This window comes from Phragmites australis, chromosome 3, assembly GCF_958298935.1.
Source record: "Phragmites australis chromosome 3, lpPhrAust1.1, whole genome shotgun sequence".
Lineage (NCBI taxonomy): Eukaryota > Viridiplantae > Streptophyta > Magnoliopsida > Poales > Poaceae > Phragmites > Phragmites australis.
Window position 1 is genome coordinate 41473574 of NC_084923.1, and position 72089 is coordinate 41545662.

Here is a 72089-nt window from a genome sequence, read left to right on the forward strand (position 1 = left end):
CATACGACACCAAGCATATTCAAGCGTGTACTCATGCGCTTCGAGAGTTGTTTGCATACCCACATGAAAGTGGAACGTGAGCGCGCAAGGGAGAAAAGCGTAATTACAGCTACATGTGCATATGAATCAAGAAACATTGCGCTACTTCAGTATGACTCTAATTTATTTTAGATACAGAGTTCCGTAGTATAGCCACCCATAAATAACGGCAGTACACGTGCAGAAGAGGGTCAGTGAAAGACTGGATTAAAGGTGCATGTATTGCATATTCCATGCGATAATCTTCTATGTATTTCTGAGCACTCAGATGCAGATCACCGTGCTGAATTCTATACTTTGTTCTGGGGAGCTGTATGCCTGTATATGTACCACTGTCAATTGATTCCGCAAGTCTTAACCATCAGGTCTTACCCGTTTCCTCTCCATCTTCTGTGGCAACTGCGCGATCGCTCGTCTCACAGTAGAACGCAGCTTAGCCCCTTCTCCCTCTCTCTCTCTCCATCAGATCAAAGAGACCGGTGGGAGGAGTGAGAGGGGAGCGAGTACGAGGGGCCCCGGACAAAGGCGACGTTCTCGGGCGGGACCAAGAGCATGCGGCGCGCGCCACTTGCACGCGCATCCGCACCTCCCGCACGCGCATCCGCCGGCCCCATGTGGCCGCGCGTGCCGTCCCATCGCGGTGAGCCGTGGCCGCGTCCCATTGGACACGCCAAACCCCAAAAACTTCCGGGTTCAAGCTGCCGCAGCTTTGAGCAGGGCGAGACCGAGGCACCGAGCGTTAGCTCGGATGGCAAGTCGCCGACGAGCCCGCCGGCGTTCGAGCTTGGCCGGCGCGGGTGCTCATCTCCCGCGATGGATTCAGGGTTCGAGCTTTGGTCGACGCGTTCTAAACACACGCTAAAGCATATTAAAAAGCTCTAAACCCTTCTTATATTCTACTAAGCATGCACGCATGTTTAGCGTGAGTATAGATTATGTGCATTCGTTGTACCCTTATAAAAAAAGCTTTGAGCAGTCTGTTAAGCTTGATCATTGCTCCATCCAATCTTAAACATAAGCATGAAGCTTTCTCTCAAATAAAAGTCCAATTTCAATTCACATTTTTATTCTATTTTTCTATATCTACCTCTAGTGAAATACATCGTAATCAAATTTACCAACCACCTTAAATCTAAGTAATGATTGTTGAGCAATATAGTCATCGTGCCTATCACCTTAATTCCTATGCCAGAGTTTAAATAGACTTATATTTAGGATCGAAAATAATCAATATTTTTACTTTTCTATTCCATGTTTCACTTATCCTCTCTTCCGTAAATATTTATACAAATAGCCAGAAATATAAGATACGATTAAAGTACTTTTGATAAAATGTCTAGCGATACTTTCTCCGTTTTACTTAACTGAATATTTTAATAAATATTATTAGTCAAAGTTTAAACAGTAAAAATTAAAAGCAACAATTATTTGTTAATAGGGAGTACTATTATGCTAGTGCTGCGGAGTGCGGACTGGCTGCAGAAGACCGTGCGTACCTTTTCTTCAACTGTCCAGCAGCTCAGCTGTCTGGTCTGCTCTGAATGTTGCGCTGCCTGCTGATGACAGCGCCATCTGGGACACGGCGATCCCGGACGGTCTCCCTCACTCCCCTGGCACTTCGTCATTCTGGGTTCATCGCTTGCGCAAGGCGCCGAGCCGCGAAAATGTAATGAAGTGGAGTGATTATATTATGTCCAAATGTAATACTTTATGAACAATTTTTTGAAGTAATATCATGTGGGGAAGCTCTCCCCCTATCGTTTGCATAAAAAAATATTACACTAGTCAAATCTCTCTGACTTCTCTCTCCCCCTCTTCAACGAACAACGAAGAGCACTGGTAGAATTAGGACCAAATCTAAAAATAGATATGATATTGTATTTATCAAAATAAATAATATATTGATGTATTTATAAATTTAGTATGTGTATTCAGTATCTCGTTCATCAAAAATGTGCTTTCGACACCTCAGATGTCAACTACTGTACTATGCACCGTATTTAAAACCTTACATGCCGAAAATAGCCAGTATTCAGTATTTAATGTACCGAATACAATGACTAGTGCCGTATTCGATACCTCAAATACTGAATACGGTGAGCTGAATATAGCTTCCCGTGCATCGATCGAACAAAGAAGCTAGAAGAAATGTTGCACATGCATGTTTAAGTTTTCTATTTAAATCTCAATTTTATTGGAAAGTATAAAAATAGTCTAAAAATTCTAAATAATTTTACGAGCAAATTAAAGCTCATTAGCAACATGTTTTAATTGATTTGATTAAAAGGCGTAAGCCAATATTTAATCAAAATTCTCTAAATAATCCTACTTTTATAAATTCTAGCAATTTTTAATACCTCAAATAAATTCAAAAAATCTAGAAAAAAATCACTAATATTCTTCTAATGTGATGTATTAACTTATAAAAATATTTTCAATCCTAGTTTATTTGGTGAAAAAGTGAGTTCCTTTGTAATGCTCATTTATATGTATTTTCATCATTTCATATTATATTCTCTTTTTAATTCAATTTGAATAAAAATTCAAACATCCATATGGATGCATAGAATAAAAAATAATAATTTCACTAATATTTTTCTGATGTGATGCATAACGGATTGACAACTAATATTAAGATGGTAAAATCAGATACTTGAGAAGCATATAACATAGAAATTACGAATGTAAATATTTTTATAAATTAGTACATCACATTAAAAGAATATTAGTGATATTTTTAGATTCTTGAGAATTTATTTGAGGCATTAAAAATTGCTAAAATTTATAAAGTAGGTTTATTTGGAGAATTTTGATTAAATATTGGTTTACGCTTTTCCAATCAAAATAATTAAAACGTGTTGCTAATGAGCTCTAGTTTGCTTGTAAAAATTTTTAAAAAAATTTGAACTATTTTTATACTTCCCAATAAAATCGAGATTTAAATAGAAAACTTAAAACACACACTTGCGACACTTCTTCTAGCTGCTTTGTTTGATAGACGCACGGGAGATAGTATTCGTCACCTCAGATATCGAATATAAAAGTGTTCAACATATTTGGTACCTTATATACTAAATACAGACCGTTCTCGGTACGTAAGGTTCCGAATACGGTATACAATACATATTCGGTAGTTGACGTGCCAAAAACACATTTTTTTTTAATAAATATCAAATACCGATGTTAAATTTATAAATATGCTATATTATTTATTTTAATAAATATAATATCGTATGTGTCTATTTTTAGATTTTTACCGTAGAATCGGTTGCGATTGCGAAAGCACATGCGTACGTATACTACTGCGGTCCGTCGCGAGGCGTATGTGGAAGCGGGATCAACAGTATAACGAACAGCGATTTCCATGCTCTAGAACAGGGAAACGCAGCCCGACTGAAGTAGACAGACGGGTGATTTTACGGCACCTTTCAAGTCCTAAAGCACACCGGGATGGCGCACTGGACCATGTGTGATTCGCTCGCAGCTTCAAATCTTGACTCGACCTTAGACTCTCTGTAGATGCATTCAGACCTGAATCCGACAGCTTAAGGCCCTACCTAGCTAGCTGCGGAGTGCTGCGCCAGCACGCATCACAGCTAGTACTCAGTACTAGTAACTGAAGTGTGAGAATGCATCGGAGCTGGCCCGTCAGTAGGTTTATGTAAGGCGTGTATTTCGACCGGTGGTAAAGCCCTTTTGGGACATGGGAACTTCACAAAGATGTTACAAGAATTTCGCGAAAAAACGGTTCAATCGATCAGGCATCGGATCGATCAATTCCAGTAGAAATCTGACAGACTCAATAAAAAATAATGGCTAAGCTACACTTCCATCGAGTAACTTTGTCATCCATAAATAAAGGTTCAAAGATGCAACTACAGTACTCTCAAAACACTGATCCAAGTTCCTGTAACCAGAGTACTCTAGCTCTTCGTCACGTTGATCTGTTAGCTGATGCATGGGAACCTAGGCTCATTTGCACCAAAGCACAGACATATGTTTTGCTGTAGTCGTCCCAACGCTCACAGTGCATAGCACATTTTTCAGTTTTTTTAGTTGATTAGTAGTCATTTTCATGAGTAAGATCATCTCCAATTATATTTTCTTCATTTTGTTCTCTTCTCGATTTTATTTTTCATTTTTATTTTCTTTATTTTCTTCCATCTCTAATAGCTTCTTTTTAAGAGAATTGAGAAGAGAAAGAAGAGAGAATCTTGTCCTGGAAAAAATAACTCAAAAATCTATTTGTAATAAAAACTATAAAAAAATCGTTAGAACGCTAAAAAAAATAAAAATTCTTTCACAACAAGATTTTTATTTTAAAAAACACCCTTAAACATAGTCTAAGGCTGGCTTCAAATGCTATACTCGTGTGAGCCCCTTCGGCCACCATAATTCCACATCCAAGTGATGACTTAAATCGAGTCGCGGGCTCGCGGCAACTTGACCCCAAACCAATGCCTTCCCGTAGCATCTTTATTTTAATTCGCAACGTCACAACATATTATTGACTCCAGTCACCCCAGTACAATTAGAGTTACATCACGAATGATTCCTTGACACCGACCAGAGGCAAAAATACAATTTTGTATAATATACATAGCATATTTATTAAAATAGATAATATTTTTCTGTATTTACGAATCTAGCATCTGTATTCGGCACACGATATGTCGAAAATAGATTTACGGTACACGGTGTGACAAAAATCACATGTATTCGGCACACGGTGTGCCGAAATATCTAATTTTTTTTTCGTGTGGCAAATATGGTCGTGGCTGGCATCAGTTCGTTTCTGTCATCTGATACCGGTATTTTATTATTTTATGTAATTGGCAACTTTCAACTAAATTTGAAACGAGTTATTAATTTAATTGTCATTTTATCTCGGTGAGTTGGCACTTCATTTTATGTATCAGTGTGTTGTTATTTCATATAATTAGTAACTTTTAACAAAATTAGAAATTATTTGCTAATTTAACTATACATTTCAAAATGCATGAGAAAGAAAGCATATAGTCTCTAAGGCGACGGACAGTCTTAACACTTAGGTATGTTTGAACATGCACAACATTAACCCTTGTATCATTGATCATCTCAAGATGGCGGTGGAAAGTGACGATGTACAATAGTGAAAGAATGCCAGTTGTGCTAGTCAAATCTATCAGGGTAAGATAGTTGTCGTCTCCAAAGTGGTGGTTGGAAGTTAGGAGGACGGGTACAAGGAAATCCAACGTCATCTTCACGCTCATCACGGTCCTCCAGAGATGGAGGCCTCGGAGGGAGGGGTCGAGGTAGTATGAAATCGTCATCATCGTCGTTTTGAGGTATCACGGTACGAGCACGTCTTATTTCATTGTTGGTTGGACACCATGTTGATTTGGTGCGTCCTCTTGTAGTGTTCGTTGAACCTTCTTCTCTATGGCCGGTGGAACGTCGAGACTTTGGTGGCATGAAATCATCATCAGTTCTTGTACCCCTTAGGTTCGTTGATCATTGTCGTCTTCTACACGAACTAGGTATCACACCCCCGTCGAAGAGCATATGCATTGCCTAGAAGTGTGGGATTTCTTTGTTAATCAACTCCGCGTCTTCTGTGAACATCTAACGCAGAGTATGAGCATTCGAATCAATAGCAATAAGATAAGTATGGTGACCAAATAGAAAATGACAAACGTGTATGTGGGATGCATGCTGATCGAGTAACATCGCCATCCTTCTTTGTCTCATACAGAAACCTAGTACAGAAGGATGGTCGGCTAGTTCGCACACCCTGAGGTATATTTGGTGGTGCTCATGCAAGAGGACCCTAAGATCGTCAGTTGTTACATGTAAGAGTGGAACGGTGAACGTAGAATATGACGGTCTTGCATGCAATTTAGACACAGCTTGGATTAGGTTGCTCTCATTGAAGAGATCATCCTTTCCTCCATGCACAACCTGTAAGGAGGCATTTAATGCTATATAGATTGTTGTAGGTGTCCATGGGTAGCCAGTACTAGAATATCCCGCCATATAGGTATTGATCTTTGACTGCAATGTTTTTGCTCTGTACCAAAGCACGAATCGCTGGTTATTTAATAAACATTAAACATGTATGAAATATCGTAAATGATATATACAAATGCTTAATAAGTTACTCATAAATAATTTATATGTCCTAATTAGTTGACAAAGATTATATAAATTAAATGTAATTACATGAACACTGCAGTGCATAAGGTATAGTACAGATGAGTACATAATATAGTGAATAGCACATAGTATAGATGGGTACACAATATATTGCACTGGCTCATTAACGATGCCAACACCGTAAGCAATCCCTAGGAGTGTAAGCGTCTGGTGGGTGTGTGGCCCTCATCCTAGCGGCATGAGCTGGCCTCTGCCACGTGTTCCCTTGGTCATCATCTTCATCATTGTGCTGTGTTCCAACTCCACCGAATGTATATCCAGAACCGCTAACTAGGCCCTGCATATACCATGATGTAGGATCGTCATGCGGGAGTGTGGATGCCGGTAGTACGTGTTCGGATAGAGTTCGAAATTCTAAAGTCTCAGCTTGCTGGTACCACTGTGAACCCCTAGGTGCATCGGGATATTGGGGTACTAGTCGCTCAATAGCTCGGTGAAGCTGCTCGCTTGCAATGCAGCAGCCCAATCAAAATTTTGTGTGCCGCTCCAAGTTGGCGTCTGCTGCGTGCAGTTAGTGACGTCCTCGTGGTGAGTTGATAATACTGGTGGAGGTGTCTGCGTAGCCTGAGTAGGTTGTGTGCACTGAGGGGGCTGGGAACCCACTGTACACTGCTCGAGAGCAGGAGCCTCTGTGACCTCCTCAGCTTCAGCACAAGAACATGTCACATGATGGGCCGCAGACGAAGGTGCCTCCCGTAAATATGCCTCATGAGCACTGGACGAGCGCCTGCTGTGGGAGGCACAGGATGGGTCCATGGCGGGTACGTCGCACCCCCTAGAACGCAGGGCACAACCACCTAGACCACGTATCGCAGACAACAAGCAAGACCCTCTCGTCCTCATGTAGTCTCGGAGAGGGTGCCGATCCCTTTGCATAGATGACCCACTTGCTTCCCCACATGCATGCTCCGCATGCATATGTATTTCGTACCCCGCTTCGGTCTGTATTTGTTGAGGGTTATGTTAGTAATACGGATGTGAAACTAATGAAAATCGTTATAAGTACAACATCACTTACCACCACATGAAGAAACCGGGTACGATCTTCGGGGAAGGGTCTGGGGGCTGGCGATACATTACCGCTAAGTAAGGTGGCACGCGTGCATGAACGGTACGAAAGGTACTCCTAGTACGTGCCGTCGTTGTACTGTCCCGCAGGAACGACGACATCCACTGGGCCTGACTCCATCCACCTAGTTATGTGCTCTGCATTAATCTCCGACCAATCATGTGTGCCTGTGTTCCCCTGTGCGCTCCTCCTGTACGTGACATAAATAGTTATAATTTCGTAACATGTATCACCTAACATAATAATGGTGCGTACAATAATACACTTCTCGTGCGCCCGACTAGCGTCTCGTGAGGGAGGTACTGGCACCAATTGTCGATGACCAAACTGCCTCTGTACATGATCAGGAGAATACACTTCCACATTGTTCATGTACAGTAAGAAACATATGGTCATCCATAAGTACAAGTCACGGAAACAAGAGGATGCGATGAGGCCGCCGGTCGCAATTTCGGCCACTCATTCCATACGCCATGGATCCCACTCCACGAGGTCGACGCTGAGGACGTTAAGGTCATTGATCACCCGGGAGTAGTTTCCATGGTCTTGTTGGTGAGTCCATCGCAGCCTGGCATGAATCCACCGATACCCCATCGTAGGCCTCATGTCGTCGACAACGCCATCGGAGATGGGAACTGGATAGTAGGTCTTGCTCACCCATGGTCGACAAACCGAGAGATACTCCCAGCTCCAGAGTTGTAGAAGGTGTAGGCAGCCAGAAATAGATCCCATCTTCGTTGACCGCTGGGTAGCGGCACACAATCCTTTGTATGTAGCGGCCAACACAGCAGATCCCTAACTGTAAGGTGTCAGCTCGTACGGACGTAACGCGAGCTGACCCGCTAACCATACAATATGAGGAAGTATATAATTGTCTGCCGTATTGCAGAACATAATGCCTCCTAGCAAGATGTACAAGTACACCTCGTAATGCTGCATCACTGTAGTCTCGTCCGCATCCGGTGGGCAAGGACCAAACTATGGTAGCCCATGAATCCATGACATGGAGAGACCAATGTCCTTCATGTCATATTGCACATTAAACCTACAAGATGCAGAGACTCAATGAACCACGAACAACACTGCAACACATGAAATGCTTTATGTAACAAATAATTACCTGCCTTGAATATAACTCTTCCACTGCTCCTTTTCTGGTCGTGAAAGTACTAATAGGGTGCCCCTTATCGGGAGCCCGGTCAGCATGGCCACGTCCCGCAAAGTTACGGTCATCTCTCCACAAGGAAAGTGGAACGTGTGTGTCTCAGAACGCCAGCGGTCGATGAGGCCTGTGAGCAGTGACACCTCGATCGACGGGTAGGGGAGTCCTGCCACCACCCTCCAAGGGAGCTTCGTCCATCATAAGAGCGAATGGTAGTAGTAAGGCGTGTGCAAGTGGCTCGTGGAATCGAGGGTCTAACTCCTTAAGCTTGCGCACACTCCTGGAATGCAACGGGACCAACTGAAAAAGTATGCAATACATTTATTGAGTAAGTACCAAGTTATCATAGCAATTAAATTCACTTTCCCCTATGGTTCTTGTCGTACTATAGCTAAAGAAGCTCGGGAAGGTGAACGTGAGCCATGCCAATGATTTCAAGCCTTATGGTTCAATTATAAAACAGCGTAAGACAATAACTATTACAAAATAGGTACAACAACTAATATGTGCATAACAAATTACAATAAAATCCATGTTTCCAATTAACTTCATAAAACAAACTCAATGGCAACAAATCTAATACATTCCAGTCCAATGAAAGTGTGTCTTACTCTTCCTTCTGGATATGATTTTCTCCACCTTAGGTGCAAACCACGTGCTGCACTCCATTGCAGCTATACCACGGTCTCGAAAGTAGTCAGTCGTTCTATAGAATGTGAGTTCAATGATGGCACACAACGGGAGGCCGCGTACACCCTTTAGGACATTGTTGAACACCTCCGCTATATTTGTTGTCATGATCGTATACCTAATATGAAAGACAACAATTTTGGATGGGATATTTTCGTAACCAAAAGTAAAATATGATCTTTCAAACGCTATGTTCTAACCTGGAACCGTGAGTGTCATGGATTAGGGCCCAATGCTCCGCCAGCTTTCCCGCTATCCACTGGCTAAATATAGCATGTGAACGGCTAATGATGGTTTGGCCCCCACCATTTGCGTCCGCAGATGGTCCTCATGTGCTTCCTTCTCTGCCATCATCTTGCGAGTGGTCTCATTTAACTCTCGCCATATCTCTTTGAACTTCGCCTGCTGGTTCTGAAGACACAACCCTTTGAACCTCTTTACAAGACCCTTGTGGTACCTTGAGTAAAAGTTTGCACCTGAGTGTCGTATGCACCACCTTCTCTCCACATCAGGCCATGCAATGGAGTGGTTTGTGTTGTCATGCAGCACTTCCAAGGTATGCAAGAGCTCCTTGTTGCGGTCTGAGATGATGCAGACTCATTCCCTATTGCCGACAACACTTGTCCTCACCAAGGTGAGGAACCACAGCCAACAATCATTGTTCTTACTCTCAACCATTGCATACGCGAGAGGAATGATCTGATTGTTTGCATCCGTCGCTATCGTTGTCATTAGGTTACCATGGTACTTGCCGCTAAGAAATGTGACATCCACACATACCACCGGCTTGCAATGTCTGAAAGCTTCGATGCATTGGGTAAAGGACCAGAAAACCTAATGAGGTATCAGTTGGTACTGATGTATGACCCATCCTCCAGCCTAATCAGCTCATCCGCTATGGCCCACTGCGTCCCTAGATTGATCATGGCAATCTTCTTCAGCAGCCTCGGAGCATAGTGGTAAGACTCTTCGAAACTTCCAAACAACATCTTCAACGCTTCTGCTTCGCTCGCCACGAGGTGTGGAAATTGATCAGTATACCCATCTTAGTCTGCACCTCCTCCATAATGGATTTTGACGACAAACATATGTTCGTGCCAACAAGGGTGATGAGGAGTTGGACTATGAACCTCGCATCAACAGTGTGGTTCACATTCCTAATAGCATCTTCGCTGCATGTATGTGGGGTGTGTCTACTCAGCACAAAATAGTTCTCGTGCTTTGGCTTTTGTGCTCGTACGAAGTAAGGACAATTTGGGTGCTTGATACACCTGACCTCATACTCCGTAGGGTTAGACCGGACGCACTTGTGATCCCTTCTTGTGATTACAGCATAGTTGCTGATAAAGTGGATGACCTCCTCCCTGTTACAAAACCGTTGTCCCACCTGGATGTCGCTATTCTGGTATCCACAGTTAGATAGGGTATTATACTCAACGATAGTACAATCTAGCAGCCCAGCACCATGAAAGTACTGGATCGTCGACACCGGGTCATCATTGTCAGCACCTTCTTTATCCCCACTACCACCCGCTTCATCATCAATGCATCCTGCATCTACCTCACCATGGTCCACTTGAGGTCCCTCTGTACCGGAAGTGTCCTCCCCGACATGCCCTCCCACCTCATCATGCATCACATGATGGTCTGATCCTTCCACGCTAGGCACCACTTCACCTTGCACCAGTCGTGATACTATGTTTACGTACACTCTCATTTCCAAATTCTCCTCTAATACCTTACGTGAGTACAAAGCCCATGCATTATTCCTTCTCAAATCGAACAACGTATGAACAATGAGCGAGCTATTTGGCACAAGCCATGGCCGCACACCCTCTAGGACAACATTGTAGGACTGCTGGTTCACACGTAAAAGGCTCATAACATGTGATTTTAAGCCTTCTAGATCAATAGATAGCTCAACTGTACTCTCTACGTGCTAACAGTTTTGAATTGATACGAGCCTCTCATGCAAAACAGCGAGACGTTCTCCACAATAAATATGGATAGTCATAGCGTCTCTACTAAACAAACATAAATGGATAAATTACTACTTAGATGTATGTACTATACCTACTCTATTTTATCAACTTAATACTATTTAACCAATGTACTCGAATGGAATAAATACTCTACTTCCTCTAATTACATTTTTTAATATAAATATTCAATACATACATAATCTACATACAAAAGTACTGTTACACTACCATAGATTCTGTTACGAGATCATAAAATATGCAAATATTATACCTACACTATTTTATCAACTTAATACCATTTAACCAATATATTCGAACGGAATAAATACTCTACTTTCTCTAATTACATTTTCTAATCTAAATATTAAGTACATACATAATCTAGGATCAAAATTAGATTCTGTTACATCATAAAATATGCAAATATTATATCTACTATATTTTATCAACTTAATACCATTTAACTAATTTATTCCAACGGAATAAATATTCTACTTCCTCTAATTACATTTTTTAATCTAAATATTAAGTACATACATAATCTACGTACAAAATTATTGTTACACTATAATAGATTCTGATACGAGATCATAAAATATGCAAATATTATACCTACTCTAATTTATCAACTTAATACCATTTAACCAATGTATTCGAACAGAATAAACACTCTACTTACTCTAGTTATATTTTCTAATCTAAATATTAATGACATACATAATCTACGCACTTACTATCATAGAAGGCAGACCTCTCCACGTGCTGCTGCTCGGCCTGGCTGCTGCTGCACTACTCCTGCTTGCGCTCGACTGTTGCTACACTACACCTGCTCGCGCTCGACTGCTCCTTCAAGTGCTGCTCTACTTGCGCTCGAATGCAGCTTCACAATGCACAGCAAGAGCCATTTTATAGCTGCGTTGAACGAATGCTGCCAAAAAACTCCCATGCGAGCTAGTCGGCTGGCCGAGCGTAAAGCGCGAAAGTGTAAAGCGAAAGGAATAAAGTGAAAAGTAAAGCGCGACGCGACGTGACATGACGGCACACGGTGTAAAAAAGGAATCTTCGGCATACTGTGTGCCGAATATAGATGATTTTCAGCACACCGTGTGCCGAATACGGCCAACAGTGCCGAATACAGTTGCTAGATTCGTAAATACAGAAAATTATTGTCTATTTCAGTAAATACGGTTAAATATATTGTACAAATTCGTATTTTCGCCCCGACCAGACGCAATCTTTCTTAATCAAACTCGCTTCATGTTGCACGACACTTCACATGTGTCGAGACCAGTTAAAAACAAATCAATCTTATCTAATATACATGGACTTCATCAATGATAACTATTATAATATCTATATTTAATTGAATTAACCTCTTACAATAATTATAGGATTGAAAGTGACGATTAGATAGGGGTGAATAGATACCTCAATAATTTCTTACAAAATAGATAGCATTCTCCTACTTTTAATCACCCAACAAACCTTGAAAACCAGATAAGATAGAAGATAAAGTAAGATAGAAAGTTACAAGATAATATAACTTTATGGATGAAATATGAATCATAGATTTTATTCAAAACTATTTCATATGTCTTTGTGTCCAAAAGCTCACCACTTTGAAGATAGATGAAACACAGACAAGATCATATGGCAAGTAAACTCTCCAAGACGATAGTCTAGAGGCAAGAAAATTTAAGACTCTATCACATATATGTGTACGTGAATTCTATACCTTAACATCAAGAAAAATAACTTTGCAAAGTGTTCAAATTTCAGCTAAAAAGAAAAAACGAAAATCAACAATAAAACACCAAAAACTTACAAACTTGCAAGGGAACCAATCGAAGGAAACTAAAAGAAGTGGAATTCAAGCATATACAAAAACTTAAACTTTATTACTCAAAGAGGTCAGCCCTATTTTAAATAGATTATAAAGATTTATCTCTCAAAACTCTCACATACTACATATGCTAAGCACTCATCTCCTTCTCCTCTAAAATTCTAGCAACAAGTCTCTTATATAGATGGCTCAAGGGGACTCTTCCCAACCAGCTATATTCCTTTATTTATAGCCTAGAAAATTTGACCCCTAAGTTTCATTTGCTGTTCCCAAAATACCCATCTCTTGTAGTACACTCCTACCTATCACCGTAAGCATTTTGGTTCATTTCTCCTCCATCAATCGAACGATCGGTGTCTTCACGAATTAGCTTTGCCTCAACGCAAGCTTCGTGGTGATGCCACATGGACCTACAGTTCTCCCACAGTTTTCAGGCCAAATTGCAAAACCCTAACACGCTTCTCAAAGCGTGACTAGCCGCCACTTACTTCCACCTGAAGTAACAACCGACAAGTCTCTCCCGCTCCTGATCCCTCAGGCCGCCTTGTCACTTGCACTAGCATCACTTTCGCTTGACTTTGCCAACACGTCACCTTCATTAACAATCATCTCTTGCCTTGGTTGACCTTCACGTGTACCGCTAGGATTATCCTTGACTCCGACCGATCTCCTTAATCATCCGGCACCCCGTTTAGCCCCGATCACCTGTCATCAATCGCTAAGTTACATCTATTACCTGCACACCATAAGACCATTAAACATGCGTATCCAAAACCATATAACATCATCACATGTCTGTCCAAATCAAAATCATATTGAAAAAAAATCAGATGTAACAAAAATGTGAACACCAGATGGCCCAACGTTCACACCAGTGCAACATCAGACCATCCAGTGAGTATAACTCCACTGGAACCCGATTTGTATTTCTCTCTGAAAAAATTAGTCCGGTGATCATAAAATCCCAACACCGGACAATCCGGTGAACACCTCAACATTTGCCTCAGAACTGAAAGGCTCTAATGATACCCTCCGATGTTCACACGTCTATCACCGGACCATCCGGTAAGTACATAATCACTGGAATTTAGTTTTTCAATCTCTCTAGAATATTTGTCTGGTGAAGACTTCGGTGATCACCTGTGCACACACCGGACCATCCGGTGAGGCTATAGCACCAAACTTTCATATTTACACCATTCTCTGGAAAAATTAGTCTGATGCTCACTCTCACCCATACCAGACCTTCCGGTGAATGAATTTTCACTGCATCTACTCTGAAAATCTCCGGTGCTCACATCTACCACACAACGGACTATCCGATGAGATCAAAAACCCTCACACCGAACTATCCGATGAGTGTAAGCTTCCTGCACCGAGACAACGATACAAACTCCAATTTTTTTCAACTTTGGTTAAATAAAATCAACATTGCAGTATATAACCATGCATATGCTAACAAACAAAAAACACATAAACGTCAATTACTCATCACACTAGATAAAACAAGGCACATCTCAATTTGATTTCTCAATCTCCCCCTTGACGAGTACATTGACAACATCACAAAGAACAAAGAAAGGTTTGAAGATCACACAAGAAGCTCATCCAAGTGAACAAAAACTCGAGAAAGAGCAAGAACGTGTCACTTGGCATAAGAAGATTGCAAAGGCTCGAAGAGAAGAAGAGACTAGCCAAAAAGCAAATAAAAAAATGCAAAAATGCGAAAGATAGTCTCCATATGCTCCCCTTGATGAATGCACATGTTACATTTTCTCCCCCTTTGAGACTTGCTTTCATGATTTCTCCCCCTTTAGTAATACAAATATCAAGGATAAAATATTATGCAATGCATGAAAATACAATCCTAATGAGCTTTCATAAATATACCACAAAGCATTTACAAGAGTTAGAATTTTCAAAGGGCTGCGAAACGGAGAAGGTAGAGCTCACAATTGCATAGAGGCTCAAAAAGAGATAGCGAGACAAGGACGTAAAGCTTTACATGCTAACCCGAAGAATTGGTTGGCGTTTTGAAGTTCATATAGCCGAATCATATTTAAAGTGACCACCACATAAGCATCCACTCGTGCCGACGTAATACGAGCATGAAGAACTAGCCAATTTCAAACTCAAACTAGGCAAACAAGAGTTCAGAATATAGGGCTTTGCAAATGCTCACACATGAAATAAAGTGATTAAAAAGAATTAACATTTATGCACATTTCTCTCCTTTTCAATTTATCCTCAAGTTGCCTCTTATCCAGCAAAGTGCCGCATAACTGGGTACGACAAACACCTTGAGGCTTCAAAACAACAGTATTAGATCACAATTTAGCACGAGAGACATGATCAAGTTAAGTGGTATCTTTGCGACACAAGGAATACATGTTCTCTAAGGTTCTATCATGAGCTAAACATTTAACAAAGACAGAATGGATGCCTTGTAAGGATCAAAGAAACCAGCAGGAGGTGCCCACTGAGGAGGAACTGGCTCTGGAGTTGGCTGAGCCTGAGAAGGAACATAATCCTGAGGTTCCTCATCTGACCTCTATTTAGAATGCGAGGATTTACTTTGAATGGCTTGTATCTCACATGCTTGATATCACAAGATACATATCGAAAGTTGGTCTTTATGAGAACAAGAGACATAATGAAAGGAGCAAAATAAAAATTTGGAGTTACGCTCACTATGATATCATCAATGGCCTTTAGAATGTATTTGATCACATTTATCTTCCTCCTATTCATAATGTGATTAATAATGTTTCAATAGTGATCCCGAGTAGCATCATTGTTTCCACTTTTTGAAGCAAAAGTGGCTCTCACAATCTTATTGATTGTTGCGGGTAATACCTTTAATCCAATAACTGTGCCAAGTATGACTCTAGGAACAACTCCCTGTGGCTCATAGAAGGTACTCCACATATTTTCACCCAAGCATACTTCATCATTAACATCAATGGTGCCATAAACAAGATCATAGGGGGTTCTGATGGTATTTGCAAAATCTCTAAAAGAAGCTTCAAATTTCCTTGTACCTGTCATCCACTCAATTTCCTCTGATTCATGAGAAATCTCAACAGACGTATAGAATTGCCGGATGACAGTAGCATTCCAATTACATTTGAAGCTCACAAACTCATATAAACCTAGCTTATGAAATATATCAGCTAGGCCATTCATGCTAGGTTGGCTCCTCACCTATGCCCAATCTATCTATTTGTGTTCAAAGACTTTTTTTTTTATTGAGAAGATGACCATAGAATACATCTTGCTGGATCATGGTATGAAAATGAGGTTGAGATGCATCACTATCTAGGACATATTGATAAACGTTTCTGGCTCTACTGTATTCAGTAGAATTCCAGGATTTTCTATATCCAACATATGCTTGATCATTAATCTTAATGATCCTCATCGCTTGCATATTCCATATTATGATCAACATTATCAGCAAAAGATAACGTTTCCTCGCCAATATCTTGTGAGGGCACCCAATCAGAATCACCATGATCACCTTCTGACTCTGAATCTTTCATTCTTCTTTTACCCTCCCCCCCCCCCTCCCGACCAGCCAACAACTTTCTCACTTTCCTTCCAAGTCTACTTCCTCCTCCACTGATCATATAATACATCACAATGCATTAGTTAAAGGAAAAAAGAATTGATATATGATAAATAGAGAAGAAATCAGCCTCTACTGCTGCTGACGGTCAGACCGGCACAGGCCGCGGTCTGACCTCGAGCACGTAGACAGATCTGAACTGAGGGATTTTGAAAAAAATTGAAGTTTCAACCGATCAATCTTCGAACATAGCCTAATTTAGACCATAGTATGCTATTGCATTCACTCTTATCTCAAATCCTTGTTTCAAAAGATGAATCACCTCTTTCAAACCCTAGGCATGAAGAAGAACCTTAAAATCCATGGTAAAAGAGAGGGAATCGAGAAAATACCGAGAAGACATGGTGAAGTTATCCGCAGTTGGACCGGGAACGATCACGGATTAATCGAGAATGGAAGATTTTGTCTTCCTTGTGTTTTCACCGAGGTCACGAGTTCGTAAGAGCAAAAGAGGAATGTGCTCGGTTGGACCGGGTGAGAAGGAAAAAGATAAGTATTGGACTTACCAGGAGCTAACGGTCAGACCGAGAGCCGCCGCGGTCAGACCATGGACAGGTGTGGTCAGACCGTGAGAGCATAAAGAGGAAAATTCTTCTTTGTATAGATCGACGGTCAGATCGGAGAGAGAGTTACGATCAGACCACTAGAACATGAGCTTTTTGATCTTTTAGGGATAGAGCTTTAAAGAGAGAAGCGAGATAACACATGATCTTTTGAGATGGAAGAAGAGAAAGAAAGATATGTAAAAAGATATAATCGAGATTATTGAAATGTAAATTTGAATTTAAATATGCAATAAATTTACATATTCAAAGAAAATAAACATGAACAAGATGAGTATGTAAAGCATTGAGAACAAATGCTAGATCATAAAAATGCATAAACATTATGTGTCTAAAGTTTCAAACAATATTTGAGAAGTCGATGATATTAAGCTTATTTCTTAATTTGCAAAAATTGATTCACATAGTTTTGGTGAAGATACCTGCTAGTTGGCCTTCGATCCGAATACTATCTACGATATCACCTTTGCTTACACAATCGCTAAAAAAAATGATAACAAATATCTATATGTTTAGTTCTAAAATGTTAGATCGGATTTATAGCTATTTTCACGACACTCTCGTTGTCATACAAAAGAGACACTATTTTGAAAACAACACAATAATCTAGCAAAGTTTGTCTCATCCAAAGCAATTGAGCACAACAAATACCTGCGAAAACATATTCCGCTTCGACGGTAAAATAATATTTTAATAATATTAAATCAACTCTTTACTATTCACACGGTGACAAACAGTGCTAAATAGTACCTAAATATTAATTCTTGAATAAATAGTACTAAATAGTAATTCTAGAGGACGAGTTAATTCTATATCTTACACCATCTCGCATTTAAAATAAATATTACTTATCATTATCTTATTAGTGAATAGTAACTTGAATTTAAATAGTAAAATAATTAATTAATTTTTAGCCATCATACAATATTGGTATCAAAGCAATCAAGCAATTCATCGAGCAGTCAAATATATACCTATATACTCTTAAGATTTTTTAACTTTATAAATTCTTTTATTTTCTAAAAAAAAGTTGTAACTTTCGTTGTTAGAAGCCACATGGCCCTTTTATGTCTATTTTGGCCTATTATATATATATGGCGCTGCTATTCTTAGCGCTGCGCTAAGAATAGTTATTTAGCGCCCCGGCCTACCCGCGTCCCGATCGTAGTAGGGCTCCCGAGATCACTCTGACACCATACAAATATTGTCCGCAACCGTAAAATTGATGCCAGCAACCGTAAAAATAAGGTGTTAGTCTAGATTCAACACCTCCAACCGTAAAACACAAAAGCCCGCAACCGTAAAAACCCAGTGTTGTCCAGATTCATAACCGTTAAATTAACAACCTTTTTTCTGCTTAACAAATTTGGGTTGTACATGGATTTTGTTGTTGGCTCAGGCACACCTGTAACCATAAAAACGTATCCATGTGACCATAAAATAATTAGAGTAAAAAATTCAGTGTTGGTCCAGATTTATAACAAATAAAACACATCCATGTAATCATAAAATAATTATGGTATAAACACATAGTTGTAATCATAAAAACGCATCCATGCAACCATAAAATAATTATGGTAAAAACCAGTGTTGGTCCAAATTCATAACTATAAAAACGCATTCATGCGACCATGAAATAATTATGATAAAAACCAAGTGTTGGTCCAGAATCATAACAATAAAAATGCACCCATGTAACTATAAAATAATTATGGTAAAAATACATTGTTGTAACCATAAAAACGCATCCATGCAACCATACGTTTTCTGTTTATGACTGAGGCACAGCTATAACCATAAAAATGCATCCATGTAACCATAAAAGAATTAGTATCTTCTCGATTTTATGGTGATGAGTCATTGGCCGTTAAAAATTATCAATTAAAACCGTAAAAGTGTAAGAATAATATAGTATGGTGGTTACAATAACTAGATGTATTACGGTTACAATAACTAATACATCACGGTTGTGGACCGGGCTGGTGAGCAACGTGTCTGATGGAGGGGAGGTTACATATGTACAGTCGTAATGAATAAGAATTTACTTATAGGAGATGATGCGATTAATGGTAACATCCGATCGTAAAATAAGGAACAGATATATAGTTAAAATAACAATTGAATTACGGTTGCAGGTTGGGTGCCTGGTTGGTAGGCAGGGTGGTTCAGGCCTGGTCAGGGTCGGAGGGGTGGTGTGGCCGGGGTGTTGAATAACTATTTTTAGCGCAGGGAGTAGAATAGAGAATATATATATATATATAAAAGAAATTTACATCCACTTATATATTTTCATACAAAAATATATTTAGTTACCTACATAACGAATATAACCTGCATGAGTCATTATGATTATATGATACATTAACTCAAGCTTCACTCGTAACCAGACTGACAGATATACTGCATGCGATACAGTATCGATAAGATCCACTCGTCAATCTCATATCACATGATCATTACACCTATTCATACCAGCAACCAAACATCTTCACATATTCACTCCATCCACCATTACATACACTCGTACAAACAACCATACACTTTTTTCAAAAACTATCATGTTCCACAGCATACTTCCACTCAATCAGGCTACACAATGCAACCCCTCTTTTACAACTAAACACTAAGATGAACAGTTGCAAACTGATAATCTGGCGCAGATATTCGCATTTCTGCTGCAATTGTATGCGAACTAAAGACCCCCAAAAGAGTATATTTTTCTCCCCGAAGAGTATATTTTCTTTGCTATCATTCTTCTTTCAACCAAGGAGGACTACACTCAAACAAGGCATTGTTTTTATTTACATTTGGACAACTGCATACCCATGAGAAGATGCTACCCAAACAAAACTAACCGGAACATCTATCAATCACAAAAGGAAAGGAAGTACACTGATCACATACTTACAGTAGATAATTGGAACCAGCAAAATGTTCATCGGCTACCTTTTTCCCTGCTTTTGGTTAGGCATGATATACTTGTATTTTCCCCATATACGGTGAACCTTTCTGAAGTTGTGCAAACCTCAATCAGCTTAAAGTTGTGATCGAGTCCAAATGCACGACATAACAGAACCCACATGTACAAATTTGTAATGTTTAAGCTGGGTTAGCTAGTGAGGTTTAAACATCATATACAAGCATGCGCTCTTCGATTGGCACACGGCAAATTGGACACTTCTTGCACTTCTCAACACAAGACCTAACGGAAAAAACCAACAGAGATGAAGTCCATTAAGAACCAACCGAGGTAAAGTCCTTTAAGAACCAACAGATATGAAGTCTGTTTAAAATCAACATGTAATATATGATTGGAACCACTGCCCAGCTGAAACGAGCAAATAAGAAATTTGGAGTAAACAAGGGACTGAAACATACTTGCATAAAGTTCTATGACGGCAGGGAAGTAGGACCATGCATATCTCTCCCTCGTAGCAAATCCTACAAAGAATCTTCTCCTGAAACAAAGGAAAAGATGACTGTCAACACAGTAGTGATGATGGATTCGCCAACAGGTTATTATCTCTGCCCCGCATTAAAAAAGCATAACTATCGGTAGACAATAGCAGAAACTCAATTCCCATCACAAAGACAACAGTTTAATTCCTAAATTCGTATACATATAGTCAAGGTTACATTGCCTACAGTCCCTAAAATTGACAGCTTGCACCCAAGTGAATCACTTGCGTAAGTTTAGGGATCTAAATGTCAAGCCCTCACGTGATGTCTTAAGGATATATGGTGGCAATATAAATCAAATGGAAAAATGAGTATGCACAAGTCACAGCAAGAGGCAATACATTTTGAAGCCTCTCATATTCCTGTTTGGTACACTTGGTAATTTCAGATTGCTCACCCAACGCTGCCTGTAGCCTCCAAACCTGGAAGTGAAAAAATAGGAAGTTAATTTTTTTTATTGATTATATCATGTGATGAGATAAACAATTGTATTATAGAAAAAAATTTGATTATATCAAGTAACCTCTTCAGCGAGATCCTTTTTAGGCATTTTCTTAACTACCTCCGGTGGATAGCCACAAAATGTGTTGTACCTTCATCCAAAAAGCAAATAGTCAGCATAGAAAACAAACATACTCACAGGCCTTGTAAACATGAAACAGAATGAAGAATAGCAACAAAAATAGCAATGTAACAAAATTTAAATGAACAGAATGAAACGGCCAAAGTCAATTATAAGGTACCCAGTAGATTCAGTATAAAACAACCGGGCTTGCTCTTCCTTGCTGCCTTCATCGATAGACCACCAACCAAGAAGCCTGCATAACACATAAACAAGCCACACAGTTAGAAGCCTGCATAAGGGTGAATTGCTACTATATGGTTCCAGCACGGTAATAGATACATCAGCAAGAAAAATAAATACAAAATAGCTTATATTAGATATCAGATGGTACCTTGAACCACGATGAAGGAAAGCAAAGCAATCACGGACTTTCGATGAGGCTGTAAGGTAATTAGGACTAACTGGTCCATTCCGTAATAGCAGAACAACCTTCTCCACCAATCTTGCTACAGAGAAAAGGACACCAGCACCTTGCAGAATAAATAGTGGGGAGAAAAGAGCAGGTATTGGAATGTAACGAGCGCTGGGTGGTGTGCCCTGAAACAAAATTGTACAGTCACTCTAATAATCAAGAATGACTAATTGGGTATGCATGCAAAAGGGCCAGCATGTTGCAGTAATGAGAGTTTGAAGCCCACTATTGATACAGTTCAGTGAGTGGTCAAGTTGTTTTCTAATCTATTAAAACAATGTGAGTGATGGTTTCTTAAAAGAGATGAAAAAAAGAATATCAGTGTTCCTGGCAGTTTTCATCCCTGTATAGTGTATACTAGTACATTATATCAACAGCAGCCTTTGTCCCAGGCAAGTTGGGGTAGGCTAGAGATGAAATCCACAAGATCCAACTAAAAAGATGATACCTCCAATCGCATACAAAGCAAAACTTGGAAAGCCACCAGAGGTACTTTCATTATGTGACCTCCGATATCAGGGAGACCACAAAGCTTCTCTTGTTCGTGATCTTCTAGTGATGGGAGGACAAGGCCACTTTCCCAATCACGATATCTAATTGCCGCTGATGATGAGCTAGCCTCTCCATGAGTGGGAGGCTTATGAATCATGGGATTAAACCATCTTGTACAAACAAGAAATGCAAAACACTCCGCAATCCTGAACAAGCAAGGTGCTAAATTAGACTATTTGACATCTCAGAAAAAGAAAGAACGCCATTTGAGACAAGTCTCACCCATAATTTATAAATAAATCCCACCATCCCAAAGCGCCAACATCACCTGTGTTTAATAATGCACTATTACAAAACATAGTGCAATAAAAGAAAAAGGAGGCCCGAGGAAAAAAAATAAACTTCAACATTGTGCAACTTAAAATAGTTACTAGCTCAACTGACTCCTACAAGCTCACAGGGGAGGAAGGGAGATAGTTCTAAACAGAGCCTGTCCAAACTAATAAAAAAAAGGAATGCGCCACTTCCAACTCCCAAATTAATACATATGTCATTCTAGTCCACAAGAAGGAATACTGCTGACCAATTTTATGGATTACTATTAAGGAACCTTATTAAATGTTACTAGTCAAGTAAGGAAGCAAGATCCAATACTTAATGCATCCCATACTACATAGAAGAGACAGAACAATTAACTAAAACATGTCATATCCTCTTTGTTAACTCCATAGTTAAGGTACTTAAGGATCAATAAGGTGCTGCCTCAAATTTGCAGTTTCAGAGTTATTAATAGAAATAGGACATAAGACAAGGCAGCTATCATGGGACAATCACTTTTATATCATGTAGAAGTTGGAAGGCAATTTACAAAACTTACCAGATAGCTTGAGAAGTGTGAATGTTGTAGCTGCTATAAGAAACACCATTGAAATTGCAACCCAAAAATGCTGGTTACAAAAAATAAGGTAAAGTGCCATAAGATAAATGTATAATATTCTACTGTAAGTAAAAAAATGATGCATACTGCAGATGTTCTGAGCTATCATTAATAGCTCTACTCAAGATCAGAAGAGTAGGAACATATATTGTTTCTCAAAACAAGGAGTTAACAGGATTCTATACATTAATTAACTAAACATTCATATGAAACGCAAAGAAGTAAATTTCTAATTACCAAATAGAATATTAGAGTGACCCAAACATGTTTGGAGGAATACAAGTCCTGGTGAATTAGAACAAATTTTAATTTGTTTATGATAGTGAACCGATATATTTGTTCACTGTATCAGTTTTTCATTATGACGCACCAGAACTAGTTCAGCACATCTTACTCCAGAAAGTTGAAAGTTCTAAAATGATACTTTAGTAGAGTGATGCGAGACATTTCAACAGTTGGTCTAATATTGTTGCTCTGGCCTATATAAATTATATCTTCCGACATGATGTGAAAATGTTGCATCATTTGCTTTTTCGCTGTATTCAACCCTGTAGTTCATTTGTGGCACATGCATTACTCCATTCCATTACCAACGAGTATCAAATGAATGCCACTCTATTGCATGACTTCAATTTTCCTAGTTAAGTGATGCTCGTATCCTAAAGTCCTTTGTAGCATCCCCCCTTTTCATGAAATGGAAGGCAATTAAATTAAAAAATGCTTATTTTGCATAGAATAAACATTGTACTGCAATTCAAATCAATGGAAAATTGTGCCTAAGATCCGCTAGTATGAGAAACTTACAGGAAGTGTCTCCCAAATAGCTTCATCGCTCATGCTTTCTTCATCTCCTGGCATTAAAGCTCTACACATTCTGAACAATACAAAACCCATACCAAGAAACACATACATATCAATATCCATAGTAAGTATAATAAAGTTTGTCTGAAAGTAACAGACAATATATCATTTTGGTTGTGCTGCACAATCCCAACTCTGGGTATCTTTTGGCCAATGCGGTTCTTAAGTAGGACAGCTGAAGAAGATCAAAAAGATTCAAACAACAATCAATGTCCTGAATGCATGCCAACATGAAAGTGTGATCAGTGGTGCATATATCTTAATATAATCATCCATAACTTTGACATACAATACTAGAATGCAACCACCCTACTGATGTGTACTAAAGAAAGTAAGAAAATGTTACAATGCTATGGCAAGAGCAGAACAAAAGCAAGATGGGCAGAAGGATCTTGCAAATTAATTATTTTCAGAATGCTGTCAAAGGAACAATGGAAGACCAGCCCTCGATGCTAGATTCTGTGTTCAAATTTGTGCAAGCCTGACTTTTGTAATTTTGCAGCCAATGGAAGCAATATAGCCTCTTCCTTGGTACAGACTACAGAAACACAAGCAATCAATAGCTTAAAGCTTTACTTGGAACTAAAACCAAACTTCAGAGTTTAGACTGGTGAATATAGATAAAAATGATTTAATTGAAATACAAGCTACGATGTAATCTTTCGGCAAGACTAGCTTCACAATAGAGATAATTGAGGTTTTTAAATGTTGTTCAAGAATAAAGCTAGAAGCGTTAAACAACAGAAAGGGCCATCACAAATAGACAAATTACCTTCGATTCATATTATGATAAGCTGCCAGTATACTTGTATTGCTACATTAGGGGTTTGATCAGTTACTAAGATAGTTGTTAGCCCAGCAAATGCCTTCCTTAGACATAATGTGACAATCAATGGAAGTTAGCATGGTGCAAACAAATGTTGGAACTGTGGAATTTGAAAGACACTGAATTTAGATGCTTTTGACGGGTCCATTAGACAATGGAAATCAGGCCGATCATTTGACTACAACAATTCCAAGCATATCCAAAGTAAAGGACGTACTAAGATATATCATAACAGCTTTTACATGTGCAAGTTACCAAGTCAGAACAAACTTGCAATTGACATAACATGTAAGAAGGCAAACTGTTAAGGCAGTAGTAGCTCATGGCCATGGGTAGTGAATTCTCATAGTTAAATAAAAAATATATTATCACAAAATAAGAAACCCCAGGAAAGAAATGAAATAGTTAGCATTGATTACCTAAAATTGTCGATAAGGATAATTGCCTCAAAGGCCAGCAGAGGAAGGAAGACAATCTTCAGATCAACAGATGGGTGATTTCTAACTGGGTACACACAAAGAAAAGAGGTGTGTGGATCACACAATAAAAATGGAATTGATAATAACAGTGAAATGTAGCACACAGTCCAGATTAAGCAATTCCAGGAATCTCAATGTGGTTGACAAGGTTTTATTTCATCCAATGGCTTCAGACCCTACCTCTTATGCTTTCAAGATATATGCAAAGAAGCAGCTCGAATGCAACCAGCAAAGGAGCTGCAACAATCGAATGGCAAGGTGCCCACTGCATGCAAACAGATACATATTAGGTTCAGCGCGTGGTAATCGAACAATGCTAGTGTGCACATATGAAATCAAGCTGTCCAGACGAATCAGTATCTAAATCTTACATGACGGCCATGAGGCAATGAAGGGGCTGGCATTGAAAACCTTCCACGTGCAACAATAACATGAAAGAGCCAAAGCGGAATGAATATTATCCTACAAAATCAAAGTATAATAATTAACATTTCACACTAGCTTTACCACTGCGAATAAGTAATGCACAATCCGGCATACCGAATTCTAGCTAGAAGAGCTCCGAATTTCCGAAAAAAAAACATTCCAAATAGAACAATGCCTCAAATTACCGAATTTGGCATGAATTCTACAGTGATTTATCCGCAGAATAATAACAAACGTGAAACTCTGGCTGGGCATCAGCTAACTCCAAACACTGTAAAGCTGAGCATTAACTGAATACTACCATCAACTCTTCACTAGCCCACATTCAACTGACCCCCAGCCAGAACAGAGATGAAAGCAAACAGCCGAATCATACGCCAGCAGAGCAGATTGCTCCACCACAAGCAACCAACCCTCCATCGCACGCAAAGCGAGCACAGGACTCGCACAGTACCCTAAACTGCATCTGCATCGCAGGGGGAGCCACTCGCCCGCCCAATCACCACACCAACCAATAATCCGACTCCCCCAACTCGCAAAATCCAAACCAATCAGATCGAACCGAAGCGGAGCGGAGCGGGGAGGGTCCGGAAAGGGAGGCCAGTGAGGTCTAGGGTTTAGAGTACGTACCACCAGGAGTAGGTGGTGCGGCCGTCGACCCTGAGCGCGAGGAGGAGCGTGAAGCAGAAGAGCGCGACGTGCGCCGCTGCCGCCTGCGCCGTCTTCCCCACCCCGGTCCACGTGTGCCCCCGCCGCCGCTGCATCCCCCCCCCCCCCCCCCCACAACGCTCCCAGCTACTAATCAAATCTCCTATCCTCCGCTTCCTTGGGTTTGTCGCTGCGAGGAGATGGGCTCAAGCGAGGAAACAAAGGGGGACGTCTCTCTCCCTCTCCCTCTAGCCTAGCGATGGAGTCATGGAGTATGATAAGATGATTCTACTCTGCTTTCCTCTCTCGCCGTCTCTGATTGTAATCTACTATAAGTAATCTATTTGCCTGGTACTGTTCATGGTGGAGGCGGCAATGGACTGGGTTGGGTCGGATTGGGTCGCGCGTCGCCCCTCCCCTGCTCAAGTGGTTCGGGGAAGCCGACGAGCTGGATTTTTTTTCTTTCTTCCGCCTCGTTCCTGCCTCCGTTGTTGGTTTTCGCTGCGGATTCCCCTATTTTTTTAAGCGATTGGTGGCTCCACCCGTCCCGCCCCTGCTTTGGCGTCGCTTGCACGCCAAACCCTCCCCACGCCAAGCCGTCATGCACCGCGACGGGACGGGGCTCACGCAGAGCGGCGCGGGTAGGGACCGAGCCAACGTGCCCGGCCGTGGCGCGCCAAGCTACGGGGATTTGCGAGTTAAACCCATAGGTATGAATGGTTTTCTCTCTTTTTTGAATGGAAAGGGTTTATATTAACATGAAGTAACAGTACATTCCTAAATCCAGGAAATACTTCTTCTGCTCCCAACGATCTCCACCGCTCTAAATGAGCCAAGATCGTGAAGCGAACCTCTCACGTTTAGACCATCGAACAACTCTAAGCATTAGAAAATACCGCAACATTCAGTACTTCGGAATCATTATCGAAGTACATCTAAGCTACTAAACACGAATCGGTTGTTGCATCGCCGGCTCAAACACATGAAAATCAGAATTTCCACTACCACATGCAAAGAAATGTGCGGCCCGGAGCTACAATCCACTAAAGTGATGACACACAATCCCTCCGCAAAACACATACGCATACTACTTCCATACATGTGCCCATACACAAATACATCACAAATGCATACACATTACGGACCCGAACACAAACATATCTTCCACAACTACTCTAGGGAACATGAACAATGAAGGCGGCATCACCGGAGGGAGCATTCAACAGCAAAATCCGGACTTCTAGCCATATGTCTGAGGAGAGATCTCGCGTCGGGGCGATGTAGAGAGTCGGCACCAGAATGGCGGAGACCAAAACCAGACCAAAGATGGCACCAACGACGCAACCGACGCCGAGACCAATAACGGAGACCACAAAAACCAAGATGACGCCTCATGCCGCTTAGACGATAGCTTCGCGCCTTTGGGAACTTCCCGCGGTGCCACGATACACTGGTCCTAGCCACTTGTCCTGGCCGCAGCCTCAACGAGGATGAAAAAAGAGAGCATGTGATCAGAGTTGTACCCGACGTTGACAGGGAAGCTGACGAGGAGGCTGAGCACCTCCTCCTCCCGCAAAGACCGTAGCATACCTTCCGCGAGCATTTCCATCGCTGCTCCCTCTCATAATGGAGCTCAAAAACTTCTAGAACCTAAACCTACATGTGTAACTAAAGAGTAGTAGATCTATATTATGGAAGGTCCCTCACCCAAAACACGTCGTCGGCAAGCCAGAGATGACCGGGGAGGGATCGGATCCGATTGGAATCGACGGCGTCGTCTTTTTCGACTATGTCTACTGTAGCTTGGGGAAAGGAGGAGGCGCTTTCAAATGGTTTCCTATATTTGGCCATCCTACTCCACATATGTATATAATTTTATAAAAACATCTTTAGTTATTTGTGTCTATTATTCTACATATGTAAATATATGTTTTTAGCCTCGTCTTGTATCTGCTTATGTAAACAGGCCCACTGTCGTAAAATCACATTTATACGAACAACTGATCATAATATCAATTCTTATATCCGCACATGTAGACTCAGATTCGATCAATCAAACATCAATCTAACTCAGCATATCTAAACAGATAGAATTAACTAAATATTTTTCTTTTCAATAAATATAACACCACTTAATCTACATATACATCCATTCAGATTAGACTTTTACCAACAACCAATCACACTCAATATTTCACTATGGTCCCGGCTGTAGCAGCAGGAATCCCAGCGCGCTGGTGGGTGTGCACCCGTGGATAGTTTGGTGGGTTCGACGCATTCTGGGACGAGACCATGGCAACGGGCTGTCAGTAGCCGATTAATCATTCATGCGCGGGCATAGCATCACCAGGCATGCTAGTGGCAGTTATCTGAGGCGGAATTACTAGCCTGACCGCCACAATAGCGACTGTTTCCCTTTTCATCGGTGGATTGAGGTTTAGGGCTGTTTATTCTAAAAATCTAGATTCTGTATTTTATATTTTAGAAGAGATTCTAAGTTAGATCGTGAATTATATCATAATTCAGATCTGTATTATTACAATTTATTTCTAAAATTCATTTATTTATTTACATAATTTGATTGTAAAACACAACCCAAAATCTAAAATCCGAAACAAACAAACTCTTACTATCCGTTGCAGCAGTGTGATTTGCCGAAGAAGTGAAGCGAGCTTGACCGTGGTATCATTTTGGAAACTTCTGCCCTTTGTCATCAATGGCTTCTACAAATCAGTGCTAAAAGAATGTGATCGCTCACTTTTTTCTTTTTCTGTCAGGAAGGTGCTCTCGCAATCTCTAACTTTATTAATCATTGCTCCATACCTATTAGAATAGGTGATGTTTTATATCTTTTATAATGTTTAAAATACATGATGTCTTCAATTTTGATGTGACTTTAGCTCAAATTTTTCATTTTTATCTCTCCATTAAGTAACTTTATTCTTGATACATGTCTCATTTGACATGTAATTAATGATATTAAAAGAGAGTATGTAGCATCTAGGCCCTTAGATAAGATGTAAGAGTTTCAGTGATTAATGACAACCGTATCATTATGACTAACGTATGCGCTTTGAACAATATAAAAGAAAAAAAAATATAATTGACAATGATGTCTTGATACTCTTGCCCTTTAAAGAGTTTATATGGATGATCAAATGACCGGTACATGAAGGATAAAGATCTTCTAGTTCTAAGTGTCACAAGGAGATGAAGGACACTTAAAGCAGTATAGGTTCTATTTCTTTTTAATTTTTTAACCGTACTATAAAGAGGGCTTAAGAGTTGTAGCTTGACCTAGGTGAGTCTAGACATAGTTGATGCACACTTGTGACTTTCTATTGCTAGGTTGGCCATAAAAGCTTTTGGTTCAGTATCCAAGTAGTTAGAACTCAAGACGGCTTTGAATTAGATAAATTCAGCGAAAATCCAACTCATCGGATGATCCTCTATAGAAAGAGTGATCTCACCGGAGCAATTTCCTAAGAGTTCTGACTTGAAAATTTGTTGAAGACCACGCCGGATAGTCGGGCGTTCGAGTGGTGAGATCACCGGAGAAATATTCGCAGTGAAGTCTCGGATTAAGTCTACACGCCGGATGGTTCGGCGTAGAAAAGAGTATTCACCAGATGAATTTATACAGAGAGGTTGCAAACTATCATTTGGCCCGTTTCCATGCGCCGGATAATCCGGCGTAAGTCCGGATTAAACGCCGGAGCTTTAACGGCTAATGGAATAGTTAACGGCTATTTTGTCAGGGGTATTAGCACCGGATATTCCGATGTGAAGTGAGTTATTTACACCGGAACTTCCGGCGTTAAGAAAAATTCTGGGTTGTTAGGCAACAACTAATTCTTGATCCTTAGCCTATAAATACCCACTCATTTGGACCTCTCAGCATCTCTTGCAACCCTGTAGCAGCTCATACACTTGGTGTGTCATTTAGAAGTAAGAGAGAGCACTTGTGTTAATTCCAAGTTCTTAGTTGAAGATTAGGGACTTCTTTAAGTGCTTAAAGAGTAACAAGTGTGCATCTAGCTGTTGTCTAGGCTTAGTCTTTGTCAAGTGAAGCTTGAGGCTTGTTACTCTTGGTGGTTGGCAACACCTAGACGGTCTTAGTGATCGGAGGTTTTCTCGGTGAGTTCTTGGAGGACTTGTGGGAGCCCCGGGAAGAGATGATGTACTTGGTTTGATGCCCGTCAATCCGGAGATGGAGAAGGGGCAATCAAGAGTGAGCACTTGAGTTTTGGTGACTCAAGGGGAAGCTACATCCTTGGTGGATACTCCAACGAGGACTAGGGGGAAGTGCCAACTTCTCGAAACCTCGGAAAAAAAATTGGTGTTCTCTTCTCCAACTATTTACTTTCCCGCATTTTACTTTGAGTATCTTTGCTATTGCGAGTCCTTCTTTAAAATTCTCTCTCTTGGCTATCTTGCTTGTTTAGTTGCCTTGTCCTAGTTTAAATCACGTAGTCGCATTCTTTTTTTATCTAGGCTAAGGTTTTATTTGTTTAAGCGGTAGAAGTTTTAATTAGCGCACAATTCACCCCCCCTCTTGGGCCATTCGATCCTTTCAGAGTAAGATTGTCATTTTATTTTTCACCTTAATAATTATGCTCAGCTCTAAAAATTATCTATTTTAAGATGGAGTGAGTATTACCTAGTTCACTTATTAAGAAGTCTGCCTTGTTACTTGCTTATAGCTGTCACAGCTGGCGGCAGAGAATAGCGAGCGGAGCTGGTAGCGATGAGATGTCGCTGAACGCGACCGAGGAACCGTGCGCTTGAACTTGGGCAGCGTTGTGATGGCTACGCACCAGAGCAAGGCACGGAATAGAGGATTGAGTTGGATTCTAATTGCTTCATTTCATTGATTCTCATGTTACATATATATAGATAATCCTGCCAACTCTTAGCTAACTCCAACTCTAACAAATCTAACTGAATCTACTAATTACAAATCTATCTCTAACCAAATCAATCCTAATCTAACTTGCCGGTTAAGCTGCCTCCATGGTTGCCTCATCTCTTGGGCACGCCTAGTGTGCACGGCGTCGCTGGTATGTCTACCCCCACATGACATCTCTCCCTCCCTCGGAAAACAGTTCATCCTCGAGCTGGAATGTGGGATAACGTTGTCGAAACTCTGGAACACGTTCCCACGATGCCTCTGCAGCTGGTTGACCCTCCCAATGGACCAACACTTCCCAAACACCTCGGCTTAGGCGCGAACGCAGGATGATAGCAGGTGTTTGCACAACACGACCATTGTGAATTTGAGGAAGTGGTGGTGGAGCAGCTGGTGGATCACTGATGAACGGTTTTAGCAAGTTGACATGGAACACCGGATGGTGGCGTGCCTGGTGGGGCAGATCAAGGCGATAAGCCACCGTGCCAATGCGTTCCAGAATTTTGTAAGGGCCTTAGAAGCGCGGAGCTAGCTTGCTAGAGGAAGCACCGAAGATGGATGTCGTCGAGTGGTGATGCAGACGAAGCCATACCCACTGGCCAACGTCGAATGTGAGAGGTCAATGCTTGTCTTTGTAGTAGCGCTTGTGGTGCTGTTGAGTTTGATGAAAGCAATTGCGGACGTTGGAGAGGAAGGAATCTCGGTCCACCAATTGTCTGTCGAGCGTTGCCACACACATCGTGCCCCTATCGTAAGTACGAAGGGTAGGAGGATTGCAACCGTAGACGATGCAGAACAGCGTATACTACAGAGCCATGTGGAATGATGTGTTGTAACAATATTCAGCCCACGAAAGCCACTGCACCTATTATCACGGTCGATCTCCGATCATGCACCGCAAATACATCGCAATGACCCTGTTCACCGCCTCAGATTGACTGTCAATCTATGGGTGAAAAGGGGTGCTCTTCAGTAGACGGACGCCGGAGAGCTTAAATAGTTACGTCTAGAAGCGACAAGTAAAGATGGTGTCACGATCAGAGACAATGGTCGCTGGTAGACCATGAAAACGCACCACCTCTGTGAAGAATGCACGGGCCACAAACTCGGCTGTATATGGATGTGACAGGGCAAAGAAGTGAGCGTATTTTGAAAACCGATCCATGATAGTCAAAATGGCTGACTTCCCGTGTACCTTGGGCAAAGCCTTAATGAAGTCCATCGCCACATCCTCCCAAACTTGCTCCGGCACCGACAAAGGCTAAAGAACACCGGTCGGAGGCTACGTTGAGATTTTGTTTTGCTGACAAACTGAACAGGCGCACACGTAATATTCGACAGCTGATCGTGCCCCCATCTAGGAAAAATCACGACAGACATGGTGGAGCATTTTTTGAACTCCCTCATGTCCTGGTTCATGCGCAGGTGAGATGACTAGGGAAATCAGCGGAGAAGAACTAGCAAGAATAATGCGTCGGTCACGGATGATCAAGCCATCGCGCACTGACCACGATGGCCCCATGTCACCATTGTTGATCTTGATCATGAGTTCCTACAGTGCTTTGTTCTCGGCCGTTTCTCGTCGAATGTCATCCAGAAGATCGAAGGTTGGCCCGGAGATTGTTGTCACCAGGCTTATACTGGTTTCCTCGGTGCAACGAGATATGGCATCAGCCACCGTGTTCGACGTGCCAGGCTTGAACTTGACCACAAACTCGTAGCTGAATAGTTTGCTAATCCAGCGATGTTGTGGAATCATCGACAAGTGTTGGTAAAGCAAGAACTTCAGGCTATAATGATCGGTCTTGATGATGAATGGACGCCCCCAAAGATATGGTTGCCAGTGGTGCACCGCATAGACAAGGCCAATGAGTTCCCGTTCATAGGTGACCAATTTAGCATGGCGTAGCGTGATCGGCTTGCTAAAGTATCCAATGGGACCACTACATTAGTGTAAAACAACTCCAAATCCTGAGCCTGATGCATCACATTCCATGGTGAAGGAGACAATAAATCTGATAGTTGCAATACTGGTACTGTGGTCAGAGTGTCCTTCAGTTTGTCGAAGGCGAACGAGGCTACAGCAATCCAGGCAAAGCCCTCTTTATTCAGGAGTTGAGTCAAGGGCTCAACAAGGGAGCCAAAATCCCTGATGAATTTGCGGTAGTAACCCGCTAAAACGCAAAATTCGCACAGCGCATGCACAGATGCCGGACACAACCAGTCCAGCACAACCTTGATTTTAGCGTTGTCCATGGCGACTCCATCTGCTAAGACGACATGCCCAAGATAGGCCATGGATGGTGCACCGAAGGAGCATTTTGACTTCTTGAGGACAAGGTTATGCTGAGGGAGGAGGTGGAGCACCGCGCGTGTGTGACAAAGGTGATCGACCCATGAGCTACTATAGATCAAAATGTCGTCAAAAAACACCAGCACAAAGCATCGCAAAAAATGTTGGAGGATCTCATTCATCAAGGCCTGGAATGTCGTCGGTGTGTTGGTGAGGCCAAATGGCATCATGACAAACTCAAAGAGACCCTCATGAGTGCGGAACGCTGTCTTGTGGATGTCGTCGTTGAACATGCGGACCTGGTGATAGCCGAAACGCAAGTCGAGCTTGGTGAAGAAGCGTTCCCCCTTCAATTCATTGAGCTTAGCTATCACAGGAATTGGAAACTTATCCTTCATTGTCTTGTTGCTGAGAGCTCGGTAATAGACGCAAAAGTGCCATGAGTTGTCGCGCTTCTTAACGATGAGCACCGACGAAGAGACGACCGATGTGTTGTGGCGGATGATTCTGAGTAGCATGGCCCGTGCTGAGCAAACGTGTAGGACTCGAGACAACACTCAGCGCGCTAGGCCATGCCAAGTGACGTAGTGATCACTGTGCCAAAACGTCATGGTCATCTTGTCAGAATCTCAAAGAATTGGCCCGAGGGTGCGCAACCATTGCACTCCGAGGACCACATCGTGCTCACCGAGGTTGAGGGAGTAGAGGCCGACGTCGAAGGTTTCGTCATGAACGCGAACAAGTACGCAACGGCAAATGCCCACGCTCGGAACATGATCACCATTCGCCATGGTGACCCGTAGGCCTGGGTGACCGAGAGGTGTTAGCCCGGCTTTAGATAATGCAACATTAGAGATGAAATTATGTGTGGATCCCGAATCCACGAGGGCATGAAAGAGTTGTCCGCCAATGTAGACTTGGATGTGCATTGTGTCACCGGACTGGACATTGGATAGTGCATGCAGTGAGATTTTGAGCTCATCCCTGGTGTCTTCTTCATATCCGCCACCACCATAGGGGCAGTCTAGGGCGATGTGAACAATTTCTTGCACTTATGCTTTTGTGAGAACTTCTTTGTTGCAGTTGTAGCACAAATCTCTTACGCGTGGTGGTCCGCCATCTTGGCCAACGTCAGGAACTTGAAGCGGCGCGGCCTGGCGGTCACTGCGGTCGCTGGGTCCCCAGTGGCTGGTCACGGTGTTGATGGGCGTCTGCGTGGTAGTTCCGCGACGGTCTGCAGCTGAGCGCGTTGTTAGTACACTCAGGCCAAGTGCATCACGTCCTCTAGTGTCGTCGTGCGGTGAAGTTCGACGTCTGTGCGGAGGGGATCCAGGAGACCCACAGTGAAGATTTGGATCTGGTGGTGTTCGAACATGCCGTCGCAGTGACAGACTAATGTGAGGAATTTGTCTTGGTACTCCACCACCGTTCTGGTGCAACGAAGCAGGGAGAGCTCGCTAAGGTGATTGTCCTGGATGGCCAATCCGAAGCGGCGATGGACATGGGAGATAAAGTTTGGCCAAGAAGGTTCACCGTTGTCCCAGGCGAGGTGGAAGCACCACTGCTAGGCACAGTCATCCATGTGGAATGATGCCAGCCAAACTTTGCGATCCTCCAGGGTGTTCATGCCATGGAAGAATTATTCGCATCGATTGAGCCAAGGCAGTGGATCGACCGTTCTATCGTACTTTGGAAAGTCTAGTTTGTGGTAGCGCGAAGGAGGGCGGTTGTCATCTTGCGGTCCGTCGGTGTGCATGTGTTACGGCCTGTCGCCACGCTTCCCTATGCCGAGCTTCACTCCGTCATCCGTGGACTATCCGGTCTTCTCCAAGCGGGAGATAGCCACATTGTGCATGGCGATCTAGTTCTTAAGGTCGCTGACGTCACCTTTGATCGCTAGGATCTGGCCGACCATCAAGGCGAGGGACTTCAGTTGGGTTGCGATGTCGCTGGTCGTCAATCGTCTTCACAACGTCGGCCATGGGGATTGGAAGAGCTGTCTCTGATACTAAGTTGTCACGGCCGGCGGTAGAGAACACGACTGAGGAACCGTGCGCTTGAACTTGAGCGACGCCGTGATGGCTACACCTGAGAGCAAGGCACGTGATAGAGGTTTAAGTTTGATTCTAATTGCTTCCCTTTATTGATTCTCACAGTTACATATATACAGATAATCCTATCAACTCTTAGCTAACTCCAACTCTAACAAATCTAACCGAATCTACTAATTCCAAATTTATATCTAACAAAATCAATCATAATCTAACTTGCCCGTGAAACTGCCTCCTCACATGACAGTAGCATAAGTCTTTGCTGATTTATGCTGCATTGCTGCTTGAGATATGTTCGTGCACAAGGGCCGATCCATGGGCGGGCTGGCTGTTTCGTAGTAAGTGAAAGTCTCTCTAACAATTTTTCTGCAATGTATGAGGGGTCAAAAAGAAAAGAAAGAAAGAATAGGAGGAAGAGGAGAAAGATGGAGAGAGAGGTGGATGATCCGTGCCTCATCAGCATCCACCACTATTAGTAAATGGACGCACGGCGGTCTCTGATTTGCTTTGTGTCAAGGTAAGGTCCGAGTGTTGAGCCGAACCCACCCGGGCTTCTAAGTCCGGGTGACGCACGGAGGGTTCTGATTTATTTCGGATTTCTTCAGCTTCTCTGGCGTGGCACTACAGAAGGGATTACGACGTGTTCGTCGTCTACAGGATTCTCGTTGGGTCCTGGTGATCTTTGGATGGGGATGGACGCTTTCTTCAAGCTGTGTGTGGTTGTAGGGCTAACATGTGTGCGTGCGTTAGGTGTGTATGGAGTAGGTGCGTATGTGTGGAGTGAGTGCGTGCGTTCATGTTCAGATACTACAGCTGTATTTAATGGTGAAGAGTAAAAAAAAAAAGAATAGAGATATGCCATGCAGATATTTTATAGGAGCAGCGTACGAATCTAACCACGAAATTCTGGAGACAGTGACACCAATAAGCCTCTGCAATAAACTTACCTAGAAAAGCTTTCCTAATTTCCTATGTTACTTAATCAGCTGGGACACTTCGTTAGCGATAGCTTCAACCCTCCATCATAACTTATCCGTAGTGATAGGTTCGACTAAGTCACCAAGAAATCACGTAATCATGCGTGCATAATCTTAGCCAAGCCTTGAATCGGCATGTTCCAATAATATCATCTGAAGAAAGGACTCAAGACAGCCAAACACAACTCTGGCACTTTTTTTTTTTTTGAGAGGACAACTTGGGCACAATAAGAACACAAGATGGAGTCTGGAGGCCAGTGCCATTTATTCACAGAATCGACGATTGTGTCTGCATCTTTTAATGGGCCGTCAACATTGAATTTTTTATTTTTAAAATAAAAAATTACAAATATATGTGTTCATTTTGATACAATGCAGATCTAGACTTTTTTAGGCGACATGGACATGTTTGGTTTAAAAATAAAAAATACATTCCAGTGCTTTCAAAATTTAAAACACTTTAAATATAGTAATGAAAAATTCTGAAAAATATTCTGTGGTGTAGAGGATTTTGTCAGATGTTGTTTATCTAGCCCTTAAAAAAATTCAACTCAAATAATAACTTTTGCAATGAGAAATAAAAAAAGACAAATTTCAGTATCCCTAGAATTTGTCTTTTTTCTCTAATTGTACAAGCCATCCTCTATCTCATATATATTTTTTTATGACTATTTCAATAGTGTTATGATTTTTTAGAGTATTATAAAATAACTTTTTTATTCTAAACATGTCACTCATGATTCCAAATCTACAATTTATTAAAACGGACATATATATTTACAATTTTTTATGTAAAAAAATTCTCAACATTGCTAGTTGCAAATGATTTGGAGCATTACCTGAGCAAAATGCAGGCCTTGGTTTAAGCCGACAAAAATGCCTGGTTTTGAGCCTAAAGAGGCTACCTAGGCCTAGCCCATTAGAGGCATCAGTCTACTTTTCTGGCAAGGCTCAAGTCGGGCCTCGACCCGTACTGAACTTTTTGGGCTAGGATGGTCTTGTTAAGTCTAATGGGCCAACCGGGCTAGGCCTAAATCGAGCACGGACATTCTTTCATCATTGGTCATCAGTCATCGCGAGCGAGTTTTTTTTATTAAAAATTTAAATAAATAGATTCATCGTAGGAGAAATTGCAAAACTAGACGGCTGCAGCTCTCTGAGGGAGCGATTAGGCAACCTAACCTGAGGGGCGGTTAAGACCTTTTTTCCCTTAAAAATGTAATATTTTGTGTAATTCAAGAAATAAAAAGAAAGGGCTTTAAGAAAAATTGGAATTTAAATTTAGAGTAGGTTATGTAATAGTCGGAGAATAAAAAATTAGTAATTAGCACTCGCAGCATTTTACGTGAGTATAGGGTGCAAACGATGATAAACATAGTATTAAACAAAGGGTGAAAATATTACAATACATTGTAACACGCGACGACACGATGAGAAAACAAATGTGGCATGTACGGTTCGCACTAAGACCTACTTATTAGTGCGCCGATCCTAATCATAACATGCCTTAGGGAGGGAAAGTATGTCGGGTTACATTAGATACTCTCTACTGAGTGCATCTAGGATACTTTCCCTTTCGAAGGGCATCGGGACCTGCCGCCTTAGCACGGCGGGCTCTCTCCTACTTCCTTTCCCTCTCAGCCTCCCGAGCCTGAGCCACGGTACAGTCGTGCGCCACCTTCCTCATGCGCTCTTCTTCCTCCCGCTTGAGGCGAAGTTCCTCTTGCTGTTGCTCGTACTCCCGACGTGCGTATGCTTCCCTTCTCCACCTCATGTTCATGTCGACCCACTGCTTCTGTGCGTCATTTTGCTCATTATCGAGCCATTGAATAAAATCACAGAGTGGTGGAGGGGACTAAACAAATAGAACAAGATGAGCGGTTAGTAAAACAGTGTGCAAATCAGAAGAGATGAGGCTGATATCTGTTATCGTACCGGTCGATAACCAGTTGTTGCATGTTGAGGCTTGTCATACTCGTAATTGGCACACATGAAGAAGCGCGGCCCATAGGTGTATGAGATATCCTGCAACTCGCGGAGCTTACAAAGGTCACCACAGAAGCACATTGGTGGTTCGAGACCTTCAGGTATGGTAGTCCTTCAATGTTTATTTGGTGATAGAGCTGAGGAAGATATTGCACTTGAGAGATATGAGAAATGAGTGGTGCATCAACGTAAGGAGGTTCGGCTTTTTATAGTTGGGGAGGCAGGAGCATTGGATTCGCTCTTGAAGAAATGAGTGAGTGCAGGGGCGTAGCCGATGACAGGAGCATCGGATTCCATCTTGAAGAATGGGAAAATTGTGTCATTGATCATGGTCAGAGATTCCACATTTATTGGTACCCGTGTTATCATTTATTGTTTGGAAAAAGCTGGGTAGTGTTGTCACTTCTTGTTTAAAGCCTGCGCAAGGAGACATGTGTTGTCAAGTCATGGTTAAAGTTCAGTAGTGTGTTCACTTTTTCATTAAACGTGTCTGAATACAAAATGAAGTTACGACATGCTAAGTCGACCATACAGTGTAAACGTGTCTGAATACACAGGAGTGCATCACGAAGTGAATATGCATATGTAAGTTACATAAAATGTAAAATTCTACTGCTGCCTCCCTCGTTGTTGTCGCCCGTGCGCCCTATCGTGGTCTCGATGCCACTGGTTAACCCTCACGTGACCCCTGGAGTAGGTGAGGGGGTCGGGTGGACCGACGTGTCTGGTAGGTCTAGTAGCGAGCACCGGTGTCGAGGCCTCGTCCTGCATGGGCTGTGTCCGAAGGGGAGCACTGGGTACCTGGGATCGCTGGAGGACATCGTAGTCAGGTGTGCCCCCAAAGAAGTCACGAACGAGGTCGTATGCGGCGCCCGGGCCAGCCTCATCCTCCTGACTAGGGTAGGAGGACTGTGAAGGCTCTGCTGGCGTTCATGTGTACTAGCTGGAGGGGTCTACGAACAAATGATTATGTTACATACGAACAATGTGGTATTGGAAGTAGTAATAAAAATTGTATAATTGTACCTACGTGGTATGCTGGTGCAGCAGAAGAAGGCCAGGGTGTCGTGCCATAGTATGGCTCGAACGTTGCGGGTGGGGTCGGGCGTGGGGCCGCCAAAGACGGACCGGCCTCGTCACCGAAGTAACCTGAGCACAGTATTAACTTAATTTGCTGAAAGTATTAAAAACTGGGATGAAGGGTGCCGCCAGTACCTTATGGTGGACGCACAGGGCTCGATCTACGAGGCTGCATCGAGGCTTGTGTAGGTGCACCTAATGAAAGTTTAATAATCAATGCAGTAGTAAGTAAAAGATATTGTTGAATATTGTTCAAAATTAAAATTCGTACCAAGTTGCTCCGAGCCTCCATGACGTGGTAAAAGGGATCGTGTGAGTGCCGACACGGATGAACGACGGTGCACGTCTGACCGCCGAGACGACTCGGCGTGGACACCACTGGACCTGGGAGGCGCCCCTGCTACATCTGTGGTAGATCGGCAGGAGGTTAGCTTTAAGGCGCGCGCTGTCTTGTCGAAAACCCGCTTGATGAAGCTCGCAACATCCGACGCACTGAGGTGCTGCCCTTGCCGGAGGCGGTCCATGGCACCAGCTGCATCCCTATGTACATCATAAATGATATCTGCCTGCGGATACGAACAGAAGTAAACAATTACAGTATACGATTTTGTTCGTTGAGTATGGACTACTGATTTCAAAAAACAACTTACCACTAATGCAGCGTCCTCGTCCCAATGCACCGGGTATGCCTCCATTGTCGACGCGATGTGGGGCCGGACACCCTCTGGGGTGTAGGTGACACGTGTGCGTGTACGTGGAACGTACCACCGTAGGTACTCGTTGAAGTTCCGCTCTGTGTGGGGACGAGCCTCCTCCACGACATCCTGTAGCGCTTGGGCCCATGTTGCCACGTAAGGGGCCAAGCGCTCTGCACAGAGATTGCCAGCTAGCTGGCCTTTCCGTGTGTACCTGCATTTGAACCACGGTAAATGTAAGTCACAGTAAAACGAAGGTTACAAAAACTGTAATTTTGCATATGTACCTGTGGACTTGCACGGGGACGGTACTGATGTGGACGAGAGGGAATGCCTGGTGATGACCAAACTACCGTATGACGCGGTGCGATAAGTACTCTTCGACGTAGATGTCGAAGACAAGTGGCGCCTTCGTGAGCCAGTAATCCTCGTTGCGGGTACACAACGGTGACAAACCCAATCCTGCATGCCCTTGCACGGCCAAGATGTTATAAGGCTCCCATACCACGTCGTCCGGACGTAGCCTGTAGAACTGGGTACGAAAATGCTCGTAAGCGCTGCGAGGCTGCTCATGCGCCCAGTGTGGCTGCGTGACAAATATCGTTACAAATTGTTACAGTGAAAAATAACACGAAGCAAAGTGTTAATATAAAATACGTACCTAACGACGGCACCACATCGAGGCCATAGTAGGCACGTCCTCGTCCGGCTCGCCATACCATTCCTCGGGGTACGGGGAGCGGTCCACCACCGGCCTGCCTATGGCGAAACGCTCGTATGACCACAGCTGCAGAAAAAGTGGACACCCGGCAAAGGTGGCTAGTGGATCTTTCTTCGTGCACTTGTCGCAAAGCGCCCAATACGTCGCGGCAAGGACATCGGATGCCCAACTGAACTATGGTACCACCTCCCCATCAGCATCCTCTATCAACCTGGCGTACGGCACAAGCGTCCTCGCAACCAGGTGGCCTTGACCACTAGTGAACATAACCCACCCAAACAACCAAAGCAGAAAGGCCTCTAAATGCCTGGAGACCGCGTATGCGTTGGCATGGGGGTGTATGTACGCCGGCTGCAAATATGACTGGTGTCAAAAATGATTATTACTACATACTATAATAGTAAATGATAGGTTGTATTGTACCGAATCTAAAACTGTAGGATCCACTTCTTCGTTGGCCCTCGTGCATCGGACAAGAACTCAGGCACGTAGGGGGGGTGCGTCCGTCTTCCGCTCCACCGGGCCAAAGCACTGATGCATATCGTTGATCCAGTCAGCCTCCATATCGATGACCCCAACCGCAGCTCCCGCGCAAGGAAGGCCTAAGAGGTAGGCTACGTACTGCAAGGTCGGGGTCATCTCGCCGCACGGGAGATGGAACGTATGTGTCTCCAGCCTCCATCGGTCGACCAGGGCTGCTATCAGCGACCGATCAAAGTAGAAACGACGCGCCGCAACCTCAGGGTTCTCCGTCGATCGGGCCTCGACCAGCCGGCAAAGCGGTAGGAGTCCCGCCGCTGCCAACCTACAAGTATTGCAGTATATCAATAATATGGAATTACATCAGTGATATGGCAATTTCGTATGAAATTATCGAAGTACCTGTGCTTCCATTGCTCGTCTATCGTGAGTAGCTCTCCAGGGCCCCGTGGTCGAAACACTCCTAGCTCCATCTGGTGCTCAGCGGATAAGAAGCTGCGATGCTTCTTGTCCACGGCAGGGTCTAGAAGCTCGGGGGTCGCAGGGTCGGCCATATCTGCATTTGAAAGATATGTACATTAATGCATTGTTAGATATAGACAGTAACAATATACTTTGAATGCAAATTAACTATATCACTATATGCAACATTAACGAAGATTAAAATGGTATAAAACGAGCACAACGCACCATAAAACTCACCTAGACAATAGGTGCATCACCAGGTGCATTTTTGGGACAATACTTGTACGTGTGACCTATTTCATTGCACTGACTGCATCGCTGAACCCTTGGGCCAGCCTCGGATTTATCCATATCGTTGCGAATCCAACGAGTTTGTCTTCGGCCAGGTGCGTTCTTCATCTTTTCCAAATCAGGCACATATAGTCTTACAGGCCCTGGATTACTTGTAAAAGTGTCAACAATATCGTAACCATACAGCTCATGATTCCAAGTGTTGAGTATTTGATCTTTCATAAAATACTTTGAAACATATTGCCTAGGAAGCATATGGTGTTCCGCACACGCAGCTATGATGTGTGTACAAGGTTTGTGGAGTAATTGTGGCTTCTGGCAATTACAGATGCATGTCCTACTCCTTAGCACACACTCTTGAACATGTCGCTCACGTCTACCCCCCTCCAACCCTTATCCCGGCACATAACACTGAACCTGTGCTCCGCAGTCCCCTCTTGATTTGCGCGATGCATGTGGGCTTTCTTATTGGCCTTCTCCATGTACTCACATAGCATCCGTCCAGAAAGCATACGATTGTCCTCCATTACATCTTAGCAGCTGTATACCGATCAATAAAGTACTTACAAGTCCCATGCAAATGCCTTCTACAATTCCAGCTAGTGGTAGGGACCTCATTCCTCGCATGACCCAGTTATAAACCTCTGCAATATTTGTAGTCATTACTCCATACCGTGCACCACCACTGTCGTACAACCGAGCCTATTTTTCATTTGGCTCATTACGTATCCACTGTGAGAAGCTCCGAATAGATGAGCCTGATCTCCTTATAATCTGCAGAGTATCGGTTGGAAGAGGTTCGAGAGCTATTGGTTCATCACCGTTAGGTGCAGCCTCTGCAGTTTGTTTTAGAGTCAGTTCATCAAGTCTTTCCCATAGTGCATTGAACTTCCGTTGCTGGTTTTGACTGCACAACTTTTTTGAAAAGCTTCATCAACTCTTTGTTTTTAAACTATCTGTAGAAGTTCGCACCCATATGGCGCATGCACCACCTGCTTTTGAGGTCGGGCCACTGTGCTGCTACACCCCGTCGAACGCTACCATGTTGCATATCCAGCAAAGCCTGCAACAATCCTGCATGTCTATCATGAATGAGACACACATCTGGTTGGTCAAGAATAATTGCATGTTGACCCGCTCTAGGAACCAATACCAGTTGTCCCCGTTCTTACTCTCCACGAAAGCAAACCCTAGTGGCAGGACTTGGTTGTTACCGTTGACCCGAATTGCAGACAATATCTGCCCTTTGTACTTCCCAGTCAGGAATATTCCATCTGGGCATATGATGGGTCAGCAATATCGAAATGCTTTGATAGTTGCAGCGAATGCAAAGAAAGCACGCTGCAACACTCTTTTTCCGCTGTACTCCACATCAGTAGAGGGGTAATGCTTGATATCATAATAGCTGCCTGGGTTTCTTCCATAAATTGTGGCTAATTGACGAGGTAGATTGTGATATGAATCTTCATATGTTCCGAACTTCATCTCAATAGCCTTTTGTTTCTCCCTTCATGCCTTCGCATAGTTTATTGTGTACCGGAACCTTTGCTCAATAGCACGGATTATTGATCGTGGCTCATACCTTAGGTTGTCCAAAATCTCCCCGTACATAACATTTGCAATGAAGGCAGAAGACAGGTTCCGGTGGGCGAACTCTATTTCCTGAATGTGACAATCATGTTCCTTAACTATTGATCACTGCCAGTAGTCTACCCATTTCTCTCTGAATGTGTGCACCCGCCAAGGATATTGCGGAACCAAACACTTCACATCGTACTCCCTTTTACTGGATTTAACAACCTTGAATTGCCTCCGAAGAGACAATGATCAGAATTTCACTGCATCAACAACTGCCTCCTTTATAGGGTACATAGCACCCTGTGACACCTCGTTCTCATGGTACTACCATGGTGTCCGATCAACTTCGCTAACCACCAGCTTCAAAAATTCATGATCCCTCCACTCTGCAGGAACTGGAGCATTACCCTCCTTGTCAGACGAATCCCCATCGGTAAGGCCTTCCTCCAACTCTTCATCCTCCAAATCCATATCTTCAATGATGCTAGGGATGTGCTCCCCTTCATCAGCTACACCCATCGGTTGCAGCTCTGGAATATCACCAACATCCTCCCTGGACCCGATATTAGCCGCCTCTGAATCATCTTCTACTACCTCACTTGGTCCTGCTACTGCTTCCGCAGAGTTCACCTCAGTTTGATCTTTCAGGTACGCCTTAGCTAATAAAACCAGTGACAGGCCACGTTCATAACATATATCTATATACTGCCTCCAAGTTGATGTGGCTTCGATGGGAACAAGCTCACCAAAATATCCATGACTAGCACAGCTGAGGACAGCTTTCAACTTCAGCTCATGTTGCTGCGGATCCAGTTGGAAAAACCGCATGAGCCATTTGCACAGACCCAAAATGGTCCTCTCATTAGCTTTACTAAGACCCTTCATGACATGACGAAATCCAGACAGATCTACACCGTTAAGACCGTACCTAATTTCATCCCCACCATAATATATCTGAAAAATTAATTTATCTGCCATCCCTGAAAACACCCGCAAATATAACCAATGTTAAGACGATAAACTATATTTCTAATTATCGGATAAAATAATTTCTAAATACTACATCTTAGGTTCGCAAATTATCATATACTGCTATCTCCTACATCGCACATTACAACCCTAATATAGTAAAAATAATATACTAAAAATAATATTCTACATTTCACTGCTATCGTACAATTTTCCAAGTAAATTTTATAATTTTCTAAACACTAGGTCATATACTACTACTGCACTAATTAACAACAATAAAAGGAAAAAAAAGACTTACCTAAAATTAATCTTCAATCCGCAGCTCAAATGCAGCAGGGCTTCGCCGAGCTCTCTTCCTCCCCTCTCCTCTTCTCTCTTCTCCTCCCTCTTCTCAACTTTTTCTTTTTTCTGAATAAAATGACATTTTGGGCTAATTTTAGCTCCTTTTATAGGAGAGACCGGGTGGGGGGGGGGGGGCAGCTGAGTGTGACAGGCGGGAAGGCCCCTTACCGCCCCCTGAGAGAGCGGTAAGGACCCCTACCCGCCCCCTCAGGGGGCGGTAAGGGAGACGGCTCGGGCGGGCAGGCCGTACTCGCCCTCTGAGGGGGCGGTTAGGCCTCCCGCCCTCTCAGGGGGCGGTTACCCCTGAGAGGGCTGCAGGCGTCTAGTTTTGCAATTTCTTCTGCGGGGAATCTATTTATTTAATTTTTTTAATAAAAAATATAAAAATAAAATAAACTCCATCACGAGCTCGGGTGGTTTGAGCGACGAGTTTCGCTCAACCCGTAGCCCCCGGAGCCAGAGCAGGGGCGTAACTGCTCTTGTGCCTAGCACGCCCGTGCTCATTTCGATATGGTTTGGTGCGAATAATTCTCTAATGTATCGCCACGCCAGCACCTGACTAGCGATAACCCAGACGGTCCACATACAGCTCGCACTTTGTGCAACCGTGGACAAATTGGCAATAGCACATGAATGCCGTCGTTGGAAGATAATCGACCATACGGATGACAAGGGTCAACGCTTTAAACTAACTCGACTCCGAAATACTAAACGGTGAAAAATAAAATTTGAACCCGCACCTGCAGGGCACCCATCGAGTTTTGTTGCCCTTCAGGCCGGAAGTTATCCACCACACTTGACTCATCGGGCACGCACGCACAGTCTGTGCTTAAGCATCAACATAGGTGGGGGCAGCAGCTGCCACTGCGCAGCCATAGGGAGCCCTCCACAGCTGCTCAGACCTAGTGCGATCCATGATGGCGAGGCCGTGGCTGCTTGGAACCGCACGACGCACATCCCGGTGTGAGACCATCTCTACGGAGCGCGATGCAGAAGGGCGACACGAAGGGTGGAGGGGGGCAGCTTGCTGGTGTGAAGGGTTGGCGCAGAGGGGGCGATGCGCTGACGGAGGGGCGGTGTAGAGGGGCGGGTTGCCAACACAAACATGGTGCATTGAGGGGCGGCGCGTATGGGGTCGTAAAGGGGATTGACAACACGGACGTGGTCACGGAGGGGGCTGGCGGTGTTTTGACGTGTGAGAGCGCAAAGTAGTGGATAAGCAGAGTGTAGTGGAGAGCAGATGGATAAGGATAAGGTCTAGATCGGTGACGTTCGATGAGGTGTTCATGGGTTAGCCATCTGCTTATGGGCTGAGTAGGATCGGTTGATAGATAGAGAAGTTAGGCTGTCTCATGTGCTCACAGGTTATCTACGAAGAAAATATGAAACCCGCAGCTACACTCGCTATAAGCCAGGTACCGACTCATCAGACCCATAGACAAGATTTAAGATCCAAACCAACATCTATCAAATACAGAACCTAATGATCCGAATCTACAGATGTAACTGCCATCTCTAATAAGTCAGAACTCACCACATGAAAACTATGGTAGAGCAAGCCACCAGCTCGCTACAGCAAGAGGAGAGCTCCACTAGGGGTGGAAATGGATGGCAGAAAATCCGAATTATCCGATTCCGTATCCGTTAAATTATGAATATGGATATTCATATCCGTATTCGTTTTTGAAATGGATACTAAAATGGATATATCCGAATTCGTTTTTGAGATTCGGATTCAAATGTGGATATCCGAATTCGAGATATATCCGATTCGTATCCGTATCCGCCAACTAGGGAATCAAATTTTGCTAAAGTTTTAGAAATTTTAGATATGAACGAAATTCCAACCCAATCAAATTGGAACAAATTTCAGTCAAATTTCATCAAATTTCAGTTAAATTTGATCAAAAATTTAAATTTCCAACATGAATTTTGAACAAAATTTCTAAAATTCCGGCCCAATCAAATTAGAACAAATTTCAGTCGAATTTTATCAAATTTCAGTCAATTTTTTTTCCAAAATTTAAATTTTTGACCTAAATTTCGAAGATCGAGTAGATATCCGAATATGGATTCGTATTCGAACTATCCGATTTGTATTTATATTCAAAGATATTCAAATCTGTATTCACATTAAATTAAAATATAATAAATCATACTATCCAAATTCAATTACATACATAATCAATCCGTTTCCATCCCTATCCACACACACACATCGAAGACTCGGAGGACTAGCTCCGCCCACTAGCTCGGAGGCGCTACTTCGGTTTTGCGGCCACGACGACTGTTTGACCTCGTCGGAACCAAGCGGACCTGTCAACCACCCACCCACACGACACGACGCGAGCGTTTTCGTTAGGAACCATACCCGAAACGCTGCAAGGCTCCAAAGATCTGGCCTCGCCCCGCGCCCTCACCACCACCCAACCCCACGGCGCGCACGAGTTCCACATTTCCGTTGTCCTAAAAAAAAGTTCCAAATTTTCCACGACTACACAGCGATTGAAATATTGAATGGCCCCTGCGCCCGGACGTCAAATAGAAAATTTTCTATCGGACGTTCCGTCCTTCCGTCACAACATCAAAAATAATATTTATAACACCTGATGTTAACGTTTGTAACTAAAAAAATACGTCAAAATAACTTATTTTATATATCCGATTTCAAGAGAAAAATTTCTACCGCAACATCTCGTCACATTGTACGCAATATTTTCAGGCAAACATATATAATGTAGAATTAGATGCAACATTTGAAAATAACTATAACAATAAATTTTTATAACGTCTGAAACATTAAATTTAAAATATATGAAACATTATAGATGTAAAAAATAGAAATTAACTTAAATAGATAATATTTTTAGATATAAATCTGTATACAAGAGATTTCGAAATGAAACATATGAAAATAACTAAGACAATAAATTTTCATAATTTTTGAAAATTTAAATTTAAATGTCTGAAATATTGGAGATTCAAACAAACATAAATTAACTTAAATAAGTAATATTTTCAGACGTTATGAAAACGTCCGATGGCTCGGAAGTACTCCGTATGTAGTCAAGCATTTCCGATATTGAATCCCTCCTCCGGCGAATTTTATCTTATTCTTCTCCTCCCAGCTCCCAGCACTAGACAAGTGGCACCACTGCCTGCTCGCTCCCCTGTAGCAGCATTCAGTACCAGCATGGCTTCTTCCGTCGCGTCCGCGTCGTGGGCGCTGCCGCTGCAGCCGGGGGGCACGGCAGCGGCGAGCTTCTCCTGCCGCGCGATGCTCGCCGTCGTGGCACCTCGCCTGGGCGTTTCCGTGCGCCGGGCGAGGGTCCTCGTGGCGCCCCGTTGCGCGGCGCTGGAGGGCGCCGGCGGGGAGGAGGTCAAGAAGGAGGTGGAAGGGGGGAAGGAGAAGGGCGTGAGGAAGAAGCGGGCCCGCGGCCGGCCGGTGTGGAGGCGGATCCTGTTCGCGTCCAAGAAGACCCGCAGCATCATCATCCTCAACGCCCTCACCGTCATCTATGGTGTGCCGATCTTTCCTGATCTCACTCGCCCCACTTCGTATATGCTCAGCCTCGAGCTCTACTCTATTTGGTTCGATTGCTGCGGTGTTCAAGAACGGCGGCCTATGTGTCATCGTGAATGAGCATAATGAAGATGGATCCGTTGATTGGGATCATTCAACAAATGGATCCTTAGCTTCCAGTTCTCACTGCATACCGATTTCAAGATTACTCTTCATGCCAAAATTTGTCGCGCCACTGTAATTACTTTATTTCGACAATTCGTTGTGAATTGACATTGATGTTAATAGTAAAATCTGGCGCTTTGACAAATTACTGTTCCATTTTTTTTTCGCCAGCAAGTGATATTCCAGTTTTGAAAGAGGTTGAGGCCCTGACAGAGCCTGCAGTCTTCAACATGGTTCGCTTCGTTGTTGCAGCCATCCCCTTCATACCATTCGCGGCACGCGCGTTTGGAGATCGCCGCGTACGTACGGCAGGATTGGAGCTGGGAGTCTGGGTTAGCTTAGCTTACCTTGCTCAAGCAATTGGATTGCTCTCATCTGATGCTGGGCGAGCATCCTTCATCACAGCCTTCACGGTCGGCATCTTGTTTCACGCCAAGTTCATTCTGAATTTTGGTTGTGATGCTGAAATCACTATAACTGACAAGTAATGAATATCTACTGTGAACAGGTGATAGTTGTGCCTCTAATTGATGGCATTCTTGGCGCCTCGATCCCCAAGCTCACTTGGTTTGGAGCCATCGTGTCACTAGTAGGGATTGGCCTACTGGAATGTGGCGGCTCTCCTCCCTGTGTAAGTAATTAACTTCTGTTTTTGTACTGGTGGTTACTACACAGGGAGTAGTTTATTTGGCTGCTGTCATAATAGCATTTCAGGATCTTACAGAATGGTTAAAGATCTCTGGCACAATTTCTTGCTTTCCTGATTGATGTTATCAAGAGTTTTTTTTATGCAATAATAGTCGCACTCTCAGCGAATCTTCTTGCAAAAACGATCATGAACTGACTTCAAAATATACGAAAAAACTGTTATTTCCTCAAATTGAATAGATTTCATTTTTCAAGGATTTGGATATGCTTAATGATATTGATATTATGAACCCGTCTTATTGTTTTCAAAGGTTGGTGATGTGCTGAACTTCTTCAGTGCCTTATTTTTTGGGATCCATATGCTCAGAACGGAGCAAATATCAAGAAGTACTGACAAAAAGAAGTTTTTAGCTCTCCTTAGCCTCGAGGTTGTGTACATCGAGTCTCCCGTACCCAATATATATACTGCTATTAACTCTTACCCAATACAAACATAATCTCACAAATCCTCTAACAACCAGGTCCTTGTGGTGGCCTTCTCCTCGATTCTCTGGTTTATGTTCGAAGATGGCTATGTTGATGCCAGTGAATCCAGCTTTGGATCATGGACTTTTGGTATGCTTTGGGACACAGCAGCTTCATTTCCTTGGATACCAGCATTGTACACTGGAGTTTTCTCTACGGTGTCATGCATGTGGGCAGAAGTTAGTATATTTCTTTGATCGTTCTAGTAGTTTTAGGGCTCTTCATGTTTAAGGCTCGCTTAGTTTAAGCATGCAGAGTATATCCATCTCTTTGTGCAGATGGTAGCGATGGGTGATGTTTCAGCAACTGAAACTGCTATTGTTTATGGGTTGGAACCAGTTTGGGGAGCTGCTTTTGCTTGGTTCCTCCTCGGTGAAAGATGGGACAATGCTGCATGGATTGGAGCTGCTCTTGTATTATGTAAGCTTATGTTCCTTTGCTTAGTTCTTTGCCTTTGCACTTGCATTTCATTTTCAAATACGCAATACCTTGATCGAGATGTTGGTATTCTACCTGTGCTTAAAAAGTGATCATATTGAATGAAGGACTTGAATTAAGTAGTTCTTCGAGCTAATTGAGTACACTCTTACCATCCTTTTCATCAGGTGGCAGTTTAACTGTTCAGCTATTTGGGTCAGCTCCTGAGAAGTCCAGGAAAGTCGAACAGCACAGCAGCAATGCTTTGAAAACCCCAGTGAAACAACAAGACTACTTATCTTTATCTGCTATCCCAGTCGATTCCAGGAAGATCATAAGAAGCCAATTACAAAGGTAACTTCTATCTATTGGCTGTAAATTACTTCTCCATTTGTCCTTCTCCAATCTTTTTGGCATCTCCATTTTTTTACTGATAGTCTTTGCATTTACTTTTGTTAAATTATTTATTTTCTGCAACATAGGAAGAACAAAACAATGTAGCCCAACACCAAGGCAAGCAAGGAATCCTGCGATGACAAGCTCAGAATAACACTCTATAGATATAACATCGACCTATTTTGTTCCGAGGCATCGTTTCTTGGCTCACCAATATAGGGGTGCTCTCAGTATAGAGAATGCTCGCTGTTCCCGTATTTTGGAGCTTACTTGTGGTTGGATTTCTATTTTGCCTCTGATGATTGTGCAAGCTATGTGCTAGAATGCCTCACGCATAATAGAAAATGAGGCATTGCTAGCTGGAAACTCAGAGGTCCACGGCCCGCCTAGATGAAATCACGCATCTACATGTGTTAAATGAGATAACTTAGTAAATTTTGGGATCCACAGTGTTAGCATTGTGTAGATTTCATGTAAATATATGTACACAACTAGATGATTGTATACTACTGATCTGAGCATACCTTTGATTGTATAGTATTAAATAACAAGTAGGTATAACGTATTATTTTGACTCCTTTGGGTTGTAGTCATAAATTCTGGACATACTGTCAATACCACAAAATCAGTGAAAAGAGTGTCACAGAAGTTTTTTTATAATCTATCACTGATAAAATATCCTCAGACGGTTGCTAAGACATACATGTCTGTAACAAAATTACCGTCTGGGTGTGCTTAAACTCACATACGATTTTTTTTTATAAATTTGTATGTTTCTATCGTAGAGACACAGACTATGTTTAGAAAAACATTTATGATATTGTCACGTATAGTTTCTTATATGATCAGTTTGTATCTGTACGATAGGCACAGACGGACTTTCTGAAAGTCTGTTTGTAGTTAAGACCTGAGAATTGATAGCTAGTCTCCCCTAGCTCTTTAGCTTTCCCTATACACAACTTGCTCGTCTTCCCTCCGTATAAAGAGACAAGTGTCCATCTTCCTCACATTACTTGTTGCCATCCAACATTTGACGGATCATAGGTATAAAGATACTGAATCAATAATGTGGATATTCATGTTAGAGAACATGATGTTTGATATACCTACTTTCAGATACTGCTGGGATTGTTATTTACGATATGCCATTAGTTGTTATCTCAGATGGTGTACCTTCAGAATCCTTAGACCTGAGATCATTATTAATTTTCAGATTGTGTAGTAGCATACTTAGGGGTTGCCAAATGATATTCCGTAACTGGATAGTCATAAAGGTAGTTTTTGGGTTTGCCATGAAACATGTCATGGGTGTGAGCGATAAAGATGGAACTTGCTTCTCCTTGATAACGGGAAAGATATCTCTAGACCCTTCGAGGTAGTTGGATTGGGAAAGTGTATGACCATGTCAATATGATTAAAGAGTTAATAATGATGAATCTGCTACTTGATTGAGTGAATGGTTGAGCTATCATAAGGGTGGCATGTATCTTGCTTTGAGCTTGATTGATATCGTGAGACGAAGGGATCAGTGCATGTGTATATCAAGGTTCAGCTGATATGATCTTTGTGTATACTCGGGAGTCAACATGTCCTGCTACGGACCGCTATTGACTTAAGTTTGGAAAGGATTTCTAAGTCATAGTTGTTTGTATATGAACCTAATAGGTCATATACTTAATGGGTTAGAACAAAATATGCGAATTAGATTCGTATATAGGTTTGATTAGATTGTGATTTATGAGGTGCTAGAGTCATAAAGGGTTTCCAACATGGGAGCTCATTAGCGAGCTCTATAAAAGGAGAGGCGTGGAGTAGGGCGTGCGGGGAAGAAAAAGAGCCACTTTGAAACTTAGCCATAACCCTCCAGATGATCTCTTAAAATCCTAGCCGCGCGTAAGGTACTAACACATCGGCACTTGGTGATTTCGCCCAGTACGTGTGGATACCGTAGAGGCGCTGCTACTATTGCGGCTCTGATCTCCTCAACATGTAGATCTTAACGCTGCTTCTCGGCTGGTTGATATTCTTGCTCGACGCTGGTCGGGAAGCGTGATGCGACCACTCAGAGCTGGTTGAGGACGCGACAGATCTGCTCGGTGGTTGGTCGAGGAACTGATTGAGGAGCACGACCACTTACTCGGAACTGGTCTAGAAGCACGACCACCTGCTCAGAACTGGTCGAAGAGTGTGATCACTTGCGTGGGGCTGGTCGCAGACCTGATCGAGAAGCTGTTCGAGGAGTTTGACGCGTACGGTGTTGGATCAGTCTACTCCAACTCTTCTTCCGCTGCACTGCGTGTAAAGTGGTAACGATCTATGATCTCCTACTTGCATTATTTTTTGGGTGAATATGGTAGAATTTTTTTAGGCTAACGTAGCTAACTAGTTCCTCCACAGTGGTATCAGAGTCTACATACGTAGTTTTTGATCTGGATTGGTCACATATATATGATACGTGGTAGTAATAGGTTGGATCTATTATTGTTCTTGTGATTGGTTCATATGATGGATTGATCGATGCACGATTTGGTCAAATAGGGGTAGGATAAGATGTGAGTCGATGAAATCATATGGCCAAGATTAGCTCGATCTCCCACCTGACCGCGCGTGCAACTTGCCCCGACCGACTGGAATCACCATTGAGGCTAACAGCGCGCGCTGCAGCATGGTTGGATGAGCAGCATATCGTGGTTGTATGTGTTGTTGTCGTTTCTGGAAAACCTCACGCGATGATCAATATGATTGATCCGGTAGAAGTTGAGGCATAGTGAATGACTCAGAATTGGCTCGATATGATTAAACCGATGATATTTTCATAGTGATTTCATAGATACGATCTATGTATTTTCGAGAGGTTTTCAGGATGTTGCCCTGAAACCCGGGGAGGCTCCCCCTCGACCCCCACCTGCTAACCGGCTAGCGACACTGCCGTGCTGTCCGGGCCTAGGGCTTTTAAGGATAACATGCTTATATCACCCCGTTAGAATTTGATTATGTGCTTAGCTTGTTTTGCAAAGAATGATGTGAATATATGACATTTATGTGTATATGATGCATGCGTGTAATATTCATGGCCTGCGTGTCATGGTTAATTGCAGCCAGAGGCTAACATGTTATTGTATAACAGCCTGCGTGCCAACCTGTAATGCTTCCTTTTCTCATGTAATTTGACTAGGGCTATTAGGTGTAATAGAATAGTACATGATCATAGAGATTTGAAGTGTGATGACCCAGAGGACAGAGACCATGGCGATAGAGTTCACCATATGAAGGGGCCAAACTATGTCACAATAAATTTGATTGACTATGATGTTTATCTACATTCCTGCTACGCTATTTTAATCATGTTTTCTACGAGCTTGATATGTTTACATGATAGAATAGTTTCCTTCAGAAAAAATTAAGAGTAATTGATACCCTTTCAATAGCTGCATCTACATAGGTTTTGATCATTGTTTGGTAGGTCTGTCGAAACAAGGTGCCATCATTTATATTGACCAGTTAGGGTAGATGTCAGACATCTATATGCATAGTGTTAGTTTATTTAACAAGCTATCAAAATGATTTTGGGTTTGGGGTATGGTGTTGGGCATCGAGGCATTCGATGACACCCAACAAACAAGAGTCACATAAAGATGTGATTAGTAATGTGTTACTTACTTACGTCACCTAAGTTTCTAGTAGTGATGTCAAAGCTCACTAGAATTTAGTCAAATATGGATCTTGTCCTACTATATGTCGTTAGTGGGGAACAATTTCAAAACATAGAGTGAGAGTATCTTTTGTTAAATTGTTTAATGAAAGGTTTATATAAACATAGTGATGAATTTTGCATATTTTTTCTGTTGTAGATCATAGCATCTACCGTTAATGCCAATTCTAGTTTTAATTTGTATTTGATTCTTGAAAAAGAAAAGCTATCAAGAACAAATTTTATTGATTGGTATAGAAATCTGAGAATTGTTCTCAAACAAGAGAAAAAAGAGTATGTTATAGAGGTTTCCTATCCTGATGAACCTACCGATAATGCATCTACCGCTGATCGTAGGGCTTACGAGAAGTACACCAATGATACACTCGATGTTAGCTGTCTCAAGCTTGCCACTATGTCCTCTGAGCTTCAGAAGCAATATGAGAACATGGATGCTCACGATATGATTGTGGGACTTCGAGGCATATTTGAGAACCTAGTTAGGGTCAAGAGGTTCAACACCTCCAAGTCCTTGTTTGCGTGCAGGTTGATAGAAGATAGTCCAGTTAGTCCTCATATGATCAAGATGATTGGTTACATTGAAAGCCTGGAAAAACTTGGTTTTCTCCTTAGCCCTGAGTTGGCCACGGGTGTGATTCTCCAGTCACTCCCTGCGAGCTTTGAGCCGTTCATTTTGAATTTTCATATGAATAGCATGGGATGCTTAAGACTGCTAAAGAAAGAATTAAGAAAATCTCTAGTCATGTGATGATGATTCAAAAGGATAGCAAGAAGAGAAAGCGCAAGGCCAAGGTTAAAGCGTCAAATGAGATCTTGAGCTCAAAGCTTAAACCTATTAAAAAGTCCAAGACTCGCCCTGCTGCTTCTAATGCTTGCCATCACTACCATAAGCCTGACCATTGGTGGAGGAACTATAAGCTATACTTAAAGAATTAAAAAAAGAAGGGAAGTAAAATTTCCACTTCAGATATAAATGTTATTGAAATTAATCTTACTACCCGTCCTAATGATTCATTGGTATTTGATACCGGATCGATGATTCATACTTGCAAATCGTTCCAGGGACTAAAAAGGACTAGGAAGTGTGTGGAGGCGAGATGAATGCTCGTGTCAGCAATGGTGCAAAAGTTGCTACATTGGCCGTCGATGTTTATTCCTTATCGCTACCTTTAGGATTAGTTCTGAAATTAAATAATTGTTATTACATTCCTGCCTTGGGAAAAAAAATTCTCTTTCCTTCATGTTTGGAAGAAGATAGATATGAATTCATAGTGAAGAGCAAGTGTTGTTTGATTTATTTGAATGGTATGCTTTATAGTAATTGTCTATTGGTGAATGGATTATATATTCTAGATCTTGAGGATATCACTATTTATAAAATTAATACGAAGAAGCCTCGGCTTAATAATTTGAATCTCACTTTTATTTGCATTGTTGCTTGGGTTATATAATTGAGAAGCGCATCCAGAGGCTCCATAAAGATGATCTTCTTGGTTCATTTGATTTTGAATCGTTTGATATATACAAATCTTGTTTACTTGGTAAGATGACTAAGACGTCTTTCACTTGTCAAGGAGAAATTTCTGTGATCTAATCGTGGAGTTGAGTATTTGAGCCATGAGTTTGGTGATCACCTAAAGCAATGTGAAATTGTTCCACGGTTGACTCCGCTGGGGACGCCTCAATGGAATGGAGTGTCCAAATGGTGGAACAAGGCTTTGTTGGATATGGTCCGGTCCATGATGAGCCAATCTTTTCTTCCATTATCTTTTTAGGGATACACTTTAGATAATGTTGTGTTCACTTGAAATAGGGTTCCATCTAAAGCTGTAGAGAAAACACCATATGAGATATGGACCGAGAAGCATACTGTGTTGTCTTTCCTTAATATCTGTGTTGTGAGGCCTATGTAAAACGTTTGACGTCTAATAAGCTCGCCCCCAAATATGATAAGCGCTTCTTCGTGGGGTATCCTAGGGAAATCAAAGGATTCTATTTCTATAACTAGGAAGAAGGTAAAGTGTTTATCGTCCGGAATGGTGTCTTTTTTAAGAAAGAGTTTCTCTCAAGGAACGTTAGTGGGAGCATTGTGCAACTCGAAGAGGTTCGGGAACCATCAGAAAACATTTCAGCTCCTACTGAACCAGAACTGGATGTTGGTGAACATGTTGTGGAGACATCAGCCCCACGTCGGTCGGAAAGGAACAGTCGCGCACCTGAGAGGTTTATGTTTCTAACCAGAGAGCGACGCGATATACTATTGTTGGAAAATGATGAATCTAAGACCTACTCGGAAGCGGTGGTAGAATCGAACTCTGAGAGATGGCTTGGAGCCATGAGATCCGAGATAGAATCTATGCACGATAGTCAAGTTTGGAACTTGGTTGATCTATTCGATGGTGTTAAAGCAATTGAGTGCACATGAGTTTTTAAGAAAAAGATAGATGTTGATGAAAATGTTCACATCTATAAGGCACGATTGGTGGCGAAAGGTTTATGCAAATTCAAGGTGTTGATTATGATGAAGCTTTTTCGCTCGTCGCAATGCTAAAGTCTATCCAGATCATCCTAGCAATTATCACACATTATGACTATGAGATATGGAAGATGAATGTTAAAATTGCTTTCCTTAATGGAAACATAAGTGAGGGTGTCTACATGATACAACTTAAAGGTTTTGTCGATACAAAAAATGCTAGGAAGATATTTAAGCTGCAAAAGTCCATATATGGGCTGAAGCAAGATTCTCAGAGTTGGAATCTTCATTTTGATGAAGTGGTTTTGTTTCATCAAGAATGAAGAAGAGCCTTGTGCTTAAAAAAAGCTAGTAGGAGCGCACTTGTGTTTCTAGTCTTATATGCAGATGACATATTATTGATCAGGAATGATATTCCAATGCTTGATACTATCAAATCTTTATTGCGAAAGAGTTTCTCAATGAAAGATTTAGGAGAAGCAGCATACTTATTGTGCATAAAGATCTATAGAGATAGGTCAAGAAGGCTAATCGGATTAAGCCAGAGTACATATATCGACGAGGTATTGAAAATGTTTAATATACATGATTTCAAGAAAGGTTTATTGCCAATATTACATGACATCACTCTAAGCAAGAGTCAATGCCCTTCGACCACTGATGAGCTGATTAGATGACTACTATCTGGTATGCTTCCGCTATCGGGCCCATCATGTATGCCATGTTTTGAACACACCTAGATATTTCCTATGCTCTAAGTGTTACGAGTAGATATCAATCAAGCCCGAGTGAAGATCACTTGGTAACTGTAAAGAATATCCTCAAATACTTAAGAAGAACTATAGATATGTTCCTAGTCTATGGAGGTGAGGAGGAGCTCGTTGTAAATGGTTACACTGATGCTAGCTTCCAAACTGATAAGAACGATTCAAGATCGTAATATGGTTTCGTGTTCTGCCTCAATGGAGGAGCAGTGAGTTGGAAGAGTTCCAAGCAAAAAAATGTGGCCGATTCCACGATGGAGGCTGAGTATATCACAGCTTCCAAAGCTGTAAAGGAAGCTGTTTGGATCAGAAAGTTTGTTTCTGAGTTAGGTGTGGTGCATAGTACTTCTAGTCCAATGGATTTTTATTGTGATAATAGTGGAGCTATTGCGCAAGCCAAAGAACCTAGGTCGCATCAGAAATTCAAGCACATACTACGACACTATCATCTTATTCGAGAGATTTTAGATCGAGGTGACATGAAGATATGCAAGGTGCACACGAATTTGAATATTTCTGATATGTTGAAAAAGCGACTCCCATGACCAAAGCATGAGGCGCATATGATACTTATGTGTATTATATACTTACATGATTGACTTTAGTGCAAATGTGAGATTGAAAGTGATATGTCCTAGAGGAAATCATAGAGCTGATTGTATCATATATCTATGTTCATGTACTTCTGAATAATGTGTTATTCTTTGGATGGCTAGTATGTAACTTGTTCGTAAAACTTTTGTTTTATATCATGATGTTATTCTGATTTGATCTCTGGTCACATATCATTAGGATGATTTATAAGATCAGCACATGTATTGATTGATGATCACGTTTCACAGATCATATGTATAGAGATATCGAATCAATAATATGGGCATTCATGTTAGAGAACATGATATTGGATAGACCCACTTTGAGATATTGCTGAGATTGTTATTTATGATGTGCCATCAATTTTTATCTCAGATGGTGCACCTACATGATTTTTAGACCTGAGATCGTTATTGATTCCCAGAATATGTAGTGACATACTTTGAGGTTGCCAAATGCTATTCCGTAACTAAGTAATCATAAAGGTAGTTTTCAGGTTTGTCATGGAATATGTCATGGGTGTGAACGATCAAGATGGAATTTTCCCCTGCTTGATAACATGAGAGATATCTCTAGACCTCTCGATGTAGTTGAATTGAGAAAGTGCATGACTATGAAAATATAATTAAAGAGTTAATTATGATAAATCCACTACTTGATCGAGTGAATGGTCGAGCTATCATAAGGGTGGTATGTATCTCATTTTGAGCTTGACTGGTATTGTGAGGCGAATGGATCGGTGCATGTGTATATTAAGGTTCAGTCGATATGATCTTTGTGTATACTCGGGAGTCAACATATCCTGCTAGGGACCACTATTAACTTCGGTTTGGAAAGGGTTTCTGATCCGTAACCGTTTGTACATGAACCTAACATGTCACATATTTAATGGCTTCTCGGTTGGGCTCAAACTTTTCTTTTCCTATAGTCATAATCTAACAAAAGATAGGCAATACGATGGTTGATCGTATCATTATTCCTATTACTCTCTCTCGAGTTTATTTTGTTTCTTGCTGACCAGCAGACCCACAACGGAGTGCAAGCTTTCATTTGCATTGTTGACTCCAGAGTCCGTATGGTTCTAAATATTTCTTCCGTTGACTGGCAATCCAACAGCTATAGTTGAACTTCCATATTTTCTCTTCTCATACTTCTTTCACTCATTTTCATTTTAAAAATAGATGACCCCCATCTTCATCTAATCTGCAACATATTAAACATCTTGTGCCATCATCAATGCCTCGACGAGCCAATCTAGTGCATAAAGGCAGACTTATTGTGTCCAAGTCGCTATAGAAATATCTTTATTTTGTTTGGCACTGGCATCTCCCATATTTTTATCCAAATTGATTTGATACTTTTATCTCCCTCCGAAGTTAGAATATCTCTCTACAGACGTTGATCACACAGTTTGATTCCCAGTTTATAAGCTAATTTAACAGAGAACAAGCCTTTAGCATCAAAGTGCCATACAAGCATGTCCTCGAATTGTCCTTTACCGGGATACATTCAGCATCACTTAGTCAAAAGATTGATTTTACCAACTTTGAGTCCCATTCGGTCGTAATTGGATCAATCAATTCCGAAACTCGATGAAAGATGCATTGGGAAAAAGTGCGTTTGAAGATAAAAAATCAGTCACATTTAATCCCAATCATCTCTCCAATCACCTTTTGCCATGTGTCCCATTCTCTTCCGCAACTGCTTCCTCCACCCGGCTCCATCTCATCTGTTCATAACCACTTGCATGGATCTCAAACACTGAGCTACACTTAGCTTTAAAAAAGGACAAAATTCCGGATCCGATCGCCTCTCCCTCCTGCGGTCGAGGAAACCGTGAGCCCATGAGAAATGGGGACGCGCCATCTGGGCCTGGACTGTCTCGACCATTGTTGGATTTTCCTTGGGCTTGAATACAAGCAATGATGGATGGGTCAAAATACAATTTTTTTGGTTTTTATATTTTGAAAATAAAATTTTTTGCAAAAGTAGATGTTTGTTTGAAAAAATTACAAAAATAGGTGTTTAGCGTATGCTAGAAAGGCAACAGGTGCATGTCGCCCTTCGTTTAAAAAAGTAAACACATCACCCTTTCAACGGATGACATGTTAAAAAAATAAAAATACAACATTCCTATCGAGGGATGATTCCTGACAATAAATCTGGGGTATACTGGACAATGGACGCGTTGATCCAAGTTTCTGGTGGGTGTATATCGAACTAGACTCAAGAACACAAAGATTTATCCAAATTTAGGTCTTACGTGGGATAACAACCATACGTCCTGTGTATTGTCTTATAGATTGAGTGAACTTGTTACAGAGTGTGTTTCGTATCTCTACAAGTCGGGTCTTCACCCCTTTATATACCAGGGAAAATATGTTCATACAAACAAACTGTGCCAAAACAGTAGAAAGACCTATGCCTGACGAAGCCTAGCTATTCCTAGCTCATCATGACGGTGGATAAGCATGCCCACCCTGCTCTGGTTGTCCTGCACACCCTGTACCATCACCGAACACCGTCACACCCACTTTTTAGGCCATCCTGTAGCATTAAATGCTACAAGACAGTACACTGCAACAACACCGCCCGACGACCATGCTTCACCGAAAGAGAGCGCATGGGGAAGGTAAATACTCGAGTGGGCTGCATTAAATAAGACTTGACTGATTAGGTGAGTACCTGCCCTGCGACCAGCAAAGGTAGGTCACAGGATTTTGCTCTGCGACTAGGGGGCCAGTCGCACGAGCCTTACCCTGGTCATACGATGAGACCGCGGTCTTGACAACACGTACCGTCTGCTAACATTTGGAGATCTAGGGCCTGCCTCGTGGGGCACCCCTTATCTATTACACCGACAATAGCCCGAAGCTCCCTCGTGGATGTGGTGGACTGATTGGTTCACTACAGAGGTTTGTGGTTGCTGCACGCCATGTGGTCGTGGTCGGGGTCGGGTCTAGTCGCACTACTTGGGCCTTAGACGATCATAAATTTGCCCAAGGAGTGGTTATCGACGTAGCCCACTTTAGCTGATGATTCAGGAAACTACATCCTGACGGGAGGTTAAACGTCTGGAGAGAGATAGAGAGAAAAAACATGGGAGAGAGAAACATTAATTGCCGCCATACTTGTGGGAATTTTGGTTCCCCATGTGCGACCTTTAGAATTTTGCATGGATCAGACCCTACGATGGTTGAGATACCGTGGTGGCCCTGTAAATTGGAGTACCCACGGTTCCCCACGAATCCTTTCGTCACCTTCGTTAGCTGCCAAGCCTTCACACTCAGAGCCTTTCGCCTCCTTCTCCGTTCTTGCCCTCGCCACATCTTCCATTTTGTTCGATGGCGCGCACCGGCAGCAAGCCCGTCTTCCCTAGATCCAAGTGCGACGAGGCGAGGCTAAAGGCAATGTATGATAGTTTGCTCACCCACCGCCTTCCTCGGGGTCCCGCTTCGCGAAGAGCGCGCTTGCTCCCCGTCAGGGGGAGATCATCCTGTTCATCATATTCTTCTTAGCGGGACTCATGCCGTCCTTCTTCGAGTTCTTCGCCACCATCATCTCCTACTATGACATCTACCACCTCCATCTCAACCCAACTCCATTCTCATGCTGAGCATTTTCACTCATCTGTGTGAGAACTTCGTCAGGGTCAAGTCGTGCCTCGATATATATTAGTTCTTCTAAACTTGCTAGTCAGTGATCGGGCCGGCCACCGGAAGCTGCGGGTTCCGCCTTCGTGATGGCGCTGCGGACTCCTACATCGAGGTGGGCCTCAAGTCATCATGGTCGGACTGGAGAGAGGATTGGTTCTACCTCACGACCGGCATTCCTTGGAAAAACTTCGTGTGCCGAGCGCCCCGGCGCAGGTTACAAACAAATGGGGGAATTCGTCCGTAACTACCCCAGAGCTATTGACCCTGGCCAAGTGGGTTGGCCATCTTCGAGTAGCCAAGTTGACAGGGTCGGATGTCATTCGCGACTTCATCAAGCGCCGGTTGCGCCCCATACAGAGGCGAGCTCATCCGACATTTCTATACTCTAGGCCGAATGATGTCACCCGAGAGAGCGGCACAGCTAACAGCACCGCTATTTTGTTGTTGTCCCTTTTTGTATAGGTATGCGACCTCTCATGTCTCTTCTGTTATTCAGATCTTACTGAAGATGTTGTCGACTCGGGTTCGAAGCTATGCCAGCTTCCCTGAGGAAAGACGGTCCTCTCGCCAGCGCACTTCCACTGTGTGATCTCACCTCGCTGGAGAGAGCACATCGTAGGAGGGTAAGTTTGGCATCTCCCAAAATTTCCACCTCGAGCCTTTTTAGAAGTTAGGTTTTCATGATTGGTGCCATTGCAGGGCCTCCCTGAGGTCGATGTTTTGTGCTTACCCATCGGCGAGGATCTGGAGGTCTTCGATCAGGGGGGGGGGGGGGGAGAGAGAGAGAGAGAGAGAGAGAGAGAGAGAGAGAGAGAGAGAGAGAGAGAGAGAGAGAGAGAGAGAGAGAGAGAGAGAGAGAGAGAGAGAGAGAGAGAGAGAGAGATCCACCGTGACCTCTACCCCGGCGTCCAACCGAGAACAACCCTACCTCCTCCTAATTCATCTGGCCATGTCTTCGAACTGTCTAGTCGTGGCAACAACCAGACTACTCGGGACTAAACTTTGACCCCTGGCAAAGGTCTCGCTATCAATACTGGCCATTTGGGGAGCGACTAGACTCACTCGGAGCTAGCCAGGTGTGATCAGACTGCTCGTAGTCAAATGTCGACCTTGGGCAGAGGTCCAGCGAGCAGAGTTAGCCCGTAGGGGAGCGACCAGTCTCGCCCTGAGCCTGGTGGGGGTGACCAGACTGCCCGCCAAGCCTCCACGCAATGAGAGAAAAGATCGGTGGAGGATTCGGCTTCCGTGGAGGCGCCTAAGTGCGCTCGTGGGACACCGATCGCTCTCAGCTCGACAGCAGATAGGACATCCCCCCGCTTGGTCAACTCAGCGTCTTTGTGAGGTCCAGAGTTGTGCTCACCCCTTCGACCATGCGTTAAAGTCCTCCTCCTAGGTGTAGGTACATTCAAGTTCTTTCTTGACCGTGCAACTTATTGTCACAAACTTTCTTATTGCACACCACAAGATTGGGTGCTCACAAGCGATGCCTAACAGTCTAGGAGCTCCAAGCTCCAAAATTAACAAATGCAGAATCAAAGGATTGACGATGAACCAAGTGAATTGACGATGAACCAAGTGCACAAACGTTTGAGATGAAGCTCACTAGCTCTCACACTTGCAATCTCTCACTCTACTCTCAAATTCTTCTGAGAATTAAAGCTTAAGTGAATGGGGAGAGCTCTAGAGGGTTTTTAATGCTTTTGTCTTAGGTTTGGTCACCACTTCATGAGAGGAGGAGTGATGGGTTATTTATACCCAACCCCCCCAAAACTAGTCATTATTGTGTATTCTGGCCTAACCTGAAACTTCTGGGTTAGCACGAGGCCTTATCAACCAAGGACTCTAGCCCGGAACTCCATCCGGAGGGTTTGGTGTAATACACAAGAATCTGGAGGTTCCGGCCTATCCGAAACTTTTGGGTTAACTGGAAAAACTAGACCGAGCATCGTTGCCTGGAGCCTCATCCAGAGGTTCTGGCAACCTGGATTCCGGTAATCCGGAACATCCGGATTGTGCTCGGAACATTCGGATACACAAAACTTGATAGCACACTCCGGTATACGTGGGGTGACTTGTGTCTCTCATAAATAGTCTAAATAGGTACTTTTAGCGCTGAGACATCTTCAACTCAATCTATACGTATTTCTCTTGATAGTACGACATACTTATACTTAATTTCAAAAATAAAATAAATTTAGATCTATTGATTAGCCACATGCCGCTTATTTTTTTTCCTTTTTGACAGACTCTGGCGTCTTTTAATTTTTTTCATGGAACTAATATCTATTCATAAATGCATTATATTTAATTAGTCCTTTGTTCACTTGCCATCAATTATTAAAAACCTACATAGGTGGCTTAGATGCACTTTTAATTTTTCCCTTTTTGGTGATTGATGACAACACGATTAAGACTTACAAATGATAATTGAATTAAAGATTTTGAATATTAAGATATATGGTGAGCTCCCACTAAATGTGAGCATCAATTAAAATTTGATTTTGACATCAAATTCACATTTTAAAAATATTTTGTGAGAACTCCTTCTACATCTTAGCATATGTGGGGTGCGAAGAGTATGAGTGTACATGATAAGTTCGTGATGCATTTGATTAGATATATCACACAAAAAAAATCAACATTACACCAAATCATCACATAGGCATCACATGCTACTCACACAAGCATAATTAAGTCTTACAAAATAAAGTTCAATATCTAAAACAGGTGACAAACCTATACCTGACGAAACCTAGATATTCCTACATGCCCTGTACTCATCCTGTTTTGGTCATCCTGCATGCCCTGTACTCATTAAGCCATCCCACTATATTAAATGCTATGAGATGGGACACTACAACACCACGCCGTTTTGGTCATCCTGCATGCCCTGTACTCATTAAGCCATCCCACTATATTAAATGCTATGAGATGGGACACTACAACACCACGCCGCCCCACGACCATGCTTCGCTGAAAGAGAGCGTATGAGGAAGGAAAATACTTGAGTGGGCAAGGACTGGTCACATGATTTTTGATTGGTTAGGTGAGTATCTAACTTGAGACCAGCAAGGACTGGTCACATGATTTTGCTCCGCGACTAGAGGGTTGGTCGCACAAGCCTCGCCCTAATCACATGATGAGGTCGCAGTCTTTACAATATCTACTACCGGTTGACATTTGGTGGTGTGGGACTCGCCTCATGGGACACCCCCTTATCTATTACAACGATAATTTCAATGCTCTTAAAATTCAAAATATTATTGAAATAATCTTGAAAATTTCTGAAACAAATATATAGCGTAGAGGATCCTATATTCTAGTTCTAAAAAAATTTAACTCTAAATATGATTTGTATAATGAGAAACAAAAAGGCAAAATTATTGTACATAATATGTCAGAATGTGTACAATAAAATTTATCTTTTTTTTCTCACTGTACAAATCATATTTTTGTCTGAAAGTTTTTGATAGCTAGATTATAGTATCATCTACATCACCAAAAATTTTCACGATAATATCGATAATATTTTGAATTTTGATAGCAAGAGAATAAAATATTTTTTTATTTTTTAACATGTCTCCTGTTGAAAGGGAAACATGCACCTGTTACCCTTACAGCGAGCGACAAACGCCTACTTTTACAATTTTTTGATTTTTAAATATAAAAACAAAAAAATCCTCACATTACGCTAGGCCAGCTGGATTAAATTGGGCCAAGACGGTGTTCCTGGGGTAGGTTCTTTGGGCCATATGCCGGGACAGACCGAGCACTAGCTAAGGGCCCAACCCACTAATCCTCACGGGATGCCGGCCGGGGATGCGTGATCCCGCCGGGATGTGTCCTTCCCAAGTGAGCGTCTAAAGCTGTTGCAACCTCAACAAGTTAACAGCTCAACATGCAGAGCGGTGGAGTAACAATATAGCATTGCTTCTTTTTATCGCAAGTTGGATGCTAAACGTTTAGGCTCGGATCTTGGCAATAGACTTTGGAGACATCTAGCTGCCGCAACTTGGCTGCGGCTCTTGTTTAATCTAGCCCTCGGAAACATGCTGATTGTAAGCAAAACACCGCGTCTAAGCACATTTGAAAACCACACAAGTGGTGGTCCTCTGCTCGCCTGATCTCTCCGAAAGGCGATTTGGTTGGCCGGAGCAAGTTGCCCGGAAATGCGAGAGATTTCCAGGGGCTCTTACTTCGAGGAGCGCATGTGACACAACTTCCTTTTATGATTAACAACACCGTGGCCGTGGGCGCTCTCGGTTGTGTCATTGTGCTAGCAGCAAGGCACAGCTCAGGATAATATCTGACTGTTCCTGTGCGCAAACGCAAGAGATTAAGGCCAGCAGCGCGTGGCGCAAACGGTACGAGCAAATCTTGCCTATAGTTATTGATTTAGATGCCCTCATATTTTATTAACACGAGTGATGTTGAATATTTGACTACTAGGTACATACATATAAAGAGTATATTGCATATAGATATGATATGTTGTAGGCAAATTTAACAACTTCAGATGCTAAATAACCGAATCTGTGATACTTGATACACCCAGAATTCTAAAAGTATACTGCGAAGGTCTCAATTGGTTAGTCAACTAGAGACCGACGGGTATCTAAGTTGGATTCATCTGTTTTACCTTAGAAGACAAGATGAAGAATTCTCTATCGACTACGGCCAGATAGAAGACGGCAAATACATCATCTACAACTCAAGACAAACATCAAAATCATAGGAGATATTTAGCGACATCATCCTTCGTTTAGCGTATATCTGATCTAATCTCTATAATAGATCTAGACATATTATTTGTACTTAACAGAATACATATACATCACTATCAATATATAACATAGGGTATTACTTTAACCGAATATTCAACCCTATCTACATTGTATGTCTCTCCTCGTACTCTATCAAAAAATATTATCAAGAATAAATCTTCGATCATAATCCCTTTACTTAATTTGATATGGGATCTTTTGCTACCAGAAAGGAACTGAACTGGCTTGTCCGGAACCCTCTTCAAATAGGTCTAATGGATAAGGTACATAACAGATATATTGACCCTCGTCCTCAGGAACGGGCTCGATGTGGTATCATAATAAAAAGCCAAATTTTTCAATAACATATTATCGATTTATTCAGCAAACGCACCCTACACATAATACTGCGTACTTGTAGAGTCCAAAGAACGATAGCACCTAGCAAGTCAACATCGACCACTGGAATTGCGATTGGCTATTTCTATCCGTTTTATCCCAAAGCTTTTTTCATAGCATATAAATACCCACGTTTCTGACCCCGGTCTCGGATCTTTTTCACACGGCTTTGATGAGATCACAACCCAAAGTAGTACCGTGGCTGTTGGGCGAGGGCTATTTTGCGTGCGCGCGCCGGGACCGAACGAGCGGCACAGTCCGAAAGCTAAAACTTTCTCTTTTCGGAAAGTTTTTCTTTTCCGTAATATTCAAAAACCTTATCCTCAAACTTATAATAAAAAACTTTTTCACAAAACTTGTTAAAAAACTTGTCCACAAACCTTGTTAAAAAATTGTCCATAAAACTTGTAACAAACTTGTTCACAAAGTTTTTGAGAAATAATTTGCACGAGAAAAGTTGCCTTAAAAGTTTTATAAAAAAATTAACGAAAAAAATTTAGAACTAAATTTCAGTATAAATTTTTTAACAAAATTTCCGACACAAACTTTCTTAAATAAATTTTCACCACAAAATTTTCAACTATGCACAACCCAATCACCGAGGGGCTCACGGGCCTCGCGGACAGCAAAGCTCACGAGCTCACGAGCCATCGGCCTCCCGCGCCCCTGGCCAGGTAAATAACTTTTTCGGCGGCTGATACAATAGGGAAAAGATTTGGCCATCACATAGGTGACCGATGAGGAAAACAGAAGTGAAACAGGTGATGATTCTTCTGCAGTCCAGCTCAGCTACGCGAGTATTATCAGCCCCCGCACCATACGTCCCCATCGACCGGTGCTGCGCCGATTAATTATGCTGCGAACGGGGGCCTGGAGCGACGATTTCTCTGGGGCGGGGCAGGGGCAGCGTGGGCGTATGGTGCGGGAGAGCGACGTGCCGCTTTTTCAATCGGCCATTATGCCGGCGAGGGACCCCCAACGCCAAGCGCCCTGCGCCCCCGTTCCGTTCGTTCTCAGCCCTGGCCCCATCGCACGTTCTCCGCCGCGCGCATCCGCGTCACCGGGTGGTTGTCCTCGATTCCGTTCCACAAGTCCCCCTTCCCGACTCCGGAGCCCAGAATTCCCCGTGCAGCGCGAGATTTTTCGGCGCTCGCGAGGGGTTTCGCTATCCTGGGCCGGAGAACACGAACCGGAGAGCCACCAGATGCCTTCTTTGCGGCGATGGATGGAACATGTATGGCCATCGATAAGATACTCTCTAATTATATATTTTTTTATTTTGTTTTTTTCCGATTTTTTTTCTGTTTTTATTCTTTTTTATCTTTAATAGCTTTCTTTCGAAAGGATTTATGAAGAGAAAAAAGATAATTCTGTCTGAAAAGAATGATTTTAAAAATTTCTTCAAAGAAAAATCGTTAAAATACTGAAAGAATAAAATTCTCTTTGTAAAAGAATTCTGATTAAAAAAACGGTTAGAGATGGTCTATGATGCACATACAGAGGTCGTGGGGAGATGGCGCACGTTGCGACAGTGGTGGGTGCAGAATTTCTGCGGCGAGCTTGACAGGTGCCCTGAACTTGTGCCGTGCTTTGCCCGTATGGCACTCTGCTTTTCCTCGCAAGTCGTTTCGGAACGCTAAAAAATGGAGCTGTGTATAGTAACTGCCACATTTAAGATCAGGGATCAGCCAGCTTGCAGATGTGCGTGCGAAACAGTCAGTCGAGAGCTTTGCGATCGTGTTGGCGTAGCTTGGGTAATCTAGAGTAGATGGAGTCTGCCACTGGTCCCGTAATGTACAGCGCAGAAGAAGGTTAGTACGAAATATCAAATAAGGATGTGTGTTGGTAGCCAGGCACGGGTTACGTATCTCGTAGGACATCATGATTGAAGTCTTCGCATCGTGTTCTTTGCCGGAACATCTACCAATCATCGAGATCAATTACGGTGAACGAGCCGTAGTCTAACTATTCTTTGCTGGAGAGGAGACAATGATATTTTTCATAGTCGAAACAACACGATATATATGTTGTGACTAAAAAAACCGATAAGTTACTCATGCATATGGTAGCTCTTTGTGTTGAAGTCGAGGTAACTAGGAGCGAGATGAGTAGCCGTGATCGATGATGCTATATGTGAGATAGTCGTGGTCGACGTAGCTGTGGTCGAAGAAACCACGGGTGAAAGAGGCACTAGAGAAGAAGACGGTGACGCGAACGAGACGATGGTTGAGAAGAGTTCGATGCCGACATCGACGTAGTCAAGGCTATCGAGGATAAGGCGTGCACCGGGTTTAGCAAGATCAGGAACACGTCGGAGATGAAGGCACGCACCGGTGTTACCAGTACCGGATGTGCGAAGGTAGGGAGCCTAACCATGTACCAGTGTCTAAGAGACCAGCAGAGAACAACGGTCGTTGTGCACAGAGTGGCGAGAAGGAGAGTGCGGATGCAGCCTATGGTTCCCGGAGTAGACAAAGTAGTCGGGGAGAGATTGCGATGTTGGCGACGAAGTTATGCTAGATGAAGGCTATAGAGGGAGGCGGAATCAACGACCTGGAGTGGCGACGTTGGTGTCTGAGAAAGCGTGATGGCGATGCTTGAAGAAGCCGACGAAGAACTCCCAAACAGCATGATAAAGACTAAGTACGCTGACGACTAAGGCGATGACGTGCTGAGAGAGGCGACGTCGATTAGCCGAAGTGTCGTGGCATGTAGGGACGGTGATGTAGGGTGACGGCGAGAGGCTCCGATCGGCTGGACCATGCCCAGGAGGGCATGGCGATGCTGCAGAGGCACAGATTAAGGGCAGTAGCACTGCGGCCTGAAGGCGACGCAGGGGCATCCCCGATACTCGGTTGGAGACACGTGTACTCGTGGAGGACGGGAGCCATGACCGATCTGCTGATCAGAGCGACGACGCGCGAGGCGATCGTGGCAGAGGCATCCCAATTGGTGGAGATGGGGCAGACGAGAATAGTTGTGTGACACTACAGCGACAATGACACTGCAGCAGACTTGAACAGTTCATGTTAACTGTAGCGATGTCGGTACTGTAGCATCATGAATAGTACTGGTGGGGTAGATGCTGATTTGAGTAGAGGTGTGAGGTTGACGGGCGACGAAAACTGAACTTGGATCAGAAAACCAAAGACAAACACTGATCAACGACCAACGAGAGGGAAAAACCTAATCAAGAGATCAGAAAAAGACTCTAGGGTAGCTGATCAACACGATCAGCAGCGCAAACCCTAGGTACGGGCGGTGCTAGTCCTGACGAAGATCATGGAGATCGATCTCCCTAGAAGCACGCGATGCAGAAGCTGGTGGCGGCTAGAGTTTGTGATATAGAATTAGAACATAAACTCTCTATACCATCAAAGAGTATGATGATTGGTTAACGTGGTCGATATATTGTATTGAGTCTCGAGGGTAGAATATATAGAGTATATATGGTTTGGATATTAAGCAACCCTAGAGATAAGATAGAAACTAATTCTATCCTACCATAATAATCAGATCCTTATGTATCCTATACTATATAGTATAACAATTACAGTATGCCTCCTACTCCACAGACAACCACACCTTCTTCAGGCATGGTGATGGCCACCCAACCACAACCAACACCCCACGTGGTGGCTTTATAATTTGTAGGATCCTGTAGACCACTCTAATCATAACTCAATCTCGAGGCTAGCTACAGAAGCGATTCCTCTGACGTAACGTCTGAAATATACGTGATGTCGCCTAGAGGGGGTGAATAGGTGTTTCCTGAAATTTAAAACTTCACAGCGGATTACTGAGTTCGTATACTCCGAATCAATCCAGAGACTCCGGGTTATACAAATCCCGAATACTATGGGTTTACCCGGATAATCCAGATGAAGCAGGAAATCAAAACTTATGAACTTTTGAACAAATCTAAATAAATCTATAAGTTACCACAGGTTCTAAGAGATGGTTAAATACCTTATCACCAACAACCTGCAGTCACACGCACACAAGCAAGAAGATCGGGAAAATCCCCAAAAATCAACTAGAACAAGTGAATGTGCAATAAAGTAAAGTAGACAAGGATTTGTTTCCGAAGTTCAGCCACCTCACAAAGAAGTACCTACGTCTCTGTTGAGAAGCTCACAAAGAGCCAAGTCTCTCTCAACCGTTTCCTCATCCAAGCAACCACAAAGATCAACCTAGAGTTCTTACTCAAATCAATGGGTAATACAAATTTTTCAGGGCACTCCATAAGCTTGGGTGCTCTCCGGGTGAGGCCTTGCCGTCTAGGAACTCAAAGCTCCAAGAGTAAAGAACGCGAATTGAAAGCTTGGCGATGACCTCAAGTGCTCAAGAATGGATTTTAGCTCTCTAGCACTCAATCTCACTTCTTAAACCCTAATTTCCAAGTCTTGCAAGAATCAAAGCTCTAGAGGAGTTAGGAGGGCTATTGAATGGCTTTGAATGAGTTTGTCCATGAGTGGTTTAGCAGCAAATGAAGGAGGGGGTGAGGGGTATTTAGAGTCCACTTCAAAAAACTAGCCGTTACTGTGCATTTTGTACTGACTCGGAGTATCCGGGTTCACTCGGAGACTCCGGGTAACACATGGGCACACAGGCAGAACTACTATCTGGAGCCTGCCCGTAGGTTCCAGAAACTCCAGAACCCGGAGTATCTGAACCAACCTGGTGACTCCGGGTTAAGAACTTAAAGCCTACCCGAGACTCTGGCTCGAAGTCTCACCTGGAGACTCCGACCACATACTAGACTCCAGAGTATCCGAGCTAACCTAGAGACTCCGGGTTGAGCTCTTAAGCTCAAACTGAGACTCTCTACCGGAGTCCCACCCGGAGACTCCGACCTACTGATGAAAGTCCGGA

The 72089-nt window shown here is 42.7% G+C and overlaps 2 protein-coding genes across 3 annotated transcripts; one reads left to right on the forward strand and one right to left on the reverse strand.

The window, feature by feature from the left end:
• Positions 1-19592: 19592 nt before the first annotated feature.
• Positions 19593-26845, reverse strand: LOC133913127 (uncharacterized). The gene is made up of 14 exons (XM_062356187.1): positions 26319-26845; positions 25634-25724; positions 25443-25527; positions 25203-25287; positions 23901-23970; positions 23037-23106; positions 22442-22487; positions 22116-22365; positions 21587-21792; positions 21370-21448; positions 21154-21219; positions 20972-21052; positions 20550-20629; positions 19593-20373 (listed from the first exon to the last, which is right to left on the reverse strand). The coding sequence occupies exons 1-14, from the start codon at positions 26450-26452 to the stop codon at positions 20295-20297; spliced, it is 1422 nt and encodes a 473-aa protein (XP_062212171.1). The 5' UTR covers positions 26453-26845; the 3' UTR covers positions 19593-20294.
• Positions 26846-48263: 21418 nt separating this feature from the next.
• Positions 48264-51424, forward strand: LOC133913128 (uncharacterized). 2 transcript variants are annotated; one of them, XM_062356189.1, is made up of 8 exons: positions 48264-48697; positions 49117-49277; positions 49373-49495; positions 49824-49940; positions 50034-50216; positions 50316-50457; positions 50643-50808; positions 50937-51424. In XM_062356189.1, the coding sequence occupies exons 1-8, from the start codon at positions 48370-48372 to the stop codon at positions 50953-50955; spliced, it is 1239 nt and encodes a 412-aa protein (XP_062212173.1). In that variant the 5' UTR covers positions 48264-48369; the 3' UTR covers positions 50956-51424. The 2 variants fall into 2 exon arrangements, with proteins under 2 accessions (XP_062212173.1, XP_062212172.1); XM_062356188.1 differs by having other exon boundaries at positions 48265-48697; positions 49036-49277.
• The last annotated feature ends 20665 nt before the right edge of the window (positions 51425-72089 follow it).

What these genes read in the sequence shown, in the direction of transcription:
- LOC133913127 (XM_062356187.1), bottom strand. Translation starts at nt 26,452, where the DNA reads ATGCAGCGGCGGCGGGGGCACACGTGGACCGGGGTGGGGAAGACGGCG. An exon ending in CATTGCCTCATGGCCGTCAT is followed by an intron (nt 25,528 to 25,633) that starts GTAAGATTTAGA and finishes GTTTGCATGCAG; the next exon opens with TGGGCACCTTGCCATTCGAT. An exon ending in TTCCTTCATCGTGGTTCAAG is followed by an intron (nt 21,449 to 21,586) that starts GTACCATCTGAT and finishes TGTGTTATGCAG; the next exon opens with GCTTCTTGGTTGGTGGTCTA.
- LOC133913128 (XM_062356188.1), top strand. Translation starts at nt 48,370, where the DNA reads ATGGCTTCTTCCGTCGCGTCCGCGTCGTGGGCGCTGCCGCTGCAGCCG. An exon ending in TAGCTCTCCTTAGCCTCGAG is followed by an intron (nt 49,941 to 50,033) that starts GTTGTGTACATC and finishes TCTAACAACCAG; the next exon opens with GTCCTTGTGGTGGCCTTCTC. An exon ending in TGTCATGCATGTGGGCAGAA is followed by an intron (nt 50,217 to 50,315) that starts GTTAGTATATTT and finishes CTCTTTGTGCAG; the next exon opens with ATGGTAGCGATGGGTGATGT.